This window comes from Parasteatoda tepidariorum, chromosome 1 (genome assembly GCF_982258835.1).
Source record: "Parasteatoda tepidariorum strain Cologne lab strain chromosome 1, Ptep-v5.0, whole genome shotgun sequence".
In the NCBI taxonomy this organism is placed as follows: Eukaryota; Metazoa; Arthropoda; class Arachnida; order Araneae; family Theridiidae; genus Parasteatoda; species Parasteatoda tepidariorum.
In genome coordinates, this window is record NC_141755.1 from 46,422,207 (window position 1) to 46,494,295 (window position 72,089).

General features: G+C 28.6%; 1 protein-coding gene across 2 annotated transcripts; it reads right to left on the reverse strand.

Moving 5' to 3' along the window:
• Positions 1-38,865: 38,865 nt before the first annotated feature.
• Positions 38,866-59,125, reverse strand: LOC107450188 (carbohydrate sulfotransferase 1). 2 transcript variants are annotated; one of them, XM_071179913.2, is made up of 4 exons: positions 58,930-59,125; positions 46,944-47,127; positions 42,899-43,122; positions 38,866-41,400 (listed from the first exon to the last, which is right to left on the reverse strand). In XM_071179913.2, the coding sequence occupies exons 2-4, from the start codon at positions 47,101-47,103 to the stop codon at positions 40,618-40,620; spliced, it is 1,167 nt and encodes a 388-aa protein (XP_071036014.1). In that variant the 5' UTR covers positions 47,104-47,127; positions 58,930-59,125; the 3' UTR covers positions 38,866-40,617. The 2 variants fall into 2 exon arrangements, with proteins under 2 accessions (XP_071036014.1, XP_015921422.1); XM_016065936.4 differs by lacking the exon at positions 58,930-59,125 and adding an exon at positions 56,667-56,860.
• Positions 59,126-72,089: the final 12,964 nt, after the last annotated feature.

Here is a 72,089-nt window from a genome sequence, read left to right on the forward strand (position 1 = left end):
AGACGACATCTGAATGAGTTTACGCGACGTTGAATCATTGGGAGGTTGGAGGAAGGTCAAAATGTGATCAGTGTTACTATGGAGTTCGAGATCGCCTACAGTATCATTTCATGAGCTTGAAGCAAAATTCAGAGGACAAGAACAGCTGTCTGGAAAATTATTAGAGGTCGTCCGCTCAAAATTATTGCAAATGACGACCGGTATATAATCCTATAGGTTAGAAGGAACAGACGGCTGACAGCAGCGAAAATCACTAAGCATACAAAGCAAATTACTGGACGCCAGATATTAGGTTTTACCGTAGTCTGGAGAAAAGGGTGGTCTATTTGCATGACTGCCAATGCGGTGTTTTTAACGCCAGTTCATCGGAGAATCCGTTGAATGTAGTGCTGGGAACACAACAACCGGACACATGCGCAATGGGGACCATAACTCTTTACAGATGACAGGAAATTTAGTCCGACCAGTCTTTCTTTATGCATACACCTCCGGAGAGAGCGAGGGACACGCAATAACCACTTTAACATCAGCGAAAAAGACTGATTTGGAGGAGGCGGTGTACTTGCATGGGGCAGTATCATGCTTGATACCTGTGCTGATCTACATATCTTCCAAGGTGATTCAGTCACTGGTGCCCGCTATTGTACCCAGGTTCTCCTTCTTCGCTTACGTCTTTTTAAAGGTGCTGTTGATTCTGAGTACATCTTCAAGCACGATAATGCTACACATCATCCCAAGTACATCTTAGTCATAATGCTACAGTTCTGCGACAGCCACCTTAGTGACTGTCACGGAACTGTTGGAGAATAAAGATATTGCACGCTTGGAATGGCCGGCAAGGACCCTAGAGATTAATCTGATTTAACACGTATGGCACACTCTTGGCTTGGCATCACGTCTCCAGCCGCCAGAAACAATTCCGTAGCTACGACTAGCACTACAATATGAATGAGCAGCAATTTTACATGAGGTTCTTAACAACCTGGTCCTCAGCATTGGCAGACGATGTTAGTCCTGTATGGCAGTCAGAGGTAATCACATCCTATACTAAAGGTTGGAATTTCCTTGCCATTTCTGTGCAACATTGACGTTGTGGTCATTTGTACAATTGTGTTTTAAGCCTATATTTCACTAAAGTTCCTTATTGATCCTGTGGATTATTTTTTTTTATTATTTGCAAGTTGTTTACTTTTTCATATTCTTACATTTTGAGGATAGTGTGGTACGATTTTTATCGATTTTCAACACTGCTGTTCGAACTTGCTTTCGAAAATGCACTTCTTCCTTCCTTTTTACACACCCGTGTTTGTATAAAATGGGGAGGGGGGAAGGTATTCCGTAATCTCCACATTTTATGAATGCTTCTTTTTGAATTTGGCATAATTTATTTGATAGTTTTATCTATAAGTAATTAAATATAATTAAAATCATTGAAATGTAAAGAAAAAACGATTTTTGTTGAAGCAATTGTATGAAAAAGGGCAAATTTTAGTTAAACAAAGTTGTCAAATATTTAATACATTATTCTGGTATTAAATTGAATCTAGAATAATATTAAATAAAATAAAATTTTAAAGGAAAAATAAACTAAAGTTGAATAAGGCTTGTTATTATTTTCTAAAATAATTATTTCCTGTTAAAAATTCAAATTAAAGAGTATTTTTCAAATTCTCTTTTAAAAACGATATTTTAACAATTAGTTATGAGTAAACACATAAAAAATTAAGTGCATGGGAAACCTTTTCAGTAAAAGAAAAATATTCTCATTTTCCAAACAGCTTAATGACTAAATTTTTAAAATAGGATAATAAGGTGATGTTTCATTTTTTCGCCTTGTCTTCCCCAAATAAATCCAGTTTGAAAAAAAAGTTTTCTATGTTAAAACGGAAATTGGTTCCACTTTTTTAAGTTTTAAAAATAGAAATACTGTCAAATTAATACTATAAGAAACATTGACTAAGTAAATACTAAATGCCACCACTATTCAAATTTTACCTCTTTCTTAGTGTATACTAACATACAGAGTAGCAGCTTCAGTATTTTTGTAAGCAACTACGGTGTCCGTACTGCCGTATTTGTCATTTGCAATAACAATTCTTTGTTATAGCTTTATTATTTTTATTATAGGTTCATTACATTTATTACAGATTTTTATTATCTTTCTTTATTATCTCTTATCTTTATTTAGTTAACTAAACCATTGACAAGTAAATAAATAAAAAAATAAATGTCTCTTTCAGTTTCAATTCCATAAGTGTTTGTCAGAACAATGATTAGACTTACTTAAAGCATATGTTCTAAGTGAAATAACGATTTTAGAACACAAGAACTTAACTCATCTTAATTTATTAAAAATGAAAATAAAAATTTAGATACCCAAAACTATTGAAAACTGTTACATGAGAGGATATAAAAACGACATTCACTGAAGGAGTTTCAACAGTTGTCGTTCATAAATAAGGGAGTTTCGCGAAAAAATTAAATTGATTTATTTGAGATACATTATATCAGTTGCTACTGAAACGGAAATGGCACGCATTTAAGTGCAGAACTAACATAACCCGCGATGAGATGGAAACTCCATGATTAAAATAAAATGATTAATGATTAGTAAAGTAATTTAGCGCATCGAGGTTAATGGCATTTATTTCCCCTCCATTGTTAATTTTTTTGTTCCAAAAAATTAATTAAATATATTGATGTTTTTAACAATCATTTAGGACACAAATTGTCGTTCGTGTTCGTGATTTAGAATTGCAAAAATGTATTTTTTATACATCATTTAAAAAGTGTTATGCAATCACTACAGTTAAAATGCCTTTTGAAGGTCAGTTTTAAAAAGAAATGTTTTAAAACTATATCTAAAAAGAAAGTTTTTAGATACAGGTGGGACTTAAATTAGTTATACAAAGGAGTGTTTCGATTGGGGTCCTAGACATTGAAATCTTAATATAAAATAGCAGCAGATCAAATTGTTTTAAAAAGTTTGAGAAAACCATCATCCAGTGGTTAATGGTTGAAAGAAATGATCACGACACATTCATCCATAATTTATTATCTCCCTCGATCTTCCGCATTATTTAGTTGAGAAAATATGAAATAAATCTTTCCTCTGTTGCCGAAATTTCTTTTCACTATGCATGTGGAATAAAGTTATCGTTTTTTTTTTTATCTCGTTTATAGTTAGACAATTTTTTCACGTATAACCAATGAGAAAATAATTTAAACAAATACTTAAACTGATTATTTATGCAAATTTAAAGCTCTAGTTACCTGTAAAAACAGACATTTAACAATTTTTATTACTTGAAAATCGCTCATTTTTTTATTATATTACTAGATTAATATCCGTTTTTATATGAAGTGGGGAAAAATCAATAAATCACCACTGAACAACATTAGAAAACCCTGCACAAAATTGTAAGACAAATAACAACACTAAAAAAGCTGAAATAATTCCAACATTTTTAGTTATCATTTAGTAGTTAATTTCCTTAAAGTAAAGATTAACTACATTCAATATCATCTGGCATATTGCTGTTACTTGAAGATGCAGTAAGAATCTATTTCCTCATTAAGTATCATTAAAATGAGCAGTATTGGTGCAGCTGTGTAATAGGCACCAAATACTTCGTACCTACATAAGAGTATATTTGATACCCATTTAAGCTGCACCAATTACCGTAATGCCAATAGTGCCTATGACAGAAATGAGGTATCATTGGTGACAATAATAGTATAACCATCTCTTATGGTTCCTCATAACCAATAAGTACATTTTTACCATTAATTTTGCTTTTTAGTACATAGCTTACTTTTTTATTTCTATTAGTACCTATAACCAAAATTAATTAAGCATCATTGACGTCAATAGTAGTTTGCGGATTTCTTACGCTTTCTTTGACGAATTAGCATTAGCTTCCTCAATTTTGCTTTTTCGTACTTTTACTTATTATTTTACTTCTAGTAGTAACTATTACCAAAATTAATTATAATTGGCATTTTAATTTTGAGTGTCTTCTTTATGTTTATAATCAACGTACTAGCTCTATCACTCCATTAATTTTACCTTTCTGAAAAAAATTAATTTTTTTACTTTAATTACCGTTGATTTTAAAATATTTAACTTCATAATAACACGGTTTAAGTAGATCCCCCGAATTAAAGAAGCCTTAAATAGAGGAGCCTTAGTTTTAAGAGCATAACTATAAACAAATGATCAAGTGACTAATTTGTGGACGTCATGCTACACGATCACGTTAATCATTCATATAGGCTGTCATAACGAATAAAAAATAATTAGGGTATTATAGAACACGCAATAAGCAACTTTTTTTTAATTATATTTACAGTCCCTGCCTAAATTATTAGACACACTATAAGATTCTATGTATAATCTTAATTATCAGATGATACTATACAGCTTAATTGTTTTTACGCGACTGAAACCGGTTTGTACTTGTTTACGTTCGTGTATAAATTAGTGAAATTAGACGATATATAATATAAATTCGACAATTGGATAAAATAGAAGATATATTATATAAATATAGAATATTTATTATATCAGGTATTATTTTAGTATATTATTATAATTAAACCAAATTATTAGATGCACTGTGGTGTTTTGATATTGCATGCTTTGCACAAGCTTATATGCAATTCTATTATATTTAAACATAAAAGTAATGAGTTTTTATAGAGGAGATTTTTTATATACTACTTCCCATTTGTATTTATTTTCAACGTATTGCTTTACAATGTTAACCAGTTAATACACGAGCATAAATAAGTGTAAACCGGCTTCAGTCGCGTAGAAGCACTACAATTGTACAGTATCACCTGATAATTAAGATTTTACAAAAAACTCTTACAGTTCATTGATGTTATTTTTAAAATATTTGACAAAACTGAACCATCTATAATTTATTTTAAGACAATTGCATTCGCTAAGCAAATGAGAAAATTCGTGTTTTAAATGTCTCTGAATTTGAAATATAATTAAAAATTAACAAATCGAAATTTGTCTACAATTTCTCTTCACCGTGAATGTTGTATTTTTAGAGGTTATGGCTTAGCTGCAATCAATATACAGACACACAAGCAAGCACACAAATTATTTATTTTATTGTATGATACATGTAAATAATGTAAATGGAGAAATTTATTTAGTCTGCGTAGAAGAGACGCGAAACTGAATTAACATTGTTATATCATGGCCATTTATTTGAATTAAATGAATTAATTACAAATAATGATAGCATTATTGCTGATAACTTATTTGCGTTTCTATAAAGGGATATATTTTTTCCAATAGCTTAAATAAAATTAAAGATCATTCAATTAGAATGAAGATCATTACTTAACATTCATTTATGAGTAATTATGAATAACATATAAGTAGTACAAAAAGCTTCTATATTTTGTGTTTATATATGAATTATTCATTACAGATGGATATATTATTTTGCTTAAAGAGTCTGTTAGAGTAGTTTTGAAATGCATTACTGAAAGCATTACATAAACAATAGCCAGCTTGTCAGCATAGAAAAAAGATACATCGAGGTGAAATCTCCACAATTTTGAGAGCAATGTTACGGTGATGGCACTGTGGTCAGCGAAGCGCAACAACAAACTTAACTATTATGTAGGGTCAAGGTTTGATTCGCATTGGTCCCCCAGCTTTATTTCTATGGGTACTTGCTTATGTGGTCAGTAAGGCAGCTGTTGCTACGCCAAACACATTGTCACTATCATGACAGACAAGAAATGAAGCTGGCTGATGGGAATTGAACCCTGGTCGTACTCTGTAATAGCTCAGTGCTTTAAGCGACTGCGCCATCTCGGAACTTTCCCGAGAAGCATTCACGAAAACATACTTTAAGACACAGAAGTTTAAATATTGTTCGTTACATTCTTTCTACTCCTTGACCTAAAATCCTTAAATGGTAAGAATTCCTTTTTTTGTACCTAAATTCATAAAATATCCAGCCTTGATGTTTACCCCGAGTGATGTTATAGGGCTCTGTTTCATTCCTAGCAAAATTAGTAGCTAATCATCATAATGTTTTTGTTTTTATCTCTGTATAAGAAAAAAGCTGACTACTGCCGTAACCACTGTTTCAGAAAATTTTCCCGAGCGCACTTCTCACCGTCATAATTCAAAAACTCTTTGATTTATGACGGTGAGATTCTCTCAAAGTAAAATTTTACAAATTTAAAAAAGAAATGGTGAAAGAATATTCTGATATCAAAGTATATTCTATATTCAAGATTTTTGTATTCAAAGAACGTGATACAAAGATATTATATTTGAGGAATTGTCTAATATCAAAATATTGATGCCGCCATTACTTTTTTAGTTATTTTATGTTAGAGCTGAAGATTATTATTTTTTTTTTTTTTTTGACGCTTAGTTCAGATCAGCGAAAACTATTTACAGGGCAATTATGATTATTTTACAGCAACATATGCCTAAAAATAAAAAAAAGAGCTTTTGTTTTTTATTTTTATAGAAGTTTGCATCAGTTTCAAAAGCTAATTTTGATGTTGCTTATTAGAAGAAAACAAATTTTTAATGTTGACATAAATTAATTAATTTTAACGCTTGGGCAGAACCAAAGCCAAATATACTTATTTTATTAAAAAAAACATTAGATTATTTCAATAAGAGTGCTTGATTGTAATATTTATCTTAACAATCAACAAGAATTCTTCCATTATTCTCTGTCTTCTACTACCAATCCCTTCCCGATTATGAGACGTGACATCAGACCAACTTTTTCATTCCTCACTTCTAAGTGTTTATTAATTTGCTATATTTCAATGTAAATATTTAAGATTCAAATTTTTAAACATACGTGGGCTATTTAAAACATTTTTTTCCTTCGGGATTAATTTGAAATTTTAAGCGGACTTAAGACCGGCTAAATATTAAAAGAGTAAATTTAAATTTAAAAATTTTTCAGTTTCATTTTTTTTATTTTTTATTTATGATCATATATAGTTTTTGGTTTTGTTTATTTTCATGCTTATTTAAAGTATGCGGAAAATTATAATAATAAACAAATGAGAAAAAAAAACAAAAACAAAAGCTTTTATGATTTTAAATTTAGTTTTATTTCAGAACTTTAATTTATTTAGAATTTTTCAACATATCTACAGTGCACGAAAAAAATATCTTCCGGAATAACTTTCGTTCCAATGCTCTATTTTCTCGAACCAATTCTTATGATTCTTGGGGATGACCTCAAATTATGTTAATTAGTTACTGCTAATAACTAATTAAGCTAAGAAATCTGACACAAAAACGAACTTTCTCTGAATAAACATACATTTTTTAAGAGGATTAAGATTTCTGCGCCCCCCCCCCTAAATATAGCCAGATAGCCGCCATCTGGAAAATCTGGTCCTAATAGAGAGCATATGAAATTTGGTCCCTTTAACGATAATTTCACTTTTTGCGTTTTCGGTTATATCTTTAAGATTAAGTAAGCGATTTTAAAAAAATGGTGACAATGAAAAAAAAAATTCAAATAGAACAATTAATACCTAAGAACTTACAAGGAACTGGACTTACGCAAGCGTAGCGCAAATTTCACTCATGATTTTCGCTATTTTGATTCGATATCGTTTTCTTTTTTTAATTAGAAAATATGATTCTTCTTTAGTCATATTTTAATTTATGCTTAATATTGTAAGATTTGAACTAAATATTATATTTAATGAATGACAAGATTTATAAAAACATGTTTCTGATTGAATGTGGTTATGCATCGGTTTTTATGTTAGTTTTTATTGATTCATTCGATAATTGATACAGTTTCAATAATACATGTGAGCATGCATACGTTTGGAATAATAAATTTTTTTTCAACATATATTTTATAATTATTGAGCAATAACAACTTAAATGAAAATATTAGCTTTATAAAAGATATCGTTATATTTTCTGAAGCTAAATTTTTGTGACATCAGCAGTCATTTTTCGAAGTAGTGTTGATGTTTTAAAAGTCACTGCAAATAGATGTTGAACCTAAAGAGCTATTGGAGGCACAGAAAGATCTTTTAAGCGTCTTAAAATATCTCAGTATCTGATATATTTTCGTTACGTCATATATCTAAAATTGAATTACCTGGCCACGTGTGATTCACAGTACTATTTAATTAATAATTTCATTATACTTTGACATTTTTCAAATTCGCATTCTTTTCGCATATTCGCATTCTACGTAGAGGTTTTACGATATTCAAATCTATTTTGTCTTATTTTTATTAGTACTTATAGTTTTTCTTTAAACTAACACTTGTTCTAAATAATTGTCAATCTTTTTTTAAGCATCAGAACTATAGCAAGTTAGCTACGAAAAAATTTAAAAAAAATTTGCTAAATAAAAATTGTCCTTAGCAAATAATCTAACAGATCGGGAGAATTTAGAAAATCATTTTTCTCGAAATTATTTATTCGTGAATAAACAAATTATTTATCTATTGACGAACAAATTATTTTTTATTTACTTAATGTTTCTCATCTGTTTGATTTGTGAAAAGTAAATCAATACATATTAGTCCCTCTCAAGTCCTACAAACTGCCTCATCGTGGCGAGGGGGTGACACTGGGAGGAGTGGGTGAAGTACGTCGGGAATGTATACTCCTGGTAGGGTCAAAGAATATATACATTATATATTACATATATATTATTTGCATCTAATGCATTATATATTCATTCTAATACGTTATATATTCTTTGGTACGGTCACGCAAGGCGTGAAGGCCACTCCATTATGTCCAGCTAAAGTCTGTACGCACCGGAGCTTAAGTCAGTCATCTACCGCTGGTGCTCCAGGGCTCTGACCATAGAAGATGCCACTTACCCCATTCATGAATTGTTGTTGCTGTTCACATATTAGTGTAATTCAAAACGCTATAACTGTTTGCTTTATAAATGAAAAAAATTCGAACCGCAGTATTTTGACGATTAATTTAGATTCGACCGCTAACTTTAAGAAATGCTTTTTTTAAAAAAGATGATGTTGAAGTTGTTACTTAAAGTTGTTAAGATTATTTTCTAACTTTAACATTGTTCTCAAGATATTATTGTAGTATAATTTGTTGTCAGGAAAATGCCTTATTTTGTTAAACGGCAAATAGTAAAAATAGAAAATTGTAAAAAGATTTTGAAATTATTATCTTGTTTGAATTAATTGCCCTTGTAACTATTTACTTTAATTCCTGGGGCTAACTTAATACCTGGGGCTTGTGTCATTCGTATTGTGGAATTTCAAACGTAAACGGAATTTTTTTAGTCCTTAAAAAATTTTAAGGTTAGTAACCAAAAAAAAAGGTTACTGCATTAACTTTTAGAAAGATGTGACTATTCATTATATTTTCAATTTGCGAGCTTGTGCCATTATCTTACATAAAATTATTTTAATTTAAGGGGAAATAATTTTATTTACTGTGTTACTAAATAAATGATCCTAAGAAACTGAATCGAAAAGATAAAAACTTCATTGACTTCAAACAATATGAAGAATATATCAAAAGTAGATATGTTTTGTGGATTCAAAAATTCACGGCAGAAATCATTCATTCTTGTCGAGTCTATAGAATGGGCTCCTATTTTTGAGTGCTCGAAGCGCGATAACTTTGATTTCCCTCTTTATATTTTTCTGAAATCAATGAAGTTTTTATCATCTATGATATCGTGTTACATTTGGTATTTTGGTAAGAATTTTTAACTCGCAAAGGTAAATATCTGTATTTTAATATTTTTACAGTGTTTATGCGGTCCTTTAAAAAGTAAGAATCATAGCAACATCAATATTGAAATTATGATGTTATCTTTAAATTGAAAATTTTGTAACCAGATATTTGGAATTAATGAAATTGAACATTGTGGTGAATGCAAACGTAAAATAAAATACATTTTCTTTCCTTGGTTTTACTACCACCATAACAGTATCTTAAGGGCCTTACTAACTCTGTTTAAAAAGAGAGTATCCTATGAGAGATATACACCGAAGAGCCATTACATTATGACCACCCTCCATCTAAAACAATGGGCTCGACCAGGTTTTCATGGTTTCTTGCCCAGGAACAATGTTTTCATGGGGCACATTAGGACTCATAATCCTCATAGAACAATCCCTGACGTCTGTAAGCTACTTGAACACAGTTGCAGACCAGGTTCCCCCATTCATGGCAACAGTTTTTCCTGCGGGGGATGGTGTTTACCAACAGGATAATGCACCTTGTCATAAGGGTCGAATCGTCATGGATTGGTTCGAAGAACATTCCAGTGACTTTCAAGTCATGTTTTGGCCCCCAAATTCACCTGACCTTAATCCAATAGAGCATTTGTGGTACTACAGTGGAGCATCGTTTATACGACAATCACTTATACGACGTTTACATTTATATAACGTTTTAGTGTGGTCCCAAATCATTCCTATTCATTTTAATGTAAAAATACATCGTTTATACGACGAACAGAATCGGTTATACGTCGGTTTTTAGATTTTGTTCACGTTTATTTAATTTTTCATTGTTTCTTGTGTATTTTAAAAAAGGGCGGAATTTGCCAACATGAATGATACAGAAAAGGGTGCCAACAAGAATGCTTGGATGACGACCGTAATTTTTACTAGATGATTGAAAAAACAAGACAATGTTATGAAGAGGCAAAAACGAAAAATTTTGCTATTCATCGACCAATGTCCAGCGCACCCATCGATACTAATTATTTTGGGAAATGTAAAAGCTCTCTTTTTTCCTGCAAATTGCACAAGTGCGCTTTAGCCATTAGATTTGGCCGTGATTAGAAATCTAAAATTGCATCATAGAAAGCAGTAAGTTCAACTCGCTATTCAAAGCATTGTAGAGACTAATAGCAAAAAAATATAATTAAAGGTAACATACATTCAAATTGCTCACTGCAATTTTTCTTCTTTGGTTCTTTGTTTGTTTTGCTTTGTCTAATTTAGAAATTTATGTAAATCAAAAAGTTAGACATTAAAATTAACTGAAAACAGAGTTAGTTTCAGTTTTAGAAGTAAAAATCAATTATACGACGTTATCGTTTATACGACGTTTTTCGGTGGTCCCTTCGGCGTCGTATAAACGATGCTCCACTGTACTTCGAAAACCAAATTCGTGCTGCCACGCTACCCCCTCGCAATGTAAGGGAATTGCAGGACCAGTTGGTGAGCGCTTGGTACCAGATACCTCAGACTACCTATCAGCACCTTGGGGAATCAATGCCACGGCTGGTGCTAGCAGTTTTGATGGCTAAAGGTGATCCTACATGTTATTAGCAGGGTGGTCATAATGTAATGACTCTTCGGTGTATATAGTAATGGTGAGAATCGTAAAACAAGTTTGTAAATGAAAGAAGAAAACAAAGAAATCCTAGTAATAATATTGATATTATATAATATCTGATAATTGTAGCTCATCGAAATTGAAGAAGATGTTGAGAGACATTTTTCGGGGAATTTACAAAAATTAGTTACAGAATGTATAAAACCTCAGGATCCTGTTTGCAAATTATTTTTATCCAAAGAAAATTATTCAAATTAAATATTTGGCAGAATGAGGCAATTTTTTAAACAATGAATCATACAATATTAAATATATCATTGCAACATATTATTTTTAAACATGCACATTTTATTGTTTTCAAAATAAAATGTTTCAACGTTTTTAAATGACTGAACATTCGTAAGTTTCTTCACTGTTTTTTTTCTTTTCAAATTTTCTCGCCTAAAAGACTCGATCAAAGCTGTAAAAAGTACTAGCCCTACAATTTTGTATATGATTATAACAAATTATGTAATTTGATTTTCAAATGAATTCCTCATATAAATTAAGGAAAAACAAGGTATAACACACAAAACAATGTCTAATGAAAAGTTCATGAGTTCAAATTTTAACATCTTGGAAAATCGGGAGAAATTTATTAATTGATTCAAATTTCATTTTCAAAGGAGATTAAAAAGATTATGTTGTCTTTTGGGATAGAAATCAACAGTAAAATTTCTGTTGCCTATAATATCCGATATATTTTTCTTAATAAATAAATCTTTCCGAGATGCTACGAAATATAAAGGAAAAACATTCAGTTTTTATTTCATTCTTTTTTACGGTCTAAACTTGATTGCATTGCAACGGAGAAAAATAAGGTAATTCTCTCATTAATTAGTTTATGGTTATCTTAATTTACTTCATTTTGCGCAGGCGTCTTTTCTGCTTGACCGTTTTTCGGGACTATCACCAAATATGTATAGTTACTTTGCACACACACACCCAATTTATGATCGAATTTCTTATAATTTTTGTAAACCCTCTATTTTGTGGGTCAGGAGTCTAAATATGTAAAAAAAACATTAGATGTTTATTCTGAGAAAATACTTTTTGTGTCTGATTTCGTAACTTAATTAATAGTAAGCGCTAATTAATTAGAATATTTGAAGTCATCCCCTGGAACCTTCTAAGGTTAACACTTAGTACATGAATACTCGTTCATTGGAGCAAAAGTTATACAAGGTGATATCGTTTTTTAGCGCATTGTACAATCATTTAAATTTAGAATAGATGATATAAGCAAAGAAAGCGACGTTAAAATAGTTTCACAAACAGTTCCGAGAAATGGTAAGTGATCATGAACAGGGGGTGCGGACCCTAATAAAATTTAAATCTAGCTTTTCTGGTCTCTTATGTTAAAATTGAAGGTCTAATGATGCGAACAATACGTTTTATTACGTTTAAATTTCTTTTTCATTTGGAGTAATTAAGTTGAGTTCTTAAAAGAAATAATTGTAGTATGTCTACCACTATAAAAATACAAATCCAATTCACTAGTATATAGGACATGTAAATTCGAATCTATGTTAGTGCACATTTTCAAAGATGAAGGTTGACATTGTCGATAACTGCTAGTCCCACCTAGGTGATCTTCGGATGTGATGTGAACATGCCTACCTTGACAGAAACTCCCACTTCGATCTGAACACGCCTAATTCGATGGATTGCCCACATTGAACAGTTGACTGACTGCTTGTGACTGCGACATTATCCACCTCCTCACGCTGTTGCTACTCAGTCTCAATCACACGCAATTTCGGCCTGCATACACTCGACTGCTAATAGCAACACAGGAGCAGAAATGACCGGCTCTCACGATCAGCAAAAGTGCGATTATCTTAATACAACTCTCCCGGCTTCTCACAAAACTGCAATGAATCAACTAGTGGTATTCGTTCATCGTATTCTATCACATATATAATTCTGGAGGGGGAGTACTGTAGTGTTTCTACTACAAAAGTACAAATCCAATTCACTAGTATACAAGACATGTTAACTCGATTCTATGCTGGGGTACCTTTTCATAGATGAAGGTTGACATGGTCGATAACAACTCGCCCCACAATAATCTCCCATATTTTGAATTGTTCAAACGGTCATTTTCCCGAAGTAAAGAGCAATCAGGTCAAATAATTGGTGAGCTATAAAAAGCATTACTGAAAAAAACTATAAAAACAAGACTAAGGAGTGAGATAAGTGAGCTATGGGTAATTAAGTATTATTTTTAAACATTTGGCAAGGAATCTAACGAATATAATCAACAATTACTGATTACCACAGATATTTGTTAATTTATCTTTAATTATCTCTTTTAATATTTATTATTTTAACCTGGCACAACTTTTAGAAAACTAATGCAGATTGATGCAGTCAATAAAGCTTTTATCATTAAATTAGTTATTCTTTTTTATGCTAAAATGCATCAGTCAAATTCGTATATTTTCAAACGAAATTATTTCAGAATAACTTTAATTTACACAAATAAGGATTACTTAAAAAGAGCATTTTAAATAAGTAAGTAAGAAGCTTAAAAAGTAGTAGAATTTTCTTTTTTTATCTTTCTTTTAAAAGACTCTGATGAGACTCTTCAAAACTTAATTGAGCTTTTCAATTTAGATTCTTTAAAGAAGTCTGAAGCAATTTGGAAAGTCGAAAGCTAGTTGAAAAAACAAAAAGAATCAAAAGGATAAAAAAAAGTGAATTTTTTTAAAAAAATTAACGCCAAAACATATTAAGAGTGATGCGTCATCAACAGTGGAATAAAAAGTGACAGTGAATCTTTTAAATTTGCTTCTTTGAATCCCTTTGCATTTTCCAAAATGTTCTTCATTTATGATTTTCACGAATATTTCAAAACACAAGCCATTTGATGGATTGGTAGGATGTTATTAAATAAACAAAGCTTACTCTCCTTCATTTGAATATGAATAATTCGAAGTAACATTCATTTTCCGCAGCACGGCTCATTTTCATTGTGTAATAAATCTAGGGGGGGACCAATTTTCTACGTTATTGATTTGTAGTAACTCAGTAATCCAATCGTAAAATGAACATAAACCGCTCTTCACTCTTGATCTTTAATAATGAATGAAAATCAACCACGAGGGTTGGTGAGCGAAGCAAACAAGGGGTTGTGCATCCTAGTTATATAAAAGTGTACAAATTTTGTTCAAAGTAAAAAATAGTTTAACTTGTCATTCTGTAAAAATTAATGTAAGAAATGGCGAATGAAGTTATTTAATAAAGAATTTAATGAATGTTTAAAAAACATAAATTTTCTGTTTTTAAGAGAAATAAATTGATGCCAAAATAAAAATAAATATTTATTAAGTATTATGCTATTAAAACTATCTTTTTACTTCAATTTTTATTGTAGCAGCTAGAATAAGCATAAAAAATCACCGAATACTCAGCATGAATTTCGTTTATTGTTCTTTCATTTACGCATTACAACTTACATTATTAAATTCTGACAAAAAGTCAAATTAAACTGTCGCAAGTAATCCTAAATGTCTGTTGAGGCGGCAGTCATCACCCGATCTCCGCACCAAATTTTCAACCACCCTACTTATTCGTGGATGTCTCTCTTATCACTATGGACAGAACAGTAGAATGGGACTTCGAAGCACTTATGTGAGGAAGTGCAGTCCTCTCTGTATACTAACAGTCATTATCCAAATTTTTTTTTTTTTTGATAATTTATCTTTTAAAAAATATAGCTTTCCAATATTACTGTCAATAATAATTTGATATTTCCCAATCGTAACAACAATATACAGTTAATACACAATAGTTTAAACTCGAAAGGTGACACTAAAAATTTCGTGATGCTGAAAATCCATTTTTTTTTTTTAACAATTCAGTCATAGTTATAGATGTTGCATAGTTTTAAAAGTTGTATATCATGTATTTGCTTCAAAAAACATTTACTTTAAACAATGTCAGTCTTTTTGTTTTTTCATTTGATTTAACGTTTTGCTGAAGTTCTTCTATTTCATTATCCTCATTTTCTGATATATCTTCGGATGCTTTTTTTCAATATTTCTGATTTTTCCCAATACTCAAAAGAGTAATTGTCCTCAGTAACTAATTACTCATAAATATCAGTTTCCTTTTAACAAATCCTTTCCTATTTTACCACCAGATATCTATAAACGCATTTTATCAATTTCCAGCATTAATAGATAATTCAGGCACTCATTTATGAAGGTATCCAGAGAGAACTTATAAAATTATTCAAGAAAAGTTTTTAAAAATTGAAATTCAAAAAATCACTTTATTTCATATTATAATCAGAAGAAAAATATTTGGTCAAAAATATTTCATGAAATCCAGACGTTTCAATTAAAAAAAAAACTTTTTTTTCTATTAGCAATAAAGCAAAGATAATTCAGATATTTTCGCTAAATTGAAAAAATTGTGTCATCGATGTTCGTGTTATGTAAAAGTTAGACTATTCCAAGTAAACCGGGTGAAATGCTAGAGATAGGTAGGCTCAGAGTTGATTTAAATCATTCATGAAAAACACGTTCAATTATTTTGCTGAGTTGAGTTTATTTATTATTAAAATCAAAACACATAATTCCCATTATTATTCAATTTACTTTATTTTTTACTTCTTGCACACTTTCTTTTCTCAAACTAATATCTTCGATTTTTTTTATTTACTATTTTATATTCGTCACAAAGTAATATTCTTTTACCACGAAGTGCTATAAACTATTTAAAAGAATTGCTAAAAATAAATACACTCAAAATACTCCTATCATATTTTTTTCGAAGAAAATAGGAAAAATTAATTTCTTAATTAACTGACCGATTTCTGGTTTACTCTCTGAGCAAATTATATTGCTTTCTATCCTTATAGTTCTTTGATGTCCAATTATATTTGTTTTCAACTTTTTCTTTGTATTGATTTATCTATGTCCCTGCCAAAGATTTCGTTCTTGAAGTGACTTCTAATTTCACGCATGACTTGCACTTTTTCCTGACTTAGAAACAACCAATTTAGGATTTTTATTCAAATCAAATAACAAGACAAAACTTGCTTAGAATACATAAATTATTTCTCTATTGGAATTCATTTGAATGCAGCTGCTTTTTGATATTTGCATCACAGTCATTTTTTATCATTGCAAATATAAAAGCAAAAGAAGATAATTCTTTTATCTAATGAATCTATTTAATATTTACTAACTAACAAAGAGTTTTATTCAGTTTGAAACAACATACTCAGCTTTAATTTTTTTATAATTCACAAAAATTATTTAATGTTTAAAGAGCTTTAATGTCAATCTTATATATTTTTTATCGACACATAAAGGAAAAGATGTTTTTGTAAGTAAGAAATTCTCTGTCATTTAAATTAGGTTTAAAATTTATAATTGCATATAATTATAATATTGAGATTGATTAAATTAATAAATGTATAAATGAATAAAAAATAAAAATTAGAAAATTGCAATAATAAAAAGATTGCTCCATTCTAATGGATGCCATTCATTTATTACTTAATGAAATTTTTACACAATTCTCTAAATCTAGCAGTATTTTTTTTTCGAATATAATGCATAGCTTGATCAAAATTATATTTATATTTATATTTATTCCTTAAAATAATGGTCAGTTCTTATGACTTGGGTAAAAAAACTATTAGTTACAATGAAAAAGATTATATTGCTGAACTCCTTATGAATATTTATCATTACTTTTAAGCTCTATATTTTCTGTTATATCCTAAACCTTTTCGTACATAAAAATAGTTATTGACTAAAATTAATATAAAACTAAAGTAGTTTTCAAAATCAGCAACATTATATTATTTATTTTTAGTTTTTGTATGTGATAGAAGTAACAAATTTAAAAGTGCAATGCATAATGTTTTAACTTATAGAAATATTTTTTTAGCATTGATAATTTAATTAACTTTACCTAATTTCATGTTATTTAACAGTTCACAATTTTCGAAAAACATATACGTTTCGAATATATATATATATATATATATATATATATATATATATATATATATATATATATATATATATATATATATATATATATATATATATATATATATATATATATATATATATATATATATATATGCATGTAATGATAGTTGACTCTAAATTTAAATACAGCAATACAATAGTTTTATTTTTAAAAGTAAGACAAAAATAATTACGCATCAAATAGAAAAGAATTGGCTTACAATAAGCTTACACTGTGATTTTTCCGAAGAAATTCATTTTCTATTTCGAAAAATAAATTGATTTAACAAGGTTTTGAGAAGAAACCCTTCGATATAGGAATTCAAATTATCATTAGGTGGATATATAATGGCAAGGGAAAAATATTTTTTCGATATAACAAGGTTTTCGATATATCGAGAGTATACTGTATAGATAACACCTTTAAAATAATAGGATAGTCATTGTTTCATATTCCAGTAATTTCATCATGTGAGTTTATTCTGTATTTTGCCTATCAAGTATTAATTATTTTAAGTTTAGAATTAATAATTTATTTGATTCTATAACTCTCTGCCATGGGTTAAATTATAAAATAATTTATGACTTCATGAAAAAGCTAGTTAATTTGTAGAACAATAAATTTAACTAATTTTATTTATTTTTCCATTGATAAACAATTGTTTTTAATAAAATAACTGAATTGTAATGCAGAGAACAATTTAGATATTATTTACGTTTACTACTTCAAAATACCAGATATTTTTATACATCGCCTAACAACACCAGGCTCTGATTTACACATTTCAGCAGCTATTGATAATACACATGGATGTATCAAATATGACGGTATTGTAAATATTGTACAAAGCGATCATTATTGAATATGACATTATTGCGAGTGTTTCTAATTTTTATTATGGTAACAAGATCATAATAACCAAAGTAAAAATTATAAAAATTAGCTAAATTGAAAAACACACCGTTGATGAATTACGAAATGTTGGTACATGCTTAAAACCCCATCGACCAAGAACGTTGGCGCAAATTCCGCCAAAATGACACCACTATTTAATTTTGTAATTAGTGCATATTTAATTTAAAAAAAAAAAATTTGAAAAAGGAATTTATGTTCTAGTGCATACGATAAAAAAAATGAGGCACAATTTATTTTCAAAAACTTTTACTAACAAAGAGGTTTCCATTTTCTTTGGCTTGGGTTTCAGGATTTTACATAATTTCTGAAAAGTTTTTGATGATTACATTATTTGTAGTTATCAGATAGGTGGACCAATGATTTAGGGCAACAATTCGAAAAAGAAGCCGCAAGCACGTATAACCGATAAATACCAAGAAATCCATATTTTTAAAGGCGTACCTAGATGCTCTAAGCATACGTAAACGTACTCAATATTAAGAGCAGTAAAACTTTTATTAACAATATGTCTTTCGTTAAGGCTTAAAAAAAAGTCAAAGTTTGAATACCTGCGCAAATACTTAATAGAATTTTCCATAGCATAACATCGTGATTTTACCTCAAACTATTATTTGCTAAAATTTAAAATTTATTGAACTTACAGTTTTGCTGACAAAAAAAAATTACCTTAATGTGTCCCATGAATAAATTCTAATGTTTTGTTTCTGAGCTGCTAAAGAAGTCTATGTAAGTAAGAGTACGTGAGCTGAGTAAGAGTAAATGAATTTATGAAGCATTTGGTTTATTTGGAGCATTTGAACAAGGCAAAAAGTTTTTTTTTTCTTTTTGAGTTAATATTTTGGATTCAAAATGAAACAAATGTTGAGAGCTATTTCAGTTTACTCATCTGTACGATTATAATAGTGTCTTTTTTTTCTTCATAAATTACCTAACAAACCTGTTATAAATTGCAATACATCTATCCATACTGAAAGTTTAAAAACGGAAAGAAAAAAAAGCAATTCAGTATTGGCCTTAACAATCAGGCAATTAGTGTTTCAAAGTGGAGCAATTTTTATTTTCCGAAGTTCATTACTTAAAATATGAGCAGTGATTGTTCTCAACAATAATAAAATAGAGGAAAATACTGAAATATTGCGACAGAAAATACTATTACAAAAAACAAGATGAAGTTTTTTTCAAAAATATGTATAAAAAAGCCGGAAAACAAAGAAATGAAAAGATAGAATCTCTACATCAGTTCACATGATTCTATCCACGAAAAGGAATGCTTTCTAATATTGTATCACTATTACCAAAACAAAGTGTATCAATATAATAGAGTGATAAGCAAAATGTATCAATACAGTAGTGTCAAGAAAATTTTCGCAAAATAGAACGCATAATGTAAAAAATATATCACGCAAAAAAACAGTAAATAGAATGTACAGAAAAAACAAACAAATACAAAACGGAATCTAAAGCGAGTAGCGAATTCAAATGTTCCAATGAACTAACATTACTTTAACTTTTATATATATATATATATATATATATATATATATATATATATATATATATATATATATATATATATATATATATATATATATATATATATATATATATATATATATATATATATGTGTGTGTGTGTGTAACATAAAAAGCTTCTATTAATCTTTTTATGTTAGTTTCTTTGGTATAAAACAACTCCTACTTTATTACTAATTAATTATTCAAATCGAAATACTTTCTCACACTTTTAAAAGCTACATCCTGCTTCTAAATCTATTTTTGGCCCAACTATGCATAAATTCAAATAAAGATCTTTTTCCCCTTTTAAGCCGTGGGAATCACTCGAGCAAGTTCATTAACCAATAGTAATTTCTAAGATTTCCCTTTATTCTCTAAATAGAGACATTTTCGGATTATTTGCAAGATTTTCCCTACCAGAAAGACTGATCCTGAATGGAGTTAACATCACTTTTCGCTGGTCTTCCATAAGAACACGATCTAAATAAAATACATCTGATTTCATTAAAATCCTGTGTCTGTTTCCCTGCTCGGCCCGACTGCATCATTTTACATATATATATATATATATATATATATATATATATATATATATATATATATATATATATATATATATATATATATATATATATATATATATATATATATATATATATATACAAGAAAACACGAAGAAAGTTAAGAAAAACAGTAAGTTTCATTTATTGCGCATAAGCTGCAAGTAAACAGAACTCATTAGATAAGTTCTAAATGAAGATAAAACAAAGAAAAATTATAGACATATGAAAAAAAAAAGGGGGGAAATAATAAGTAAAAAAATAACAAACAACAGTTTTAAAAGAAAAAGGATGAAATTTTATTTATACCTATATATATATTGAACCCAAGTCAAATTTCATGACGGTCCAACATTATTTGATGGTCACCATCATCGAACATTTCATGATGATCCATGATGGTCCATGACTCCAACTGTAAATTTCCATGAAGGACTATACCATTAAATTAATTTGGTTTTTTTAATGTTGGCCCTTCATAGAACTGTTCGAATTCCTACATTGGGATGATGGAAGTTCATGATCGTTCCAACATTTGATTTCTTGAAATCTATGATGGAAATTTCTGTTCTGTTAACATGAACAAACCGTTAGAACAAGTTGTTATTCTTATGTGGGACCATCAAAGATTTTGACATGGATATATATATATATATATATATATATATATATATATATATATATATATATATATATATATATATATATATATATATATATATATATATATATATATATATATATATATATATATATATATATATATATATATATATATATATATATATATATATATATATATATATATATATATATATATATATATATATATATATATATATATATATATATATATATATATATATATATATATATATATATATATATTTATATATATATATATATATATATACAGTGGTGGCCAAAAGTGTGCACACTTTTTGAAAGTTTCATGTTTTTCAACTTTGTGTGCTTGTAGAATATATTAGTTTTCGCTTAAATGCAAACGTTTATATATCAAATTGAAGGTAATTTAATGTAGAATTTAATACTAAATACAGTATTACAATATCTGTATTACAAAAAAAGTTATGCAATTAATAGTAAGATATATCTTAGATTTGCATTTTTTTAAAGTGATACTTACACAATCAATACTTAGCAGGATAACCCTTAAATGTTAAGACAGCTTCACAGCGTCTTTTCATCGAGTGAACGAGTGTTTGGAGTTCATCTTTCGTAATCACATGGTGCCAAGAATCAATTATAGCTTCAATGAGTTGTCTTTTATTGGATGGACGTTTTTTTCGTACAAGAATTTTCAAACTTCGCCACAAATTTTCAATTGGATTGAGATCAGGGCTGTTTCCTGGCCATGGTAATATATCTATGCCTTTATTTTGAAACCATGCTTTGCATACTTTTGCTGTGTGGCATGGAGCTGAATCCTGCTGAAAAATAAATGGTGCGTTGTTGGAGAAGAGATCCCTGATGGAAGGTATCAATTTTAGTTTCAGGGCAGTTTCGATGCATTTTTTGGCATTCAGGATGCCATCAATCACTTGAATTCGGCCCACACCATCTGCAGATATACATGTCCAAATCATGACATTTGTTGGATTTTTAGCAGTTGCTTCAATGCAATCAGGATGAAGCGCTTCACCTACTCTGCGTCTCACGTATTTTCTACCATCAGAACCAAAGAGCGATATTCTACTCTCTTCACTCCAGATTACTTGCTTCCATTGATTTTCTGACCATTTAATGTGTTCTTTTGCCGACTTAACTCGTTTTTCGCGTTGCTTTTGATTTAATTATGGTTTTTTTCCTTGGAATTCTAGCTTGTAGTCCAAATCCTGATAAGCTTCTTCTTATTGTTCTTGAACTTACTGCAATACCAGCTGCATTCATTTCACATCTAATGGCATCTGATGACATTTTTCTATCTTGAAGGCATAGCCATTTAATTTTTCTATCGGTAGTAGCACTTCTGCATTTTTTTCGGCCTGATTTGGCATCCTGAATGCCAAAAAATACATCGAAACTGCCCTGAAACCAAAATTGATACCTTCCATCAGGGATCTCTTCCCCAACAATGAACCATTTATTTTTCAGCAGGATTCAGCTCCATACCACACAGCAAAAGTATGCAAAGCATGCTTTCGAAATAAAGGCATAGATATATTACCATGGCCAGGAAACAGCCCTGATCTCAATCCAATTGAAAATTTGTGGCGACGTTTGAAAATTCTTGTACGAAAAAAACGTCCAAGTGAAGCTATAATTTATTCTTGGCACCATGTGATTACGAAAGATGAACTCCAAACACTCGTTCACTCGATAAAAAGACGCTGTGAAGCAGTCTTAAAAATTAATGGTTATCCTACTAAGTATTGATTTTGTAAGTATCTCTTTAAAAAAAAATGCCAATCTAAGATAGATCTTACTATTAATTGCATAACTTTTTTTGTAATACAGATATTGTAATACTGTATTTATTATTAAATTCTACATTAAATTACCTTCAATTTGATATATAAACATTTGCATTTAAGCGAAAATTAATATATTCTACAAGCACACAAAGTTGAAAAACATGAAACTTTCAAAAAGTGTCCACACTTTTGGCCACACTTTTGGCTTTTTTTTGATGTAAATATATATATATATATATATTTACATCATGAAGACTATTTTTAAACAACTATTATAATTTACTCTCAAATTTTGCATGAATCTTTTTAGACCATAAGGGCCGATTTGTAGGTTCATCTCGAGAAGCTTTTGAGGGTCAGACGTGTGTGATAAATGAAGACTGATTTTAATATTTTGGCATTAATACAGCAATTTTTAGCGAAACAAAATTTGCTTAAACCAAATAATAAACGGTAATAGCTTTGGTAACTCAAAACACCCAAGATCTGAAAGTGTGGACAGATAAGAGATAAAAATTAAAACCGCAATGTCACTCTTCCAATATTAGTTTATACTTACATAATACCTTGATTTATGACTGCACGATTTTAAATCTCGAGCAGCTAGAACTTCTACTTATTTAAAAATTTAAACCTGTTGGTCTTTGGAGTCGACTATGAAATATTAAAAAGTTATCAACAAATGCATGACATATTTTTATTACTCACGATTGTTTATCATAAAATATTGCTGAACTTTTGATGCTGCCATCTACTTTCAACATTGAGAGGCTAAATGGTATTGTTTTAGAAGATAATTAATTATGCTACCTGTAATTTAATTGATTGCAATTAAAATTTAGGAAATTGGAACATAAGATCTATTCTTTAGAGCAATGTTTTTCCTCTCAGAAACTGTAATTTTTGTGAGGTATTTATTAATAAGAAACAAAGTGCTCAAAGAACGAATAATTATGTAAGTGTCGTGGCGCCATCTGCACTTTTGTCGAGAATTTTTTTTCTTCAGTATTATAAGCTGCTTGTTTTTACTATAAATTAATTTTTAAAAAGTTTTGGATATTAATTCGATTTTTTAATTATTTAATACATTACTGAATTAATAATTCATGGCTTCACTTCAATTTAAAGCTTTATATATATATATATATATATATATATATATATATATATATATATATATATATATATATATATATATATATATATATATATATATATATATATATATATATATATATATATATATATATATATATATATATATATATATATATATATATATATATATATATATATATATATATATATATATATATGAACTAAATCTGTTTTAAATATTCTTAGCAATTACTGTAAGCATTAATAAATAACAATCATTTTTGGTCTAATTTTTTACTGAGTAAGCAGTTTACCGACCCTAATTGTTAAAAAATTTAAACAAGAGAGAAAAAGAAAAAACTCAGTAAAAGAAATGTGACATTATGATGATTTAACTAAAAAAAATTTTAACTGGAATTTAAAATTAAATATTACCAAATAGCCTAATAGTTTTAAGTAAATTTACAGCAACAAACAGCCTATCACGGACATAAAATATATTCCGTTGAGATGACGACGTTTCGCTTTTCAATAAGGTTCAATATAAGTTTATGTTTCTTTTTTCTTTTCTTTTTTGCCTTATCTAATTATTTTTGTTGTTATGTGTTTTATATTACCTGTTCAGTTTTGCTTTTTTATTTTTACTTTTATTATTTTATTTATTTTTAAATATTTATTGACTATTTTTTGGAGAAAATATTTCCGCAAATGGACCCAGCTTTTAACTAAACAACAAAACAAAAATTAAAATATTCTGATAATGTTTTTTTAACCAATTTTCACAGAAAACACTAGTCCTGTTCGTAAAATATGAACTAAAATCACCTTTCGAGAGTCTGTTATATTTTATGATTGTCGATTTATGGAAGATAGTTTATGCTTAAGCCACCATCTTAATTTAGTAATTTGAGGCATAAGCGCATCACTTTAAAAGTGTCAATAATCTTTTAATATTGTTTATAAAACTGAACAACGGAAAGTATCCTTAAATATGCTAATGAAGTAATTTCCTTCTTTTTTTTTTATTCATTCGTTTTATTTTAATAATCGTGTTCTATTTTAAGTTAGTAAAAGCTTAGAATCGCATTCATAATTCAAGACACGTTTTTCACATTAAAAAAAAAATGTCGCATCACCACAGATTAGATTCTAGATTTTTATTTTCTTCTTTTGCTGAGATATACTTACCTGTTTACAATATTGAGTAAGAAACATTTAAAAATAACCGAATATACTTCTGTAATACATTTTATTCTTTAAGATGTCATTATATGCATTTTTTAAGGACCTTGAATCTCAAATAAATTCCTAGCAGATATAAATAAATAAATAAAAAATTTTTGAGGTCTTCAATCACTTTCTCTTTTATTTTTTCAGTTACATTTACACTTGATTTCTCTGGTGTTGGAGAGTTTATATTGCATAGACTTTCTTTCAGAAACTACTGCTGCAATGAATGCAATAATGCCTTTCAGTAAATGCCTTTCAATACAATGCCTTTCAATAAATATGTATGTTGACCTGCTGATTAAAGTGTTAAATGCTTTTTTTTTACCTCAGTTCTTCCCCATACTAATGTATATTATAATTATAATAATATTAGAATTATAACTGTCGTTGAGCAGCAAACCCAATTTTTGGGTGTACGACTACCAATGTTCAACTCCGTAGCCTTGTAATTTTAAACCCAATCCAGAAGACAAGGGAATTTCTGGGTCCAGCATTGGGAGAAATTTTCCTTCGTGGAGGACTTTTTGATGGAACTAACCCGTATTTTCGTTAATGGAGAAGAAGACCACGAGAACCTCTCACAGTTAGCCTGACGGCAAGGAGACTCTAACCCATGATCCGTCTACCATGATCCGTCCCGGTTCACCTCATTGGAAGGCGAACGCTCTATCCCCTGAGCCAATCGCGGCTCATATATGCAATGAAATTAAAGAAAATAACGAATACCTCGTGATTTATTGGCATTGTAAAAGGGAAGGAATTCCCGCAACAATTCGTTGTGGGCTCCACAATTTCGTGTCCAACAGCATGATTGTGGCAATGTGTTCAGCACTTAGCAAAGGCCACCTTTACTTCCCAGACAAGTTACTGTTCATCGATCTGAAGCTAGAGCTCTTCAAGCGCCGCTGCAGGGGATCGAATTACACTTCTTCTAAATGAACAGTTCAATATCTTAACCACTAAGCCAACAGAGTTTCAACTCGTATAGTACTTTCTTAATTTTTTTAACAGAGAATTTAACTATAATAAGTTAGGTCAGGACACAAATTTAAACGACAACGGAAGGTAAAATTCTTAGCTTGAAAATTGTTATTGAATTGTGAGTATATGTAGATGAATTATTCATGTTATAACATTAAACCCTTATGTAAACGGGCTTACGAAGTTTTAAATTAATTAGGTAATTTAATTAATTATGTTTTAAGCTAATATGTATTTAAAATAAATAATTAGATACTATTTGTGTATTCGCACAATTACTTTTGCTTTTTACTCTATTTAGTTTCAGATGTATTGCTAGCATTGCTTAATCATTGGTCAATTAAAAACGAGTGCTTATATTGACAAAATACAGTATAGCCGTTTTTGGCTATTGCGCCAGGAAACAAACCTAGTTTACTTTAGTTCATTTTGAAAAATAACTTCTACGAAGCTTGATTAAAAAATTAAAAATCCTTTATTACCAGAAAAATATCTCTAAAAGAAGAAAAATAAAGAATTAATCTAATATTGGTGTAAAAAGTTAATGAAGCAAGAAGGTAGTTACCAAACAGGTAATATGAAAGTATTTTTTACACAAAATGCATCATACAACGAACCACTTAAATTTGAAAATATGTTTTCAAAAAATGGTGAAATATTTCAAAGAGGTGAACTAAGTTTTAAATACAGACAATTTATTAAAATTTGAAAGGAAGGTGTAAAACTACATGAGCCTTATAAGTATACAAATGATCTAATTTATGATTTCATAACAACAAAAAAGTTGGGGAAATTGTTCGATTTATGGAAAATTTATGAGATTGACTTGTGTTGTTAGTTAATATTCATTTACTTAACACTTTTTTGACGTATCTAAATTTTATTTATTATTTTGTCACTGAAAATTGAACGTAAAATAAAACATAAATAGACTGCAATAAAATGAATTTATACTGAATGAAATTAAACAGTAGAATAATCTATATCACCCTCATTGGTATCAATAATAATATGGCAATTTTTAATATTTCTCCTCTATGAATTAATACCCTTTATTTATTAAATATGCTTTTTAGTACATTGCTCATTTTTCTTATTTCAATTAGAACCTATTACCAAAACTAATTAAGCGTCATTGATTGATGTTGATTTTTTTACGTTTCTCTTAATCGAAATATTACCATTTTTCCATTAGTTGTATCATTTCTCCATTTTAGTACGTAGCTTATTTTTTTATTTGAGCAAGAACCTATTACGAAGTTCGATTCCATGATAAATGAATTTTAGCATTTATTTGTGGATTTTAAGAAATAGTGTTAAGGTTTTGCCAAACTGAATGCTGCATATGTACTTAAAGACATACTTTTTTTTATTATTTTTTTCGAGCATGCGCTGTGAAGCTCGAAAAGCGTTACCATTAACGTAGCGTAAACGTAATACAACATCAAATTTAAATGAAATTTAATCTGCATGCTTGCAAATAAAAATAATTTGCATCTATTGCTTTATTTTTTTAATGAACAGTTAACGAAGAGCCTGTAATTCATATACTCATTTCATTAAAGTACTTACTTATTCTTGATAAAAAGTATGTGTTGTTCTTGATAAAAGTATGTGATTGGGTAGCTTAGGACATTCAAAAATATAAAGTAAATGCATCCAAATATGCCTGAATGCAATAATTTAAAAAATTTTAAATTTAAGTTCATGTAAACATTGAAATTTTGAGAAATATAATTACTATTTTTATAAATACTTTATTTATTTAAATACTTATTTATTTAATTTACTTTAAATCCTCGTGTTGCAAGTTTCAAAATGAACAATAACAATATAAGCAAAATGGATGAATAGGAAGAAACTATTTCCTTTTAAGCAATAGTTTTCTCTTTCCTGAATTTAATAGCGGTTTCATTTTCTTTTCCTGTTTAACTTATCTTTTGAAATATTTTTTTTCTTTTTTTGGAAAAAGGAAGAAAAAAACGAAGGTCATCTGAAATAATAGATGAAGATATAAGAAACGCATCTCTACAACACCATGCCAGGGGGGGGGGCACTTTTAAACAAAAGCTTAATACTTTCTCTTATTCAGAAAAATTTCAGTTTTATGATTTAAAGAAATAATAATTTTCCATTCACTGTTTAAATTATACTCTATAAATTTTCTATGTGAAACATATGGATTTTTTTCTTCGAGAAATTATTATTTCCTTCCCCTTAAATATAACAATTAAATAGTTCCCCTTGTGCATAAATTTTTTATTACAACTTTTAATGTTTTTTTTTATATCATAATACTTTTAATGCCTAGTTTTAGGAATTAATAAATCAAAACCTGTAAGATAGATAAAAAAATTTACATTCAAAGGAATTTACCATAGCTATTTATTTTTAAATTGAAAGATTACGCATAGTAATGAATATTGAAAAAGTCATTTAATCTAGAAAGAGAGAAAAATTTATTGAGAAAAATCTCAAAAAAGTCATAACATTCCGTAAAACGTTTGAAAAGGTCATTTTTCCATACATGCAAGAGCATTTGTGAAAAAAGGAATAATATGCATCTCGCTCATGTGTATGAGTTTTAGGATAATAATTTCAAACGTGAGCGCTGCCAGGAAGTAAAAAGATAAGAAGCATTATTTTTTTTTAATTTTTACGCTCGAACTCATTAATATTTTTCGTTCTAAAAAATATGTATATGATGCCTCTGTGAATGCAGAACATTTCGGCAACTACCAAACGATTTTAAAAGTTTTTCTTGTAAATTTTAAAGATATAGTTTAATATTTAAAGGGTTTCATGAATATATTTCAAGGACAACTGCAACTTCATGAATTAGAATACATGGAATGGAATTAAATTATAATGTTTGTACAATATAAGACTCAGCTGCATTGACTATATAATGTTTGCTGGGCATCATTATATTCTGAGAAGTAAAATTAAATAAAGATCGAAGATTTTCTTCAAAACTAATTTTCTTCATAAATATAGAATAGGGATTGTATAAATAAAAATAAATAGGTTTTATTCTCAACTTCAAATCAAAGCCTTCCTTCAAGAAATTGGTACAGAAGTCAGACCTAATTCTAAAATTGTAACAGAGCAGATACAATTTAACAATCGATTTCTCTTAAAAAGAATTGAATTACTGTTTTTTCCATTCCTCAGTTTTTGTAAATCAAGCTATTATAAAAAATTTTATTTCTTCCAGAAATGCCAATGAAAGAAATATCTAGAAATTAAAAATTAAGAAAGTTACAAAGAAAATAAGGAACGGAATTAAAAAGGAATAAACGTTTTTTATAAGAGAAGATAGAACATTATTAGAGAAAAATAATCAAAATTTTTTAAATTAAAAAAATTATGAGTAATAGAAAGGTTATAATTAAAGTTTTTATAATTTAAAATTCAGTTTGGATAAAATTTTATTGATAATATTAATATTTATTTTTGAATATTGATATTCATTTTTAAATTTTGTTTTTTTTATTAATTAGATCATTTTTTAAAAAATTTCATTTAGAACTTCTTATTAAAATTATTCTTCATTGACTTGAATAATAGTACGTTGATTTTGCAAGTTTCTTTTATTTCAAGTTTCTTTTATTTCAAGCAAGTTTCTTGGTACAATTTCTCCATTAATTTTGCTTTTTAGTATTTTGTATTTCAATTAGAATCTAATACCGAAAATAATCAAGCACCATTAACGTCAGCATTACATATTAATAACGTCAATATTATATATTAATAACGCCAATATTATATATTAATAACGCCAATATTATATATTAATACCGTCAACGAATTTTTATGTTTCTCTTTAAGGAATGAATGCTATTACTCCATTTATAATGTGTGATGTTGCTACTTCACACTTGTGTTGAAATTTCAACAGCCTACCTTTACCAACTTAGCTTCATAATTTTTCATTCGAAATAGAAACTTTTTTGTTCAACTTAGTTTTCTCAATATTATTTATTTTACTCTTGTTGTCATTTCTGTAATTTGACTTGTTGTATTTTGTTTTGTTGTAATTCTTCAATTGATTTCCTGATGTCGATTCTATTACGTGTAACTGTATTCGAAAGTAGATTACCTGCATGCCTTTTGGGCGTCATTTGAAGAACGTATTTTACTGCAGTAAAAGAGTCACAATACTGTTTCACAAAGTAAAGAGTCACAATACTGTTTCACAAAGTAAAGAGTCACAATACTTTGGGTTTCGGTCTTCACTCATTGTGTCTACAATTTTCAAATATTTTTGAGATTTAAAGTCTAATTTATAAGGCAAAAAATGAGATATGTTTATCTAATTTTTTATTTCCCAATTCTGTCAATACTGCATGGATTTAAGACATGCAGTTTGCAAGACGGCACGTGTCCTTTCTCCGTTTTGTGAACCCTTTTATCGGCAGGGAAGCACGAGTAAGGCACTGCAAATTTTCATCTAAGAATCTGACTCTCCCTTTTTGGCGCTATTTGAGAAGAGGAACTTTTATTTCTTAACATATTTTAAAAGAAAAAAGTAACTCTCGAAATTTTGAAACTTAATCTAATAATCCCGTGATGTACCTGCAGAAGAGTCAGGGCAATTTCCGAATCCAGCTACTTATCTGAATCAAGTAAATCTACCAAATGGACTCTTGTCTTGATTATTATTTCCCGGCTTTTTGCACCTTTTTCCGGAATCCGGAGCCATCCAATCCTTCTGGGTTGCGGAAAATTTTATCTTTCTTTGAAAAATTTGATGAAACTGAATAGCTTTTTTTGTTAATATAGTTTTACAACGCAATGCTCATTAGCATTTTTTTATACAAATTTAATTTACATACTTACTTACATAAATGTGATTATTTTATTTAAGGTATTAAATTGAAATTTTAATTTCATAAATCATATAATTTAAAGCTTTTCAGCTTAGAAATATCAAATATCGTTGATCATAAATTATTTACTTTTATATAAACATCTTGTTATTAAAAAAAAAAATTAAAACTAGCGTGTTTTCAAGGAAGTTTATTAATGCTAATTTGCTGACGCAGTCCACCTATGCTGCCACGTTCTCATTCACCCTTGAATTTATATGAAATAACGAATAAAGGATAATCAAATAACAGACAACGTGCAATAAACTCTTTTCCTTATTCAAAAAGCAAACACTACTGTTATTATATGTAAAATATTTGGAAGAAGAAATAATAATAATCGATTGCATTTTAATGTATAAGAATGGCACAAACTCTATACCAAGGAGACAATTTCATTTTTTAAACGTTTCTCTAAGGAGAAACGTTTAAATCGAACGTTAAACGAGATCAAATCGAAATTTTTGAACGAATTTTTGGATTGTGCAATAAAATTAACCCATTCACCCCTGTTCAGATTTCAGGGCTCTGGCACAATCGGTTCTGCTGTAATATCAGACGCCAAATCAGAGAAACTATTTATTTTTTTATATACTAGTTCCCGTTCTCTTTTCGGGGTTAAATAAATAAGCTATCAAAAATGAGTACTAAGAAACACTACGAAATCATGCACAAGACCGGAAAATATATACCAACACAATTAATAAAGCTGAAATACTTCCATTCATTTGTTTATTATTTTTGTCCTTGCCGATGACTTTAAGTTGTTAGATTGAGTAAAACACGTTTTTTGTAGTTCATCCAATCAAAATAACGATAAATTGTATTCAGTATATTTTGGCATGATGACATTACTCGCTTCAGCCTCATAATAGCCAAAATTTACATCAATCATGCGATTTTCTTATTTCTTTCGAAGATCCGTTATTCTTTTCACAGTAACTGTATTCAAACTGCAGAATATCGATGAAGTTTTAAAACTTACCAAATACTTATTTTAGCAACATTAACATATTTGGCACCTATTGAAATTGCATCAATTAGCAAAATACCGAGAGTAAATGTCGAGAATCGGAATTATAGGATCGCATAGGCATTCATTGATTAGCAAAGATGACATTCGCGATTGCAACGCTCGAATACGCCATCTAGAGGGAGACTGAAAATGTCGGACATTAGTTCCCACAAAACCATTGGCAATGACGGACGCCATTTTATTAGCAGCAAATAAGGAGCAAAATTTCCCTAAGGAAAAGGTAGAACTTCTTGAAAAAACCAACCAGAACATGCCAAACATTGAAGCAGAACACGCCAAGGATTTGAAGAACAATTTCTGAATAATTTTTACCTTTCTATTACCAACAACATAACTTCCAATTTCATGATCACTTGCTGTTACAGATTGTGTGTATTACGGTAAAATAATTTTTTCTGTCTTCAATTCATTATAAATTAAAATGAAGTCAGCATTGCTTTCGTCATTCCAATGAATAAATAAGAATTCAAAATATGCACAGAACTGTATAATTATAGAATAATGTTCTTCTTTATAGAATAGTATATATTTCTGTATCTATATTATTCGTAAAACAACAATAAAGAATCATCCGAACAACTTGAAATAGATTCATTTGTGCTGATTATTAATAAATTTGTATCGTTTTCTTGGTAAGTATTTTTTAGTTTTGAAAGAATAATTTCAACTAGAATTCAGCTATTCTGCTTTTAAGCTACATATTCAAATCTTACATTTATAAAATTTTGATGTGTGGTATGTTATCTAAAAGTAATGAAGGGATAATCTATGCATATATTATTTGAAAATAAAATTTTCAAACGAAGAGCATTTCATTTGGAATTCTGCGGATTTATAAAACAGGTGAGTGTTATGATTTTTATAATAAAAAATTTGCTTGTTAATATTTTTTTCCTTATTTGATGATAGTTCTCTACAGAATGGTTTTTTACGTCTGATTAAGAACTATGAGAATAATAAAAAAAGAAACAATATGAAAGTTTTGATTTCAATGTAACGAATTCTTAAAATCGTTTTTTATCCTAAGAATTCTTTATTTACCGTTTTTTAGTTTATAATTTTTTGATAAAAATTGTTGTCAAAATACTTTTTTTGAAAAATTAAATGGTATAACATTATGTGTTTATGTATGCTTCTTGTATATTCTAATGTTTGAAGTAATATGATTCAGAAAAGTATGGAATAAAAATTCGGTACTTACGTATTAACGCCAACACCGCTACAAATTTGGCGGTTTTTAAGTGCCGCCAATCTACACTTAAAATTTTTGCGACAAATCATAAAATAAAACACTTTATTTAAAATCAAAGTAGTCAATCGGATTTCGGTGGAAAATGAGCCGATATAGAGTTTAGCATAGATTCAAAACAATCATATCGCCATATGAACTCTGATAAATAAGATTCCAAATGAAATAACATTTCCAAAACGTACGTTTACCAAGATAAAGTTTTATGTTGTGGGAATTGGTACATTTTCGTTTTTTCGTAAAATATTTCCCTCCTGAAAAAATAAAATAGCATCTTGTTTTGTTTTTGGAAAATCCCAAAGACGAATTTTCGTAGCACTAAAAATGGCGACAAAAAAGAATTGTTTTTTTGCTTTTGTTTCGTCAGCATTCTTTATTTTACGTTTCTTAGTTTCTAAATAATGATTTTTATTGAAACTTGAAATTTTTTGATAAAAATTGTTGTCAAAAAACTTTTTTTACAAAATTAAATTTCATAAAATTATGAGGCTTATGTACATCTACTTTTTGTTCATTTTAATTTTTGAAGTAATATGATTCTTAAAACTATAGAATGTAAAGTTTAAATGGGCCTTTCATGTTATATCATTAAATTTAGTCAAACTATTTCTCGGGCATTAGGTTTTAACTCTTATAAGAATATACATATTTTTTTCTGTTAATGTACAAATATTTTTCCGATGTGTTTTGGATATTCCTTCTCTAATAAAAAGAGATACCATTTTGTTTTCGTTTGCATAAGAAAGAATATCAAACATTTTTCTTCTTTAAATTTAATTAGCCACAATAAAGAAGGAACGTTGCAATGCTACACGCTACATTAAAGAAGTCTCTAGAGTAACTGAATCACTGTTCATATAGAAATCGCAGGTATCCGTCTCATACAACAACGCCCCCTATAGTTCGTTGCGATCGCGAATTGTTTATTTTATAAAGTGAGACTGTGCTTTAATTTTAATTAATGTGTTGGGTCTGTCAGCTGTCCCATGTTAATTTATTATTACAGAGCTTAGCAATTTTGGTGCCGAAAACTGTATGAATTTCGGTACTAATCAAGACAAATTAAGAAAGAGCGACGACAGTTAAAAGTAATTAAAGGATTTCTCTGCTTAAATAGAAACGAGAAACTATTAGAGGTAACATTACTCACTTTTCAACTGACATTATTAATTCAGAAGATGATTCTTCAATTAAAGATATTGAATAAATCTGTAATTGCTTAAAAGCTGTCTTAAACGAAATTAAACTAATAGATAAGGACATTCATAGCTTATTTTCTGATGAAGAATATGAAGACGATATTACACAATTTGAGAGCTATACGCGTACAGCTGAACTTTGAATTTTCAATTTCTTTGGCTCGTAAAATTATTCAAAACCAAGGAAATTACCTCCAACTATAGATAACTTTTCTGAACTGACTGTTAATAATTAGAATTTTGCGACGAGTAGAGTCCACGATTGCAACTTTTGTTGCTTAATCTTACAAAGTGGAATTATCTACGATTACGCTAGAATCATTAAAGGTGATATTGAATAATGTCAAAGTTTTTGAGAACATTTTTAACCTTCGATAGATTCTAATCTAAGTCTCTCTGTAATTGATAAACATGTTTTTTTGAAAAGTTCTTTGCAAGATGAGTCGAAATGATTAAATAATGGTATACGTATGAAACTGAATACTTATGAAACTACTAAGGGGCTCCTTATGAATAAATATTTTGGTAAGAATATAATTATTCAGACTCACTTGGATTTCTTTGAGAATTTAAAGCCCGCACTCACCCCATCGTCAACATCCCTGAATGAAATCTATATTGAGTGTAATAGAAGATTACAAAGTCTATGTGCTTTGGAAGTGGATATAAACACCTATGGTCGAGTTTTGATTCCTAAATTTTCTTGATGATATTTGTCACAGATGAATTATTTAAGCTACATATCAGAAAATATCGGTGGGTAATATAACTAAATTAGTACGATTTTTCTCAGAAGAAATGGAAGGTGCAGTTACATCCTTAAAAATCAGAGATGAGCAATTGATTTTTCTGATTTTATATCTTCTATTGCTAATTTTAACATAAATTTTATAAATACTACACGAGTTAAATTCGTTCTCCATTTTTATGCTATGCATAAATTCATACATTCAAAAGTTCAAAAAAAGCCTATGCCTCGCATCCCTCTCCTCTACAACCTGTCTCTTTTCTGACCACAATCAGAAGTTACAACCTGCTGATCCATCAGACTGTTTAAGCGACTTACCCAAAGATATTCCAATAGGGGCTGAGTTTTACTGGAGAATAGTACATACTCAATCCCCTATTCGACTTTCTGCAACTCATGTGATAATAACTATACTATGTTTGGATCGATTTTCTCTGACGATCGCTCATTTACTACTATAGCATTTTCTTTCGTTTCTTCAGTTGTCAGCAGATATTTTAGTACCAGTTATAGTATCACATTGATACAGATATTTTATCAGTTCTTGAAGATCACGTCAGAGAATTTTGGGAGTTGGAAACAATAGGATTTAAAGTTTATAATGAAAAGGTCTGGTGTGCACGTAACCTTGACATAGTAAAAGATTTTTAAAATTCCTTCAAGATACTCGATAATCGTCGAGTTGTGAGTCTGCCTTGAAGTTATTTTTTCATCAAATAACTATAATGTCTGGTTTAAACGTTTCATGCTGCTAAGGAAGAAACTGTTGATAACAAAGAATAAGAAAATACTTATATTCGATACATGAAAGAATATATTTATCGTGATCAACTAAAAGTAGCGCCAAACGAATCAAATGATCTTGATCCCCATATTGTTGAAAAAGAGAAAGATAGTGATATTAAATGGCATGTAGTTTTTTAAATATCTTCACACACCTCGAGAAAACCTTTCTAAATCCTATTCTCGAACAAACACCTTATTTATTACCATAAATAATGGCCACTCTATTAGGATTTAGACTGCATTCGATAACTGTTTCAGCCGATGGAAGTCAGACTTTTCCTCGGTTAATATTAACTGAAGCAGATTGGTACGTAACAAGATTTCTTTGTTTTAAAGTATCTTTAATAAAACACTTCGATAAATCTCTTTCCCCGGACAGTTTTGCTATTAGTGTGGAAATAAACGAAGAAACTATTACTCTTCATTAAGAGATGGAATATTTAACGTCATTGATAACTTTGCTATTAGCAAAATGGGTTACTAATTCATCCACTTCGAAAAGGAAATAGATACAAGAAAACATAGCTTTCGCCAAAGATTGTCAAACTCTAGGCATAAACTGGAACACTGAAGAACATATACTTCGTAAAGAAATCAAAGAAAATTTTGCTGACCTATGCCAAAACAGAGTTACAAAACATCTTCTTAAAATCAATATGAAATATTTATGATTATTTAGGAATGTTAGCTTCAGTAACAGCCATTGGGAAGATTTTATTCCTATACGTATGGCTCACAGGAATATAATGGGGTGAAATTTTACCGTTAGATATCGTTAAACAATGGCACCCATGGTCATAAAAATTACACTGACAGTCTCACGTTCCGAAAATAAACAACGTCATCAATGCTAATCAGTGAATGCTCATGTGATCCTACAATTCTTGATTCTCGACAACCTCCCCGCACTAGTCTATTTCGAAGAGAGTTACCAGTTGTAGCTTAATCGTAGATAATTCCACTGTGTAAAATTAAGTAACAGGTGTTGTAACCAAGGTCTCTGAATTCGTCGCCAAATTTTCTTTCTTAACAATTAATGCAGAAAAGTTATTCACAGTTGGTGATAATTTACTTTGAACAATACTGCGAGCCTCAAAAATTTAAGTTCAACAGCATGCGTATGGCTTCCAAATTGTGTAATATCATCTTTATACCCTTCATAAGAAAATAAGCTATGAATGCCGTTATCTGTTAATTTCATTTTGTTTAAAGCAGTTGTTAAGCGATTACAAATATATTCGAAATCTTTAATTGAGAAATCATCTTTTCAAAATATTAAGAGGCATTATTTTGAAAACCAGACAAAAATCAGAAATTTTGATAATTGCATTTTTTGATTACTTTTTTTTTTTAAATTGAAGTAGGCTATGAAAAATGAATATTAGACAAGTTTGAGCTCCTAAAGCAATTTTACCTCTCCTGTAGAAAATGTCAAGTTCATGGTCGCTCAAAGTCATTTCCTTAGAATTGAAATAGTATAAGTATTTTTTAAGGGGTTTATCTGAAGAAAGCAACAACACCCCAAAGTTTTTGTTAACTATATTATTTGTATGTGACTGTCTCGTTTCAATCTAACATCATGCACTCGTTTCAATCTAACATCATTGCTTTTCAGAGTTATACTTTGTCAAATTTACTGAAAAATTCAGTTTTGGCCATTTTTCTGCCACAAAAATCTTGGTAAAAACAACAAAAACCCAATAATTTCTTTACTGAATTTTAAAGTTCACTATCAGGACAAGCTCAATGACGCAACACTTTTTTGAGTTATCGATGTTTTCAGTAGATATAACCATTCAATCTTTTACGGAATGCAAAATCTGCATTTTTTTTATTGACCTTTTCTCAAAACGGCTTGGTCGCTCTAAAAAACTATTTATACCATCTTGTCGGTAAATGTATCTGCGGCCTTGTGGAAAAGAAAAATCAATGGCATCTTATCCCATTTTCGTGAAAAAAAATTATTAAAGTTGTATACATATGCTACGTTAAAAATCCTTCTTCCTGAGATCCCTCCTTGAAATCCTACCTCCTTTTTGAGATAATAAAGATGGATTCCCCCCCCCCCTAAATAAACTAAAATAAATAATTGGAACTGTCTTAGTAATTAAAAGATATACTGATGGAAAGAGAGCGCTGAGGTGTTCGTTTGCTCATGCACTTAACCCCCATGCCGCTGTTTTTGCTGTCAAACATATCTCCAAGATACTATTTGATATTAAGTGGGCAATCCATGGCCTTCGTAAAACTTTTCACCCATTACCTTAAATATTTTAAAACGTTATATATTCTTTTTTGAAAGGCGCAACCTTTATAAACAGTGTGAAATTATATGCACTTCAAGTAAATCTCGAGATTCAAAATTAAATTAAATTATAATTACTTGTGTAAATTATATATTACTAGTATTAATTATTATAGATTTAATAATTTTTTTGATTATCATTGTTTAACAAGTCAAAAGCGTACCTTATTCTTCTTATATAAAAACTACAAAAATATTTTTATTAGAAATGTCGTTATTCTTTTTTAAAATTAAAGTTCTTAGTGTAAAATAGGGATATACCGTAGCAAAATTCTTGGTGAATATTTTTTTCGATTTTTTTCATCGCTGCGACTTCAATATGACACAGTTGAAGAATATCAAACAGAATCTATACATTTTTTACAACAATTATTTTTTATTCTAACTTTATTTAAAAAATTAGTAAACCAAGGGAAAAATACTAACACCTTTTTTAATTTGCAAAGGAACATAAATACATATACATTACAAAATAAAAATAAATAAAAAGTTATTACTACCTCACGGTAAATCCTTCTATTATATCATGCATCCTAATTTTTTACCTGCTATATTTAAGATAAAAAATGCAACAAACAATAAAGAAAAGTATTTTTATTTAATATTATTGAAAATTATTAAAACAAACAAACAATGAAAACGCAATAGTTTCATTTATATACAATTAAAATAACAATAAAATACCGATCATTAGGTCAGTATTTCAGTTTCATTAAATTATTTCTGTTAGATTTAAATTATTGTTATTGATGTTAGATCTAAAATAGGCAAGAAAAAATTAAGTTGTCAAAATTTTATTCCATGCAATACTTATCATTGAACTTTTAATCATAAAAATGAATAACTAAAATGTTTACTAATAGATATGTGAAACTTATTCTTTATAACTTTAGAAAAATACAATCCGCAAATAACTTTGTTTGATTTGACTTATTCATACAATTGAGTTTTGCAGAACAAATTATTGAAATCAAGATAAAAAAAGGGAAGCATGAAGGTTTTTTTTAAAGAAGTTCCTGTCAAAGCGACTCCAAACAAGTCGATTACCCGAAAAGCGCCAACAACCAAGAAATGATCAGCCAGACTTGAAACGCTGCTGTATGTTCTTTAAAAACTTACTGCAATCGTTAAAAACTAAAATTCATTAGAATTAGCAAAATCGAAACATAATATCAAAAAATATAAATTAAAAAAAATTATTATTTTCTTAGATAAAATTTTTTTATCTGTAAAAACAATAAGAAAAAAATTGTGCCTTACTTATTAGAACCAATATAACTAAGTCTATTACTATGATTTTGACAACTTTAATTAAAATGTTTTGGTATTTTTTTCTTTAAAAAATACAAAATTGTCGGGAATTGACTAACAATAGTATATCTTGATTTGTGAATTCTGGCGGAATTCATGGTTTATTTTTCGACGTTCTCAAATCCAAGTCTTTCGGAAAGGAACATTTTGTGAGTCATTTTTAACCTTACTCCATATTCGACATCTAAATAATTATTAACTCTAAAGTGCCTACTCGAAAACATAAAGTGCACATGACACTCATTATATCAAAAGTTACCAAAAAATTTCTTTTTGGAACTCTCAAAAATTATTTAAAGAGCTCTTGAAATATATTCAGACTATCACAGCTGATGCTTAAAAATTGCTTGTTTATGTGAAATACAAAATAATTCTTGATTATATAAAATCTTCATTGTTTTCCAAAATTATGAAGGTGGAAAAAATCGAAATGTTTTAAAAAATAAAAAAACGTCCTTTCTCGAGATTCGTCAGACCTTAAAGCAGGGAATAAAATACATGTGAAACAGAAAAGCTTACGTTAATAACGATAAAATTAAATAACAGTCGAAAGCAAAAACTTGCACAAAAAACCCGTGGCATTCGAAAGAGGTGAATCAGGGCAGAATACATTCCATGCATGAAAGCAAGATGAGCTGCCCGTGTAACAAATTTTGACATTAACGACATAAAATTAAGATCTGAGGCCAAACAATGTATGACAAATTCTTGATGACGGACATATATATCGCAGTGGGGTGCTCACTAATTTTGATCGCGCAAAACATGACAACGTTATATTCCTGTATAATTTTTTGGAGCAAATGAAGTCACTGTTGTAGTTTCTGGGGGTTATTTAGTTAACAAAAAAAATGCTGCGGTTGACGCAGTTTTCTTAATTAACACATCTACCAGGTACATAAATATGGCACACTACCTTTAACCTAAATATCATATTGCAAAATATTTTCGAAAGAATCTAACGCAAGTAAAAAAAGTAACTCATTTGAAATAAAATAACTTTAACATCATCACCGAATTCAGTGGTTCATTGAGCAAAATGATTCCATTGCATTATCTAAATCACTGTCAAAGTTTATATTCGATCTCACTGAACCGGGTGTAGAGTAAGAGTAATAACCCAATCCTTTTAAGGCATTCTTGCAATTGTCTTGTATTTCAATCATTTTTTCAAACTTCATCTGTTGTCGCCAGGAAGTGGCAGTTATCGAAGAATTTCGGAATGTTGAATAAGGAACATCGAGGCCTTGTTTTCTGGATTTTTCTTTTATGTTGCCAATGAAAACTGTGTGGGTTTGTAAAAATTCTTCCATTTCACCAGGTATGTCAGAAAACCCAAGAAACTGTGTCATTCTATTTGAAATGGCTAAAGGATTCAGGCACAAATCTTCATAACGGATCACCATAAAATCGTTTGGTCTCTCATTTAACAACACACACGCGGTTTGCAAGTCTTCGTTCAAAGCAGAGCAAAATACTTTGTGATTCGAGCACATTGGATCATGTTTGCACCATGATGAGATTGGAAACTTCGTTCTAGAATTTAAAGTACCTCTTGGGTCTCTAGACAAATAGATAATCTTAAGATTGAGGTGTGGGTGTGTTGCAAATAGTTCTGCCGCTTCTTTAAGCTTGATTCGAATTGTTTTTGCGATGATCAATTTCTGATTCCTGCATAAAGAGTCCAAAAATGTTCCATTGTAACAGGAACGAAGTTTAGTGCACTCTTTCCAATATCTAAAACTGCGTTTCAGTTTCATATAATTGGAGTGACTCTTTTGCCATTTCATGAAGTCATGAACCTAAAATATTAAAAAAACCAGTTAAAAAACATTAGGTCATTAAATCTTTTTTTAACAAAAAGTAACGCTAGAAGAGAATTATAAAAAATTAAAACTGGACGTATCAAGAAATTAAAAGTGTTATTAAAAGGGAATGATTACTTCTTTAAATATTCTGGAACACAGAGTAAATGTTAAAGTATTTAATTTTCAAGATGAAAAAGTTTTTAAAAGAAAGCTCGGTTTTCTAATCATAACGTCTTTTAGATATCCAACAATCAACTGCACTTCTGTTCCCAATCCTTCTGATGATCTCATAACAAATTCATTGAATTCCTTCAACAGTCTCTGCTTGGATGAACGAATAATAAAGTTTTAAATCATTAACCATCGTAAAAATTCATATAAGTTTATTATTATTTATAAAAAAAATAAGCATCCGCTTTTTGTTTCTGAGATATACACAGTAGTAGTATGAACACCATCGGGTTCATATCATAGGGTGTTATCGATTGAATAAAGATAATTAAGGGTGATTTGAATAGCCTTCCATACTCGAAATTATTAAATTAATTTGTAACAGAGATGAGATTAAATTTCAACGTTCGACGACTACTATACATTCTGAACTACATTCGCATATGGACAATTTTAAACTCTCACTGGAATTCAATCATTTTTGCCTCTTGTGCTTCAACTTATTGAAATTGAACTTGTTAAACATTTTTGAGCCAAAAAATAACATGAATTTTTTTTCGCAAAACTTCAAAATAATTCAAAATATGCAATAATTTTTGCAAATATCTGAAATATATCACCCTGGAATTTAAAACAACTTTTTAATAAAAATAAAAGTCATATTGAATTTAAAGGAAACTTTCCAACTGAAACATATCAATTATATTTTAGACACATATACTATTTTTTAACCTACTCATTGTTTTGATTTTCTATATATATATTTTTTTTAAATAATACATTTATAAAATATTAACTATCGTTCAAGAAACTCTTGAAAATCCTTATTCGGAGGAATCATTTCCAAAAACTTGAAACACACTTTTGAATTAAGATCACCACTTCAGAACCATCAAAATGCTAAAGTATTTTATAAATACATTACTTTTTGAGGTTTTTAAATCGAAGCAGAAATCTTCTAGACAACCTTTCTATGATATACTCAACAATAATTAGCGTATACTTGTTAATACTTACGAAGCATTGAAATATTCCACCAAATATTTTTTTTTAAATTAAGAGTAAATGTGTAAGCATTATTTTTCCAAAAAAAGACAGAGAAAAACATATCTTGTTGGTTTTATTTGCACACGTCTTTAATTTTAATTAATTTAATAAATAAAGCTTAGTGCTCACCCTGTTATTTGCGACATTCACACCAGAAAGAAAGCATTTTGTGGTAATCACAACGTCTTTTTTACCGATAAGTTTAAAATGTAAGCGAATTAGTTTTAATGCTAAAATCTACCTAATTATTTTACATATTCCGATGTAAACTTACTGATGTGACATTGCAGTTGTAGAGCCTATTCAAGAGTTCTCTAGCTTCTTCGTGACTACTGTTGAAAACAGGACTGCTCAGAAAATGCAAAGGTTCAAAATAGTAGAAACTGTTAGGCAGACTCTGCAGCAAATCTCCGACAAATGATGATCCAGTTCTTGCGTATGATATCAGCAGGACGTGCAGATCGTTGTTTTCTTTAGGATGTCTAAGGTTAGACAAAGCTGGATGGAAGAGATTTTCAAATATGTTGTAATTTCATGAAGAAAAAAAAGGTATAATGATTTTAAGAATTGTATTATTATTTACCGATTGAAGTTAATTCAAAAAATTTTATGTCCTATATCATATACAGGCTAGCATTTAAGTTTAAAAAATGACTTTATACGGGTTTTGTATAAGTTGTTTTAGAAATTGTACAATTACCAATAGCTTTTAAAGTATAATTTTAATTTTACTGATAGAAAAAGGGTGTCAAATAAAGCATGCACTCAAAAATTGCTTTCCAAAATAGTGAGGTAATTTTCCGCGTGTATTTTTGAACAAGAAAAGAATGAAGCCAGCATTAAGTTTAAGATTTTTAGTTTAGAATCCAAAATAGATTTTTAAAAGTAGGAAGTATAAAAAATACTGTAAGTTATTTTTTTTTCTTATGATTTTCTCGCTGAATAGAATGAGATTGGAATGAGTAAAAAAGTTTGTAAGTTTTCATAAAAAATTTTAGTTTCTTGCCTCTTACTACTTTCATGTCTTGCATCGCTATAAAAATAAGGAAGTTTTCTTTACGTGTAATTGAATGAAACAAAACCAAGTCCATGGAACTTATAGTTCAGAAGTTTAAAAAATTAGAAATGTATAATGGTACAAAAACTACATTTCTTAATAGGCTGATAATTCCATATAAGTGAGACATTTGTTTCATGTATTTTTTCCCGCTAAATTCATTAAATTACAAATGAGTCTATGTAGCTAATTGTTTCGAAGTTATAAGTGTTTTATGCGTAAAAAGGAAATATATAATTTCAATGCTGGAAACTCTCGTAATTTCCAAGCCATCAGACCAATCAGCTTTTATTTTGGCTCCATTCAATTCATTATAAAAAAACAAACACAAAAAATACATTATTTCTCTTGTCAATATAGCAGTATCAGACATTTAGGTGAGTATAAGTACAAAGCTATATTTCTTATAAATAATGAAATTAGTAACTTTTGAATTATTTCGATTGCTTTTGTTTTAATCTTCTTCAATTCAGAGTAAAATAAATACCTAGTTATATTATTTGAATTGTTTAGATAAAAATTTTCGTAGTCTAAATAGGTTGTACAATCGAAAATAGTAACTTTTGATAATTCTTACTCATAAAACCCCTTTAAAACTTAAGAACTATTAGTCAAAGTTTAAATCCCTCTTCCATTTTTACCCCTCTTCCATTCGATAAATTCAAGATTGCAAATAAAGCTCACCTGGGGTTATCATCTGGTATCCGTAATGGACATCACAAATCACAACTTTAAAAACTATTTCAAGATTTCTTATAATTATCTCCATATTGAATAACTAAGGAACTGAACTATTAATTCAAAAAGTAAATATTATATTTCAAGAATGTTTTATCCTAATACCATCACTTTGAACATTCCAATGATAATTCTTAAAAATGCTGCTTTTTGTTTTCAAAAATGCGAAACATTTTTAACATATTGTTCCGATAATACTATAATTTAGTTTACCTATGATGAATATCTGAAAATGATGTATAGTCTAAATAGTCATGCTTAGAATTATTTAAAATTCCGTTATATTCTCTCATTCTGTGTTATGGTTTGAAAATTCAATGTTCAATTCCTGGTGTAACAGGACTATAGTGCAATATGATGGGTGATTTAAAGGTTTTTCACTCATTACTGAAATGCATTAATATGCTGTCTAAAAACTGGATTGCATTACAATTTAAAAAGTTTCTCAATGCTATCATGAGAATAAAGTTGAATAAATGAAAATAAAGGAGTTTTGGTTTTTTTTTAAATTTGCTATCTCAAGGTATTTCAAAATCCTCTCCTCTGTTATGAGTTTCCTTTTTTAGCTATTTCAAAACGGAAATTCCGCAAATAAAATTATTTTTGATGATGTCCTCATTATAACAAATAAAATGTGTAATTTTTATTTATTAATGCATTTAATACTTTTTTATTTCCATTCTATTATAAGGTTCATTATAAAAGGTTCCACATGATTCAATTGTTTTATTCCTTGTAAATAAAATTTTAAATACGAAAAGCCTTTTCTTGTCACGAGGAAGCTTTGGTAAAGAAAAGAAGCCTTAAATGAAAGGTTAAAATGTTCTGTTTTTCTCTTTTAATTATGTTTAATATTTTAATAATTTAGAGCTGCATTTTATGTTTTAGAGTTTTATCAACTTATATTGGCCAGAAATAAGTTTTTTGATTCTTTTGTTTTCTTTATTCAAGTAATTCGCACTTTTTTATGACAGCAAAAACGATTCTATTAGAACAAATGTTTCCAACAAAATCATGATTAAAACTCTTCTAAAGAAAACGATAAAAAATGAGGGTAACTTAAGATTGTTTGGATGACTTTCTTTAAGAGTTTTTAAGTTGTATTTTCAAGTATTTCGAACTATCCAATGTACAATGAAAGACATGCGTTTAAATGTTTACATTTCACCTATCACGTTGCATTACAATAGGTATTTCTTAAATGAACAGTTTTAAAACAAAATTTAAATAAGATTGAATGTTATGAATGCCGCAAAAATCTGTTTCAAATTGATTTGCAAAAAGGAAAGAAAAAAACTGTGTTTGCTAGAGTTCAAAAATTATTTGTTATATATTATTCAAAGAAAGAAAAAGCAGAAAAAAAAATCGTGCAGAACAAAGAGATACGTTTCTTTTCAATTTAGTTGTTTTGTAAACAAACTTCAATGTTAGTTTAACATTGTGTGCTTGTTTACAAGGTATTAGACGCATGACTTTGAAAGTTATAAGTATTGTTAATTTAAAAAGAAAAAACTATGTTATTCGTTTAGTGCCATTTCATCATTAATATTGCACGAACGAAGCCGGTTTTTGTCCTTGTTACTGGTTGTCATGACAATCATTGTAAACTCTAACGGAAATGTTACTTTTTTGGAAGACGGAATGAAAAAAAATAGATTTAGCCATAAGAAATGTAAAAAAATACTATTTTAGGAATTAAACTATTGTTTTTCCATTTTCAGAAAAAAAATTTCGTAGGTTTTGGGAAATTTAGCTACTTCTCTGATATTAAGAACTGTAGCACTCTTTCCCAGAAACTTCGCGTGTTTGGTCAATTATAGAATACTACTGAAATCAATTAAATTAGTAAAAAAATGTATCTGTTCAAAAAATTGGAAACAGAATTTTTTCTCAATTGAAATGCAACTATGTTTCGTTTTGTTTCTCGAATTGTAAACAAAGTGGTCACTCTTTTATAATGTATTTTTTAGTTTTAAACATTCAAAATTTAAATTTTGCTTCCCTTGGAAATTTATTTCAGGAGGTGGGGCATTCATTTTTTAATATCCTAAAATTATTAAAGAAATAATTTGTGGAAAATCATAGTCAAGATAATTTAACAAATAAAATGATCATTCATGGTACTTTTACTTTTGATTTACAGTTATCGTCGATATTTTTGTCAAGCCAAAATGTTGATTAGGCATGAAATTACTTTAATCTGATTATAAAGTAATATAAATTCATATTTCTTCTACTTCTCATATCTAAGTATTATTTAAATGTAATTTAAACAATACATTGGAAATACTATGAATTTAAAAACTATACCCATGAGTTTACCTATGAATTTGGAAATTAAAATGAGCATCGGAAATCATTCCGAATCATTTTATTTTAACTATATTTCCACGCATGGATATTTACGACCTATACTAACTACATGAGGTGCTAAAGTTTTCTAACTTTGATTGAATAACTTAAAGAGGAGTAAAAATACTGTAAGTTAGTGTTCGATATGGCAGTAAGATTGAGATTCACTTACTTTGAAGTGTATTTTTGATGAAGTAAGTGTTTCCAACGAGGGCATAAAATTGTAAAAAGGCGATTATCAAAGCAAAGAGGACACAGGGAAAGTAACGACGCCAACGATGATGCTGTCCTAAAACGTTGTGAGTGATGTGACGTCTTAAATCAAGACTCATCTTAGGTCAGCTCTCATCATCTTTCTGTGAAAATAAGCAAATTAACATTTATTCACACAGTAAAAAAGTTTCATCATTGTATCCCGATTTCCTCCTCCAAAATCTAATTTTTCCTTCAATTTTCTCAAGTTCTGAAATGTTTGAAAATCTAGTTTGTCCAAAGTTTAGAAATTCCAATTTGTTCGGAAGATATTGCAATATTAAATGCTTTTTGCGATTTTTTTTTTCAGACTTTAAGTTACGTTTTGTTTTGGGATTGAGAAGATGAGCAGAAAATGTCTAGACAGTAGGAATGAATGAAAAAAATTAAAGATTTGAAATTTAATTCAAAAATTATTAGCTATTAAAATTGTAAGTACAAAATAACATGAAGAGCCATTTATAGCTTGATAAAATGCAAGTAGAAAGCTACAATTTGAAATGCTGAAAGGGTCCTTTTTATGCATGAACTAAATGCAAGCTTTGTTTTCTTTTAAAATAAATGCACGAACGTTATCCTATTTTCAAGTGCTTTTTTTGAAATCTTTAATTTTTTTTCCAAGTAAAATTTATCAATTTTGAAGTGTCTGTAATCTTTCATTTCGTTACGGTTAACATGTTGTAGCATTAAATTATAATAATACTATATTTTATAAGCAAAATGATTTTTTTTCCTTTGAAAAATGCTGACTTTAATAAAAAAAGATGGTGAATGAGATACAACCACAGGGTTTGGTGTGGTAAGCGAGGGGATGGTGAATCCTCCGAATAATTATAAATTTTCGTTAGTAACGCTATATGAAAGAGCTTGTTTTCAGCTAATTTCAGCAATATTTTTTTAATTTGAATAGGGCTTAGAAAGGGTGTTTTGTAAAGTGCACACAAATCTTCATTTGAAAATATAGCTATAAGAAACCATTTTGATTTGCATGCATACTGAGGATTCAATACAGAAATTGTCTTCTAAACTCTTGTAAAATTTAATAACAGATATTTTCAATCAAAATAAAAAGAACTAAAGATGAAATAAACAGTTTTCATTCGATTTACCTGCAGGTTCAGGAGTACAAATTATGCTAGCATCTAAATAAAATATTATGGCAAAAACGCTTAAAATTAAGTGAAAATTGCATGGTGACCCAGAACTTTTTCTTATAATTAATGTAAACATTTTCTTTAAGGGAACTTCGGAGCATCTCTGGAGTAGTAGAATTGAGAAAGCTTACATCGTAGTCATAAGATGATTTTCATATAAGAATATTTAAGAAAAAAATTTTTCTTGTTTATTTTAATGTGAACATCAGCACAGTATACAAACCTTCAATGAGTCTATTTTTTGATCATAATAAATGTATTATATTATAAAACAAAAGTAATTTAAATTAAATAAAAAAAGCATATCTTAGGAATTATTTGACTTTTTTTATTATATACATATTAGTGAACATATATGTTATTTTGATAATATTTTCATAAATCATATTTTGTAAGAAACATATTAGCTTTCATGGTACATGCAAAGGGTAATTTATTTGCAAGTGCAAATGTAAGATAGTATGAGATGATAGGTGTCCATGTTAGAGTGCCCAAATCAGCACTCAACACAAATGGTAGCAATGATTTACTTCAAACTCAATAAACGACATAAGAAAATTCAAATGGAAGAGGTGGAAAAGGATCAAAAATCTTTCAGTTTGCACTCTCTAGATATGATGCATTTCTCTCAAGCAATGATGCGCTAAGAAATGTTATGAGACGATCAATTAAGCAGTAGATAAAAATTTCAAAATTTAAATAACATAAAATCATTATTATGCCTGCAAAATTTTCAAAAATATTTCAAATTGCACTCTTTAGATATGATGCATTTCCCTCAAACAACGATGAGTTAATATCAAGATGATTAATGATGTCAAGAGACGATCAATTAATCAGTAAATGAAAAATTTATAATGATTGACACATTAAAAATTTTTTAAAGGTGTAAGTTGATATAGAGTTATTCTTTTCCCTCTCATTGCTCATAATACATCGATATTTCATGATTAGCGAATGCCCCACTTAATAACCGGTGTATAGATTAATATCCGGTTTTTGCAGCATTTCGGGGGTTTGAAAAGTCATAACTTATGGACCGGGACACACGTAATAAGTTTCATTTTTCTTTGATGTTCTATTCTTTACTATTGTTTATCGGAAACCGTTTCCTTCCTTCCTCTTAATTTTATCATATCTCCCTAATCAAAAGGCAACTGCTATTATATCGTTCGTTTACCATCCCTCTAAATGTTCTTCTAACAGTCCTCAACTAAAAGCTATTACAACAGACCGTAGATTTCCTTCGAATATTATTGATTCTATCAATATAAAATTACTATCGCTTTCCAGTAAACTCTTTTATTCGAATTTTGCTAGAATGGTGTGTTCAAAATCAGGACAATTTTCTATCACACAACTGAAATTTATTTGCTTCTGCTGAAACTCTTTAGCCACTGACATTGCCCTTGCTCTTGCTGTTCTACTAATAAGTTAATGATTTTTTAGAATGTTTTAAAATCGATTAATTTTTATCTTCTGTTTTCTTCCCATCAGTCAAGCCATGTTTTGTCCCTGGTTGCAATCTATTTTCTTCAATCACAGATGAACTATGGCCAAAACTATGGCTGTTATTGTTGCATTCTTTGTACTTCATTGACACTGTTTTATTTCATTTACATAAAGCACAAAGTATACCCATTTTCTCACTCATATTTTAAAATATAGTTGATTCTTCTTAAATAAATTTAATAACGGGTTGCAGCATATTCTCATTAAAATAAAATGAACATAATAATATTCGATAAACTATAAATTGATACTAATTCAGTGGACTCAATGTGATATGCCAAGTAATTTTTATTGCTTAATCACTTCCTTTATTTAGAAAGATATTATGTAGCTCAAACCTCTTCTTAGAAAGAAGCAAAACTTTGAAATTCTTATAATGAAGAATAATTTAATAGATATTGTTGTTTTCTAATTAACATCCTTTACTTTCTTTAAAAAAAATAAAATCTACTAACCTGTCCTGCAACGATAAAATACCGGTGTAGCACAATGGATTTTCTCAGTTTAATGTGTGAGAATTATTTGTCTGAAATTAATTGCCTCCAGACGCAAAATAGTTCTGTGTGATCGAATACTTTGACATCAGAGGTACTACTCAGCAGAAAATATGTGTATTTGTTTTATCTGTTTTTATTAAAAACAGTGTCCCAAGAACTCAAAATATATATATATACATTTAAGCAACGTCACACATTTTTTTTTTCTAACCAACTCCTAGTATTACATGGATAAGACTCAGCTGGTCACGCTGCGGTTGCTAAGAAACCATGCTGATAGGTATTTTCATTGATTTGACCGAGAAACTACGATCCACAAAACACACCCAATCCATTTTGAAATATTGTACCAAAATAGGATAACTGTTTACATTTATAAGAACATTTGTTTCAGGAACCTAATTTTTTAAACATTGATTTCCTATTTTACATATTCCAGCACATTTCTAATAATGGCAATGACAATATCTAACAGATAAAAACAAATGGATAAAAGAAAACATTCATTAAATTATTGATTTTTTTATTCACTGTACAGTGCCTTTTTTTTGTTAATACTTCATCCTAAATAAAAGCAATAGAGTAGTTTATATCGAATAAAGTTTCTTAACAAGATTCCATAATTGAACTTCTCAAACATGCAAAGTACTCATGGATAAAATATCAAAATTTAGGTAAGATAATAAGACTTAATGCTACTGCTGGAGTCCCATCTAATTTCCTTTACCATTTAAATAAAAGTAAAGAAATATTTAACCATTTGGAGAAATAAAACACTTTTAAGCATTTCTAATTAGTCTCTTTTAGTATTTTTCATGGTTGATATATGATGACACGCACACATACATACAGTGGTTGAACAAATCTATTTATTATACTGAATCCTTTTTTTTCATAAATCTCAAGAAATACTTAGAAAATTATTTCAAAAACTTTAGAAGTATTTTGTGTGATTTCTCATACATATCAATAAAGTTTAAAGCTTTTAGAAGTTTGAGGGACAAGCAATAAATTGTGAATGAGAAAGTATGTTTTTGACCACCTTATGCCAAAAAATAGAGCGACAAGTTGGTTAATTTTCTTTTTCAGTGTCTACCTGGATAATGACCTAGGTTATACAGGTATCTAAAGGGCAGATTTGTTGACCACTCTTTCAGGGGCAACGTTGCTCCCACAGTAAGGACAGATTGTACAGAGAAGGAAAGAACATCTATGCCTTGCCCGGGATTCGAACCCAGAACCTTTCTGATGCAAGGGCAGTTCCCTAACCCCTACACAGGCCGATCACCATTTTTGATTATTATATGTGCAAAAGCTGCACAAAATATCGCAAACATACTTATGGATGGACATTTCTATAAAATAAAATAAAAACAATTTCTTTTTATCTTACGTTTTTTTTTTTTTTTTTTTTTTTTTTTTTACTATAACTTTATAAATATTCAGCAAAATTTTAAAAAAAGACTTTAACTCAAATTTTTTTAAAATCTGATTCACTATTTAACCGATTTCAGTCAAATTTTATATTTCGCCATGCAAAATTACGTACTTGATGAAGTAAAATGATGTAAAAAATTTATACTTTGCAATTCAAAATTTTTTCGACTATTATTAAATAAAATAATAAATATTTACTAAAATTCACTTTCGCATTAAATTATCTTTGCATTACATAATAATGTGTAAAATTTTTCATTTCGCTTTAAAAGTGCTCGAGATATGGTGAAGTACATAAAAAATAAAATTAACGTTATGGGGTCCAAGCTTAAGATGATCAAACTATGGGAACCATATTTCTCAGATTGCTGCAACCCCTATATTTTGGGCTCAAAAATCCAAATGCGTCGAAAAAAATGTCTTTTTATTCAGCGAAAGTACACTTTTGTGTCTGATTTCATAATTTAAAATATCGACTGCACTAATTAATTAGCATATTTGAGGTGAACCTCTCAAATCATTAAGTTTGATCCGATCAACTTAATGATTTGAGATCAACAGTTAATCAGGGTAGTTTATTTATTTATTTATTTGACACACTGTATAGTATTTCAAAATGAAACTAAAATTTTTTGGGTTACTTTTGTATTGCTAAAAGATAAAAAATTTAAAAGAGAACTTCAGCTTGATACTAATTGCACGGATTTTAAGTTTAATAATTTGTATGAAATGTTCATAACACAGTTCAATAAATCATAAAACAGATGTACATTTTTTAATAAACCCTCGATATTTTTTTCGGATAAATATTTTTACAAATATTTTAGCTAATACAATTATAGGATTAGGTTTGTTAATTAGTATTTTGCATATTTTCAGATATTTCTAGTTTTTTTTTCTTCTTTCTTTCTAAATTCAGCATATCGTTCGAAATTACAAGATTTTTTTTTAACTTTTTCAAGTTAAAAAATTAAATAAGAAGATAAGCATTATTAAGCAAAGGATTTCGCAAGGAATTTTCAGGATGCATTAGGATATTTAGACCTTTTCAATCGGTTACCAACTTTTGCAATGAATGTTAGAAAAAAAAACTAAAGAAATCTTCCTCTCCCCCACTTATCTAGAATGAGCGAATCGGCAGGAATTTATTTGCAATTTTTATTAGCTTTTTTGACTTAAAATCATATTTTCTTACCAAAAAGAAGAAGAAGAATGGGAATGCTGTTTTGTGTGAAAAACCACTATTATTATTAAAATTGTTTGTTATTTTGATTTTATTGCTTACTATGCCTCCATGGTCTCAGTTGTTCTTAAGATAATTTGCTAAACTAAAATGTTTAATTAACGTAAGTATTAAGTAAACTACGTTAACCTGATTCTATGGTCTTTTTAAAACATCATAAAAGCACCAAATTACTTATTTCATTAAAATAGATGTTAGTTTCATTTAATTAATTAGCGTATAATTTATATAAAATATATCAGGGATTATGCTACTAATTCTCGCATAGTCTAGCTTAAATCTATTTCTCTTTCAAGCTTAAAGTTTCTTTAACAATAAATGATCTTAAGTCCAAGCACCATGGTTTAAATATCATGTCATATTACAGTTTCTCAACCCGTATTTCCTATATCATGCCTGATCGTCTCACACATAAACCTCCAAAACCTTATGCTTTTTTTTAATTTTTTTTCTTTTTTGAATTATATCATTTTATATGTGAAAGATTCCCTTTGAGTTCCTTATTGTTTAGATTATATTCTTCTTCTTTATATTATATTATTCTTTTTCATATTATATTATTCTTTTTTATATTATATTATTCTTTTTTACATTACATTATTCTTTTTTATATTATATTATTCTTTTTTATATTATATTATTCTTTTTCATATTATATTATTCCTTTTTATATGATATTATTCTTTTTTATATTATATTATTTTTTTTATATTATATTATTTTTTTATATTTGATCATATTAGAATCTATAATCTTCATGTATCCTTTTTTCTAAATAAAGTCCGAATTCAGCATTTATTTATTTCTAATTTTGACAATTTAAGTAACTTTGCAATTGTATACTGGTTTCTACATAAAATTTAAAATTGTTACCCGGAACGAATGCGAATTACATAATGACACTTATTGAATTAGGGTGATAAGATAAAGTGCAAGAAGTAAAGGAACCTAAGTAATCAGTGCTAGCAGCATTTAGAGATTAGCCGAGACCATCACTCGGACACCATTGAGTGCAAGTTTTTAAGTCTTCAAATAATAATTAAAATAGTGCAAGAATATTTTAAAGTCTGGTTTTAAAACATTACATGCTTTGAACTAATTTTTCCTGCATAAGAAACGCGTCATTTTTATGAACACATTATACTTTTAAACATAAAAAACTTTATTCCGTAAAGTGCAAACATTTTGGAATATTTTTCTACCTTCAAACTTTCAAATTTATTTTTGATCAAACTAAAACACAAAAACAACCCTATTCAGGTTATGAATTGCGTCACAACAAGAGTTTTATTTTGAGCAAATTTTCAGTGATGAGTTAATTAGAATCATGATAAGTTAATGTATATTACAATATGATAAGTTAATGTATATTACAATATGATAAGTTAATGTATATTACAATATGATAAGTTAATGTATATTACAATATGATAAGTTAATGTATATTTACTATCGAAAGTATAATGTAGAGACTGTTTATAATTAATCAAAAAGAAATAACCACATTTAAAATCTTGAATGATGCTTTACTTAAACAAAGGTAATAAAAAAAGATGAGTTTATAAACACGTCAAAAACTACGCAAGAAAACTATCCAAATCCATATTTTGATGCTAAAAACGATAATACTTTTCTAGAAAAAAGTGGGGTGAATGAGGAATTGAGTAATGAAATCTTTCAATATTTACATTTCTGATTTCTTAGTTAACTGAATAAAGAGCTTGAATGACATTTGTATTAGAAATTAAAAGAAAAAAGAAATCATTTTAAACGGTTTAGTAAAGTTCGATTTTAAAACTTTGTTGAAGTTTCATAAACATAAGAGACTAAATGATAAGAGTATTTGTAGAATAATAATTTTAAGAAAAAAATTGTACTTTTAAAATGTTAAATACTATATTGAACGCCGATTAAGAATTAAACTCGAAAACAAATCACAGTGATTTTATTTAATAAATACCTCTAATAAAATAAATAGATTATTAAGTTAATTCTGTGCGTTCGTGAAATGTTTAAAATATATAGATGATATTATTGTTAAATTTAACTTCTTTCTCCCAAAAAAACTAAAATATTATTGTTCAATTTCTCAATTTTGATAACTTTATTAATCACGCTTTGACAACAGTATTCTTTTTTTTAAAAAAAAACACTTACATTTTAAATTTAACTGAAATTCAATCACAATATTCATTAAGATGTCTTTCAGTCAAATATTTGAATTTTCTAAAAGTAAATCCCAGCCATAAAACAAAAAGGAATTTGTACTTTTTTTTAAATGTGCTTCGAAGAAACATTGTAAATATTTCTCACGTCATGAATTCCGTTCGTGAAGAATTTCTTGTGAAAATATATAAAGCTAAATTTGCAACAAAAAAGAAAGAAAAAATATCATACAACTTCACTTGGCCATTTCTCAACAAGACAATGTTCGGTGAAACACAGAAAGGGCGTCACGGAATGCCACATTACTATCTATTCCTAGCCTGCTTATTCCCCAGATTTGTCATCGAACGAGCTTTTGTGGAACCACTTGGGACGGACAGTCTCCGAGCTATTTCGATTTAGCAGAGTTTTCACAGCGACTGTAGAATGATATGTCGGTGGACATAATAAGCGACTCGTATGCTGCAGTCGCGCTAAAAAACACTAAAACAGTCGCCCAAGAAAACACTAAAACCTCCATTAGTTTGTCTTGCAATAAATGATTACTTTGCTTTAAATTTTTAATCACTTACTGATATCAAGGTTGAACTTACGTATGCAAATTTCGTTTCATTCTGGCAGCTCTTTAAACATGAGCTAATTTTTATGGCAATGAGTGTATTTGGTTTAACTTATTTGCTGTATTTTTTTTAATAAATCTTAATTAATTTTTTTTAAGAAAAATGCAATCGTGATAAAATAGTTCATGAAAAGAAAAATATCTTTATACTGAAAATTATTATATATGATGAAAAAATGTGAAATGGGTATGAAATCTTTCATGTAGAAAAGTGAAATTTAATTTTTCTCTTATTGATATTAAAAGAAGGTAAGCATTTATTAAAAATGAAAAATTTAATTTAAAGTAATTTAGAAATTGTTGTTGGGAGTGAATTATTAAGTAAAACGGTCTTTCTCTTTTTTTTGTTACACCAAATTTGAAACTAATAAAATAAGTAAACCTTTTCAAAAAAAAAATTTAAAAAATTTGTGAAAAAAATGCATAATTAAAAAAATAACTTTATATCACAATTTTTACTGACAATATTCTAATTAAAGTAATAATTATGACCCATTAATTAGCTTGCTGCATTTCCTTTTCGAAAATATTAATTGGTTTTTTATTTTAAAACTATACTTTGTAGTTAATTCAATGATTCATTTATGAATTTGTTTATTTTTATCTCTTTTTAAAAAAAGTACGAGCAAAAGTTAAATGTATTAACACTACAATGTTCCAAAGGAAAAATACCTTTTTCTTATCAAAAAAGATTTTTTTTTTCGTTCTCCCTTACATAGTAATATTCTTTACTTCGTAATTTTATCCTTAACTCCCAGTTTACAGTATTTACTATGAAATTTGACAAAAAATGATTTAATTTAATATTTTATTTTTTGAATAAACTATATTTTGAAAAATAATTTACTTTAACTTTTTATTCTTTTGTCAAATCTGAATTTCTGATAAGTTTTTAATAAATGCAACAATAATAATAAAGTTTGAAAATTATTATCAACCTATATAATTTTTCGAAAACAAATTTATTTAGTTTGAGCAACAAATAAAGCAAATCCTAAATTAAAGTAAAACTTACCCTATGCATGCTTTCTAAATGCCATAATATATAACAAATAATCATCTTTGTAACATTTTAACAGGATGTTCTTATAGTGGCGCCCGTAGACATCGAAGCCAAGAACTCTTTTCCTCGTGTCTGCTGAGCGGATAAAACACGCGGTAAATGAAAGTTTCTTGAATCGTCGCCAAAGCAGATCTCGCCAAACAATGGGATTCCATCCAAATATACGAGACTGTTTGAACTCCTCTGATTCGTATGACGGTATTGTTACCTCATTAAAATTGCATACATGTGTCAGACTGGTATATTTTTAAACTCGAAATATAATTAAAAAAATTATTTAAAAAAAAAAAGTTAGTTTAAATTATTTACTTAAAAGAAAGGGGTGTTATTTTTTGCTTACAAAGTTTGTAGTTCAATAAACTTTTAAAATGACAATGAAGAGATAAAGAATATTTCCAGCAATACTAAACACTTGATTAATAATTTTAAAACAAACACTTTTAGTGCTATAAAATCTGAATTAAAATAATGAATAAAAAGCGATATCGTGTACAACAAATGAAATAAAAGCATGACTGAATGTACAATGCACGAATTTAAAAAGAAAAAAACACAACACCTGCATAACCTTTGTTCTAAAGACCGTTTTAACATGGAATATCTCAATCGATTTGATCTGATTTAAACATGATAGTTAACATAATCAGCCGATATTTTAAGTAATTAATTCAGACACAAAAGCGATTCTTGATTCTCAGCATAAGGTTGGTTCTAAAAATAAGTTCCATCTGAAAATTATGGTTATAATAGTTCAGTCAGGTCCTCTCCATGTTAATTTTCCTGTACTATAAAAATATGTGTATAGAGGTATTAAAGCGAAACAAAATAATTTTGCACACACTTATTAAATATTTTCCCAAAAATAATTTAATGAGTATTAAAATAAATTTTAAAAAAACATTAAATTTTCAGAGGAAGTTATTTCGGCCATTCGAAACTGTGTGTTATTAACCAAAGACTTGAATAATTCTTTTGATATGATATGTAATGAAAATAAAAAAACAATTACAAAACACTTGAAATCAGTTTAATGGAATTACAAATGTAGTTATAGTTAGAAATAAAACGAGACTATCTGATTGAACAAAACAACTTCAATTTAACTACAAATCTGAAATACATATAGTTGTAATTAGAAAAGTATGTTAAGATTTTCAGGTTTATTGCACACATTATTTCTGCAAAAAAATTATGAAATAACATTTTCGTGAAGCTTTCCTTGTAAACATAAGTCTAACAGCAAACATAAGCGAAAATATTTAAAGTATGAACATAAATATTGAAAAAATCGTCATCAAATGTTTCATTTGAAACTAAATGTAATAACAGTTCAAAAGAATGTAATCGATTACAAGTAATAAATTACTTTTCAATATTGTTTTAAAATTAGGATTTAATTTTCAAAATCAGGCAGAGTTTGGATGTTGACGGTTTTTTGCATGTTTTTTTTTCAGGACATTAATCAGTGTCATTTTTTTTAGTAATTTTTAAAATTTTTAGATTAGTTTCCTTTTTTAAATTTTTTCCAATAATTTTATATGAATGTTCAAAGATAATTTTCATTTTAAGCACATTTTTCTTATGAATTATATTTTTATCTCTTAATTAACATAAAATTTGCATTAATTTTTGTTATTCTAAGTAGCCATTAATAACAAGCGTTATTGTTAAACAGAGCTTTTCACTATATAAATAAATTCTCTTTAAAACAATGGGCAATCCTTAAATTTAATGAAATGTTTCTTAAAAAAATTGATAACATAATGAAATTTAGATGTTCTTGGAGATTTTGTTTAAAAATTGTTAAATTTTTAAATCTCTAGATAAGATATTTGTTAACAGTTTATTGTTATCGTATTTTTTGTTACTAAATTTTTAAATGCTACTTATGATTTATATTTTTTTCTCATAGAAAAGGTAATATGAAACATGTCTTCGAGAAATTTTAAGGACATTGCTTTTCAGTTTAATGCCACTTATGATGATTTTTAGGGAGATAGATTTTTTTTTAATTTTTAAGGGCATTTTTAAAGATATTTAGATAATCAAAATCTTAATCTAGATAAATAATCATAATTCTGATTTTAATCGTAATCATTATTACAGGTAATCATACTGATCACATGCAAATAAGTAATCATACATGTAATCATCTGTTTCAATTACATTGATTATTTATCATTAAAAATTTAAGATGGATTTATGTTTTACTTACCATCAATATAGCATAGCATGAATGTCGTCCGATAAACCTTCCGAGTACTCTAAGAAACCTTATTGTTTTAAATTGCAGTGACAAATTATCTTGCTTGTAATCATGCTTATTTGATTCCTTGTTATCATAAATCATGCGTATTCTTAGTCGTAGGTCACGATTACCTCTCATCAAAATGACGAGTAATTGATTTGACTGCAATTTCCTTTGGAATTTTTGATCTTCTCTTATCGCCCATACAGCACTCCTTCTTAGTTTATTTCCTTAACTATAAGTTGTCACTTGTTTTGAATAAAGCGATCAAGCTGAATAAATATGTATTTTCCATATAAATTCATCACTTGGCAAAATAGTTTGTATGATATTTCTTTCCATGACATTCCCTCTAAACTTTTCAGTGTTAGTGATTAGTGAGAATATTTAACTTAAACAAAGTTTCACATATTTTTTCACAGAATTACACTTTTAAATTGAGAAATAAATGTATTTGCATTATAAAAAATTTTAAAAATAAAGTATGTTTAACTGATATTTTTAATTTAAAATTACTATACTAATTAACTAAAATTACTAAATTTACTATATTACTACAAGATTCATCAGCTAAGATGATGGCTTCGTTTTCCTCAGTGTTTCTCTTTAAAGCATCATATTTTTCACGAAAAAATAAAATTAACATTTGTAAGTATAATTATTAGATACAGTGGTGGCCCAAAGTGTGGACATTTTTTTAAAGTTTCATGTTTTTCAACTTTGTGTGCTTGTAGAATATATTAATTTTCACTTAAATTGAATATTAAATTGCTTAGCTTATATATTAAATTAAAGATAATTTAATGTAGAATGTAATAACAAAAACAGAATTAAAATATCTGTATTACAAAAAGAGTTATGCTCATTTTAGTAGAACAAACAAACACAAATCGTTTTGAATAAGGACGTGTTTTGTAATAAAAGCGTACTAGACAATCACAAAGACTGTTTTTAGGACCAATCAAATGTCTGTCACTATAGTTTAGGTTATTTGGATGGTAAAAGAGTTATTGTTGTGGAAATATTTTACGGAATGATGCATACTAGTACAATTAAACAGAGTTTTGCTGTTTTTGAATATTTAAGGTCCTTTTTTTAATTAAACTAATTTTAAACAATGTCATCAACAAGAAGAACTAATTGGACATCTACAAAAAGAAGCCGGATTGTCATATTGAGTGAAAATGGCCTCTCTTATGCTGAAATTGCAAGACAAATTGGTGGTTCAGTGACTTGTTCTGGTGTACGAAAGTTCTGTTTACGTTATGAAAAAACGAAATCAGTGAAAAATAAAGCCAAATCAGGCCGAAAAAAATGCACAAGTGCTACTGCCAATAGAAAAATTAAACGGCTATGCCTTCAAGATAGAAAAATTTCGTCAGATGCCATTAGATGTGAAATGAATGCAGCTGGTATTGCAATAAGTTCAAGAGCAATAAGAGGAAGGTTATCAGGATTTGAACTACAAGCTAGAATTCCAAGGAAAAAAACATATTGAAATCAAAAGCAACTCGAAAACAGAGTTAAGTGGGCAAAAGAACTCATTAAATGGTCAGAAAATCAACGGAAGCAAGTAATCTGGAGCGATGAGAGTAAAATATCGCTCTTTGGTAGTGATGGTAGAAAATACGTGAGACGTAGAGTAGGTGAAGCATTTCATCCTGATTGCATTGAAGCAACTACAAAAAACCCAACAAATGTCATGATTTGGGCATGTATGTCTGCAGATGGAGTGGGCCGAATTCAAGTGATTGATGTCATCCTGAATGCCAAAAAATAATCGAAACTGTCCTGAAACCAAAATTAATACCTTCCATCAAGGATCTCTTACCCAACAACGCACCGTATATTTTTCAGCAGGATTCAGCTCCATGCCACACAGCAAAAGTATGCAAAACATGGTTTCAAAATAAAGGCATAGATATATTACCATGGCCAGGAAACAGCCCTGATCTCAATCCAATTGAAAATTTGTGGCGACGTTTGAAAATTATTGTACGAAAAAAACGTCCATCCAATAAAAGACAACTTATTGAAGCTATAATTGATTCTTGGCACCATGTGATTACGAAAGATGAACTCCAAGCACTCGTTCACTCGATGAAAAGACGCTGTGAAGCTGTCTTAAAAAATAAGAGCTATCCTACTAAGTATTGATTGTGTAAGTATCACTTTAAAAAACTGCAAATCTAATATAGATCTTACTATTAGTTGCATAACTTTTTCTGTAATACAGATATTGTAATATTGTATTTATTATTAAATTTTACATTAATAATAACCTTCAATTTGATATCTAAACGTTTGTATTTAAGTGAAAATTAATATATTCTACAAGCACATAAAATTGAAAAACATAAACCTTCAAAAAATGCCCACACTTTTGGCTACCACTGTATATTATTAGTATAATTATTAGGTAAAGAAAATTTTGTTAATAAAATATATTTATCCAGAAAACTATATTTTGTTAACAAATATTTAATATAATATGCTGTTAGTTCCAACTTTCATTTAATATAATGTATTCCTATCCCTTATTTTGTAATTATAAATCCAACCCTGCAAGCAAGTATTAAGACTAACTGAGGCAACATTAAGGAAGATAAGCATTACATAATAAGGGGTGGCAAGTTTTATTCCAACGGTAACTTTAACAGCCATTCACGATAGTTTTTATCAGCATTTAATCTTAACTAAATCCTTTCGTTTATGGTAGCCCAAATTTATGTTGCAATAAATTTCAAAAAAATGATGCGTGTTTGAATGCAACTATTTGCTACTCTCACAAATAAGAGTGATTTTGGTGACGCACTTAATTTGGAATTGTGTTAATGGCCGTTTGAATTTGTTAAAATTTTAAAAAAAAATTATAGTATGGGTCAGCCTAATTTTCTACAACGGAAAACAGTTAGAATTAATGTATATTGTGGTATAAGGTTTTCTATAACAAGCGGAACTAGAGTGGCATGTTTTTTTTTGGTTCATTCTTTAGCATGAGTTCTTCAGTCTAATATATTAATTAGCGGCTATTAGCTAGTTTAATGTAGATCTGTATTTCAGAAATGCTATTAGTTGGAATAAAAATTATGGTAATATTCATATATAAAGTTTCAATTTCTTAATTAATTCATTTAAGTTTTAGAGCATAGATTTTTTTACATTTTCCAATGCTAAAATTCCTAAATATTTTCTCCATAATACACATGACCTAAATGCAATGCACCATCACATACCGAATAAGTTAATAATAATTCTTTCTCAAAAATATAATTCTTCTTTGCCTAAGCTTTTTATATAATATAGGTTTATTATTTTTTTATGTATTTTATTGCAAACGTGATTATTTTTGCTTTATCTACCTGGCAACTTCGTTGCACAATTATGTTCTTCATGGTTTCACGCCTGTCTTTGTGTTAAGCAAAAAATAAGCTAAATCTTTCTCTGTGAAGAAATATAGAACGTGTGACTTATCACAATTCATATTTGAAGGGCTTATTCAAGATAGAAGGAGGAGAACAGTTGCTAACATAAAAAAATCCATATTTTAACAGCAATCGTAATTGATACACATGCTGACGTATCTAATTTCGCAACTTATGGAAAAGATGTCACCGAATTCATAACTTAAAAGGTCTATAAAACCACACATTTCTTATATTTTTATATCATTAAATATAGCATAATTAGTGGAAACTCAACAAGAACTAATTAAATAAAATTGTGTATTATAACTAGGAAAAATTATGGTAGATCACATTTTAAATTATTCTATATGCATAATTAAATTTTTTTTTAGTGAGTTGAAATTCTGACTAGGATTGGAGTAAATCTAATAGTATGAAACTTCAAATGAATATACGACAATTAATAAAAAAATGGTCATACATTTAGTGCCATAAATATGTACAATGGTAATATTAAGGTACTTATTACTTTCGGAGACGGTGAAAAAATCTAGTACGTATATTATGACATAATAATAGTTAAGGTATTTTTACTGCCTTCAAAATAAGAACCGACATTATTTCGTACACTAAAAATGATTATGACAAAATTAATGCCGTTACTAACTATTTTGGTGAATTAGCGATTAGCTAATTTTGATAATAGGTACTTATTGAAATACAAATAATGCATTAAAATGCTGAATTATTGAAGAAAAATTACTTATTCATGCATGTAAAACATAAGAAATATTCATGTTGTTATTAACTCCAATGATGATTAATTAATTTGGTAAAAGTTGCAAATTGAAATAAATAATAAGTTTCATACTGAAAAGCTAAATTGATAAAGAAATGGTACTTCTCCATCTAGAAAACCCATAAAAAAATCGCCTTATTATTGACGCCAATTATGCTTAATTAGTTAATCTTAGTAATGGGTTATGCAGCTATTATGTTAATTCATGCTTTTAATAAATACTAAAAATACCATTATTGGTGCTAAGATACGTCTATGAAAATTGAGTTTTAATTCCTCCGAAAGTAAAAATTGTCGATTGTAATTTTTGACTATAAAGGGTTGAGCAACAGCAATATGCTAAATGATACTGAGTATTACTAATCTTCTTTATTAACTTCTAAAAATATGTTTTGCTTAATCTGATAACAGAAAGCACTAAATTAAAGGGACATTAAGGGACAATAAATTTTAAAAAAACACTTTAGAAAAATTAGACATAATTAGTTCTGTCAATATATGCCTTTCTGTTATGAACATGATTTCGTAGTGTTGATTAATATTGAATAATTGACCGTTTCCTTTTTTTCACCCCGCACGAAGCTAGTAGATCAACAAAATTGAGTATAGCAGTGATTATCAAGCAAGTACTATTTGAAACCTAATTTTATTGCTGTTTATTAAACAGCAAGAATAAATAAATCTTACAAGCTAATATAGAAGTTGTGGTAAAGATAAATATTCTCTACACAATTACCTCTAAAATTTTTAAATTATCATGAAAAAAATGTGCTCCTTTAATATATCTTGAGTATATTTCAGTTCAAGAAAAATCACGTACCACGTAGTTCACGTAGTTTGTTTACGGGAAAACAAACTATAAAAAGGTTTAAAAAACTCAATGTAATCTCTTACAGAATTCTAAATCTCGAAGATTTTTGCTTAAAAAAAGAAATAGGCGGGATATATTTTTTTTACTACTTGGCAAAACTTTTTCTGACTTATATTTGCGAAGTATATGTTTGAGGATGTATGTATTTATAAATATTTTTAAAGGAACTATACCATGTTTGCTTTTAAAGCTGTGAAAGAAAGAAACAAAATGAAGCTAGAAAATCCAATATTTTGAAAAATCCTCCATCGGAATTTATTTTACCATATTTTTCTTGGAAACATATTTTTTGGAATTAGCAAAAAGTTAATTTTCCCATATTTTTCAAAAAAAATTTTTTAGAAGAGAGTAACAATAAAAATAATTACTATAATGATGACTTATTGCAAATACGTTGCTACACTTTGAAACCTATGAGCGTACAACCCAACTTAGAAAAGAAACATAAGAAATTTTTACCATTTTTATATAACACAAAAAATGCAATTTCTTTGTTGCAAATTTTCGTATTTATGACAGTGGAATCAAGAAATAAGGACAATTGATCAAAATAAAATGCGTAACCTTTTGCCAAAGACAATGCTAAACTTATTATTCAATCATGGATTGTAATTTCGCTGAATGCAGGTATAAACGCGCACTTCAGGTCAAAACTGAGAGATGGAAACGTCTCTTTAAACGTAATCGTTAGAATATCATTTTCAGCCCAGCTTATTCGCGTAATCTTCATTTGCTTCCAGGTGAGTAGGCAGGAGGGGTCTACAAAACGACTAAAATAATGAATGACGTCTTAAGCTGTCAGCTATGATGAATGTTTTCAGGTGAGTAAAAGTGTAGGTGCGGGTTTGAGCGGAACAGTTTTTAGAATGGAAAACACTAAAAATCAATATTGAATTGCGTGTTATTGGCTAATCGATTTTGGAGCTACTTGCTGATGTAAGCTAATTATACACTACTGTTGTGGATTAGTGATAAATAAAAAGATGGAAGTAATAAAAAAAATGAAAGATGCTTTCTCAATGTGATTTCAAGTAGCGAGTGTAATTGGAGCGAAAATCCAGACATTGAAACTATGTATCTCATGTTATTTGATTATGCATGCCATTTCAAATACCTTCAAATACTCTTAAATTTAAATATATGATGATACAAAGAATTCAACGACTATATGTTCAATAAATTAGTGGGCAATTGATCTATGCATGCAATTTTTAAGTTGTTGCTTTTTTTTTTCAAAGAAAATTGTCTGTTTTGAAATTTAGGCATAAGACTTTGATTCTGAAACACGTGCTATGTGCTATTTTAGTTTTGTGATGGACGTTTTTGTTTATTTTTTAATGAGGCTCTTAAATATTTATTTATTTTGTAAGGAACGAAACATCTGATAACTATATATTGCGTATTATTCAAAAGACTTATAAATTTTTATTATTTTTACAGAAATTTACAGATCAAAATTAAAAAGAAAAGTTTCATTTTTTCTAAACAAATAAAGAATAACTTAAATTTTATGGAGTTATCTGTCTTAGGTCCTTAAATCGATCATTTCAAAGCTGAAAAAGTATTAAAAAGATAATCGTGCAAAAATAAATAAATAAATAAATAGACTATTTATATTAGGTAGAGTTTTTTGAATTCTTTTGCTATTGATGGCTGTAGTTTTTGAAATACTTGATGCATTTTCTATAATATCTGTTGCATAATTGATTGTAGACAGTTTTTAGCTTCATTATAACGAATAAATTGAGCTATTTTGTTGAGTTTTAGAGATTTGACAGCACTTTGGAAGACCAGACTGCTCAGAAGCTCGCCAAAACTGTTTAAAAAACAGACGCTCCTCTATCAGAAAAGCCTAATCAGATTGCTGATTACAAAATAAAGACAGTCAAACTCACGTTACACCACTTGAGCTGTTGAAGTTCAGTAAAGAAAGGGTTCATCTAAAGATGCAAGCTAGATATTTGGGTTTTTCAAAAAAGTTCATTTGACTGCGCGATATGTACACATTTTAGACGAGTTTTAACTGGTGATGAGAAGTGTGTTGTTTACAACAGTGTGATGAGCAAACTGTTTCTGACTGGAGGTGAAAATTTGCCGCCAATACCTTTGAAAGATCGGAACAACTTTTCATACTTAAGTAAATGAAAGTTATACTCTCAGTGTGATGAGATTAGAAAGGTGTGGTATTTTTTGAACTCCAACCAAGGAACGACGCTATCAATTCGGAGATGCACAGTAGGCAATTGGACAGTTTGAATAAAGCTGCCATCCAAAAACACTCGAAGTTTATAAATCGTAAAGGAATAGTGTTCCATCACGACATTTCGAGACCACACACATGTTTGGCAATCTGTCAAAAATTATTCGAACTTGAATGGGATGTTTTGCCTCACCCAAAATTCTCACTTGATCTTGCGCTGTCAAATTCCACTTGCTTTGCTCGCTTCAAAACCCTTTTCGTGGAATAACTTTATATTTAGATGAGGCTTTGAATAAGCACCTATTTCAGATTTTTCAAATAAAGACAGATCCGTCTATGAACAATGAATTATGACGTTCGCCGAACAATGGAAAAAGGTCATCGAACAAAAGGGGACACATATCATTGATTGACCTTTAACTTTAATATTTATAATAACTTTTGTAAAATATAGAAAAAATGCAATGACTTTTTGTAATCCATATAATGAAAAATGCAATGACTTTTTGTAATCGTATAATGAAATATCAGGAGATGCGCTTTCCGTTGTGTTGGATATTCGGCTTTATGTTATATTTTGCTTTGCTGGGCAGAAGGTATAAGACTTTTAAATGTGAAAATGTAGAGGCGTGCATAAAAATGTACAGGCAATACGACGGCAATAAGTTACGCCGGCAATAAGTTTAGGCCGGTACATGCATAGCATATGGGATAGATGAATTACTAAATTTACTTAAAAAAGCTGTTGAGGTAGACTAAAGGGTCAAATGGAAGTATTCAAACATCTTCAGAAAAGTGCAAAGAGGGTCGCCTCAACATGGCGGAAAATAAAGCTTTATTATTTCATTTTTTTAAAAAAAAAGAAAAAAAATTGATCTTCATGCACGTCCCACAATCCATGAAAACTGGAAGTGGGCTGTAGGAACAGCTTACAAAAAATGTTGAACGTTTGTGAAAAAAAAGAGTGAATTAGACAATCAGGGTAAAGGACAGCCCTAACCATACGATCAGGAACCCCGTTGATGAAAAACGCTGGAGAAGAAGAAAGCATGACAAAAAAATTAAACAAGGCGAACTGAAAAAGAAAAGGATCAAACGAATTAATACACGCAGAAGAAATACAAGAAATTCGTGCTTAAATAGCAAAACAGGCATATCTTGAAAAATTATTGAAAAATACAAATAAAAATCCTGAATTTAAAATTTAATGAAGGATTACTAAATAAAGTGAAACTATGAAATTAAAGAGAAGAAATAAAAATTAAATAGTGTAAGGTATAGTACAGAGAGTTTAAAAATGTCGCAGGTCACTGTGACAGTGTGTGCCATAATAAAAAATAGTATAGGAGTTAATAATCATTGGTGAAACATTTCGCTAGGCATACTTTACATAAAAAAATAAGTTCAGAATTTGTAAAGAGTATTTAAGTAGTAGAAATACGGTAGGTTTTGCTTAAACATGCCAATCATAAGGAAATTGTCCGTGTCAAAATTTGCGGAAGTAACATTTACGCTGAGTGACCCCAACCCTTGTATAACCCTTGTCTTATTCATTATTTGAAATTTAACAAAAAAAGAATAAGACCTGTGGAGCGCCAACCAGCTCTGCAGAGAGGAAGAAGAACACTATTCTACTGGAAGAAATTAACAAGATGCTGTAACTTAATGTAAGATACTTAAGTTATGGATAATAGCTGAGATCCTTTTAGCGACAATGCACTTTTTTAACTTTGGAGCATCATGGAGTCTCACGATGAGTCAGCTACGTCATAGAACGAACAACGTCAGTCCACTGAGTTAAACGGCAGTTTTCAACTGGTGGAAAAATTGTTTCTTTCAAAAGAAGAGGCCTTCATTTGCATTGGTGTTAAAAAAATAAACAGGATATGATTCCGGGGAAATTCAAGGTACTGCTTGGAGTCTATTCTTTCTAAAGGCACGAGGGGTTCTGTTGTAACCACTTGAACTAAGAGCAAAGAGAAAAAGATTAAATTTATAACAGCGGTTTCTTGTATCTTAGTAAATGGGAAATGTGTGAATGCCTCGTAGCGGTGAACATCTTGGTTAATATACCAACTGCCTATTTCTGTTTGAAAACTCGCATAACAAGCAGCTAGCTTCATTTCTGCCAGTCGGCATTTTGAATTCAAGAACATCAAAGGCGGAGTGTGTTACAACTGAATCTTAAATTTCTGGACCCCTTACGTACGGATCAAAGAGGCCGATGAGCAGATGTGGATAAATTCCACACATTCCATTTGTTTGGGGATGCGTAAGAAAAAAAGCAACGTGTACAAATTAAACTTTTGAAAAATATCGGTTGCCCGATGTCACAAAATATTATATATTAATGATAATAAAATTAAACGCAACTAAGTATATCAGCTTAAATTTATTGTGCTGAAAAAGCCAGCGAACTTAACACTCACTAGGTTAATTTTTCTCTTAAAGCTCCAAGTTTTAAAAATTTATTGCAATTTCAAATGCTTTATTGAAGAACTTATTTTTCACTTTTTCTTTAAAAAATGCTACTTTTCTGGCAAATAATAGTAAAAAAATTTATTTATCTTCTGAAATATATATATATCTTATTTTTAAGCTTTATCGAAATTGAAAAAATGGAAAACCTGTTGGAAGATATAGCATTTTTCAATTTCCGGAATTAATTATGTGTCAACTGACTTCCATGGCTTAAAAAAATTATGTGGATTTTGTTTTCTCCGAAATGGGGACATTATGTATAAAAAATATGTGATACAAATAAAGTAAGTATCATGATTATGCACTCTGTGAGAAGAAGTACTTGCAGAATTTAAATGCGAATTTTAAAACAGAATGACAGAAATTCGTTCTAACCATAATTGTAGTTGACATATAATCACACTGCTGACAAAAACTATCTAGAGTGGTCGGTAAATCAAAACTAAGGTTTCTGTTGCCATTGAAAAAAGATGAAAATGATGTAAGTCACTCCTTGAAGTGATACTGTTTAACTTTCCAAAGAATTTCACTAGTAAATCTCCTAAGATAATTTTTTTTTAATACTTATTCATTTTTTTTCTCTTATTTTAAAAGCCAGTCGGATAACTAATATCATTTTAAAGACGAATACTGTTGAAAAATGAGTTTTCTTTTCTTTAACAATATATTTTTTCTACATTGAATTTGAAACTTTACTGACTACTTTGTTGACTAGAAAATGATTTTAAACTTGAATTTATTTATGATCACTTTTGGAACTTATTTTCGTATAGTAAAGTATTCTTTTTTTCAAAAAAAATAAAGTTTTAATAAAGCAGTTTGGAGATTAATTTTCTAGCGGTGGAATCAAAAATACAAGGAAAAAAATCCACAAACAACAACGGTTGTTTTAAGGTAAAGGAGTTCTTCATTAAAGAAATAATTATTAAGACAAATGTTAGAATTGTGTTAAACAAGCCATTTTTTGGTTTGGGGAGGACATGAAAGTTTATGTGAGGCAGAGATAAACCGAAAACAGTTTCCGATGAAAAGTAGGGATAAATTTCTCGCAATTATGAGAAAAAAAGGAAAATACTTCAATACTTAAAGGGAATCTCAGAAAGGGAAATACTTCTTATTTTCTTACTCAAATGTGAAATTAGTAGAAGGTGCGTAATGTGAATTTAGTATAGATTAATATCAGCATCAATGTGAAACAATTGTCAACATAAAAAGAAACTTGAATAAATCAAGGAATTTTACTTCAAAAAAAAGTATATATTAATTAAGAAGTGGCTGAAATGATTGCTCTTGCCTAAGTCATAAATAAAATACATCATTGAAAGTGGACTGCTCTAATACAGATTAAAGCAGCCATGGATAAAGTAGCTCCATTTCGATGACTACAATGTAGAAATACCGAGTTTATAATCACCATTTTTTTTCAATTATTTTCAACTTAAAGTCAACTTAAATATTAATTCTTTTAATTCCTTTTGAAATTATATATTTTATTCTATTCAGTGAAAATAATACCTGATCTATCAGTAAAATCTGTCTCATTTCTTCGCATTTCTTAATTCATCTTTCATAATCCGCTATTTTTCTAAACTCATTGAAATTTTTTGCAGGCGTTTTTTTATGAGGTTCAAAGGGTGGTATGATTTGGGATATAAATAATTAAAAATATTATTGTCAGTGTTCAAAGGAAGAAGTTATTATCATCAGTGTCTAAAGAAAAAAGTTATTATTATCAGTGCTTAAAGAAAAAGTTATTATTATGTAAGTAAATATTATTATCAGTGTTTATTTGTTTTGTTTTTTTTCCAATAGTTCAAATCTCTTTCTTCTTAAGCAATACTAATTGTTACATGGTCTTTTATAATGAAAAAATTGCTAAAATCTAAGTACAATTAATTAAATTTAAAATTAAAATCTTAATAAAAATTTTAGATGTAAATAACAAGAATCGAAAAATGTCTCAATATTCCTCATTCTTAAAATACTAAATTAAATAAAAATATGTCAGTCAATTAAAATATAAAACATATTAAAGATATTGCCAATAAATTCACATGTAGAGAATTAATATCTACCGAAAAACTTCATATTTCTTCAAAACACGATAATCTTGTCTTTAATTGTACTATCTCATCTTATAGGTATAAAAATAAGAATTCAAGCTATTTAATTTATATAGATTCACTAGGATTGAGATATCGTTCATGGGCTGCAATAGTACTCAATACAACTCAAAAAACGCGCGTTTTGGACTAAGAACAGGTGTTAATATGAAAATACAAATTCTTTTCAGCAGCAGTACTAACAGACTCATAATTCAACGTAAAGGTAAACGTCGTTTAAGCAAACTAAAGCATTTCTTATGCATTTTCCTTAGCAATTAAAACCTTAAACCCACTTATCTCAAAACATGATTTTTTTGAGTTATGCCGCTATTGCAGCCCATGAACGATACATTATTTGTTTTTACAATATTTTACGGCAGTTTATATTATTTGAGTCTTTACAATATTGTATGGCAAATAATTTATTTTAATAAACAATTCTTTATCTTTCAAAAGAATATTTTTTTTTATCAATTTGATGAAGGAAATAAAAAAATAAATATATATTTTACTGAATTAGAACAAAGGTATTTAAAACGCATTTAATTTGATTCTTTAATGATTTTATATTTTATTAATAAGTAATAATGTTAATAACATATCTTTAAAGAGGAAAATACTTGCCATATTTGTTAGTTCATTGAAATAAACACATTATTCTTTTATAGAATGAAACAAAGCAATTCAAATTTTTAATATAGGCATTTCTAGAGACATTAAATTTGGAAAAGCGAAATTCCACATAAGCAAACAAAATAATGTGCAATTTAAAATATAACAGAGCAATTATTTTTCTTAGCTTTTTCTTAACATAAAATTTCATTTCACTTAGTATGGAGTCTATTTATCTTTGCCAACTCTATGACGCCATACTTTCCGTCGTTTTTTATTGCGACATCCAACAGGTCAGCGATATAATTTAAAGTCTCATTAGGATTTATTAGAACACCTACATGCGCAACAACCTATATTTATTAATTTATAGCTATGAAACAAATTAAGTAAAAAATGCGAAAATAGAAATGAGCGAACGAAACTAATGCATTAATACCTCACCTTTCATAGTGGTCAACAAAATGGCGACTATTTACTCATGTGCTCGATGACAACCAATCAAAATCGAAAGCGGCACAAAGGTTGCAAGAAAAAGAGCGACGCTACTATACTAGGAAATCTAGGGCTTTAATATAGGTAAAGTGTGAAACGTGCACTAATTCGCCAATTTCAACTTAGTAAATGCGGAATTCTTGCTATCTTATTTTAA

What these genes read in the sequence shown, in the direction of transcription:
- LOC107450188 (XM_071179913.2), bottom strand. Translation starts at nt 47,103, where the DNA reads ATGAGTCTTGATTTAAGACGTCACATCACTCACAACGTTTTAGGACAG. An exon ending in CATCAAAAATACACTTCAAA is followed by an intron (nt 43,123 to 46,943) that starts GTAAGTGAATCT and finishes TCTTCCATCCAG; the next exon opens with CTTTGTCTAACCTTAGACAT. An exon ending in ACAACTGCAATGTCACATCA is followed by an intron (nt 41,401 to 42,898) that starts GTAAGTTTACAT and finishes TTAATATTTTAG; the next exon opens with GTTCATGACTTCATGAAATG.